Source organism: Bos taurus, chromosome 24 (assembly GCF_002263795.3).
Source record: "Bos taurus isolate L1 Dominette 01449 registration number 42190680 breed Hereford chromosome 24, ARS-UCD2.0, whole genome shotgun sequence".
NCBI classification, from domain to species: Eukaryota; Metazoa; Chordata; class Mammalia; order Artiodactyla; family Bovidae; genus Bos; species Bos taurus.
In genome coordinates, this window is record NC_037351.1 from 25775074 (window position 1) to 25847162 (window position 72089).

The 72089-nt window shown below is 37.6% G+C and overlaps 1 protein-coding gene across 1 annotated transcript; it reads right to left on the minus strand.

Annotated features, from left to right (window-relative positions):
• Positions 1–2622: 2622 nt before the first annotated feature.
• Positions 2623–46546, minus strand: DSG1 (desmoglein 1). The gene is given in 15 exon segments (NM_174045.1): positions 2623–7709; positions 10559–10767; positions 12519–12591; positions 12896–13029; positions 15709–15999; positions 18672–18811; positions 21586–21845; positions 24556–24741; positions 25343–25477; positions 30580–30746; positions 33561–33705; positions 35787–35942; positions 37144–37275; positions 37534–37569; positions 46399–46546. Coding segments are annotated over 15 exon segments (3132 nt in total). The 5' UTR covers positions 46447–46546; the 3' UTR covers positions 2623–6689.
• Positions 46547–72089: the final 25543 nt, after the last annotated feature.

Consider the following 72089-nt stretch of genomic DNA (forward strand, 5'->3'; position numbering starts at 1 on the left):
ATCATAAAGGTACAAGTTAATGACAAGGGGGACCTGAAGACTTTCCTATTTTACTCCATTGGATTTTATGATCCACTCTGTTGCTATATTAACTCATGATCATTCTTATTTACAGTGGAATGTTCAAGAAGGCCTGTCAAATCAGAAAATTCTGAGGTTTTGTGTCACATATTTGATCAGAGAGTGCTCTATAGAGGGTACCAGTGTTTGTGACAGATCCTTTCAGTACCCTCTGCATATATTGCCCTCATTCCCAGGATAGTTTATCTTTATGGTGCACGTACCACGCCAGCTCCCAGAGTTTTCCCCAGGAGGGATTTTCCCTCCCAGAAGTGCTGGGCTTCAGTTGTCCATGATGATCCCTGGCTTTTATTGCCTGCTTTCCCTCCCCTCTTTCATCTCACCATTTACTACCTGTGGTTCCTTCCTCTCCATCCTTTCCCTCCACATTACCCTCACATCCTATCTTAGGGTCTACTTCTGGGTGAAACCAATTGAAAATGTGATTAAAATAAACAAGAAGCCTGGGGGAGTCATTTATCAAGCAGAAAACAGGCATACATTTGGAAAGAGATATCTATTAATTTGAATGCAGCAAAGTATTTTCCTTTGAAAAATGTGACCAATTACATTCTGGGTCCAACTGGATAGAAACTTCTATTTATTTATATATTTATGGCTTCGTTGCTAAGGGCTTTCTCTAGTTTGGGCTTTCTTTAGTTGCAGTGCTCGGCTTCTCATGGCAGTGGCTTCTCTTGCTGTGGAGTGTGGGCTCCAGGTGCATGGGCTTTAGTAGTTGTGGCTCTCTGGCTTAGTTGCACCATGGCATGTGGGATCTTCTTGGACCAGGGATTGAACCCATGTCCCCTGCATTAGTAGGCAGATTCTTAACCACTGGGCCACAGGAAAGTCCCAGATAAGAACTTTGATAAAAATTAGAGCCTGAGATTTTGAGCAGTTGCAGGAAAGCTCTAGAGGCCGGGGATTTCGTCCCTAGGCTTTACATAAGGATGGCTAGGACACAGGCACAGAGCAGACCGGAATATCCCAAGTCTGGCATAATTAAGCTTTGTTTGTAAAACTAGAAAAAGTAAGCCTCCCAGAGTCAGCTGGAGTTTGAATTATTTGAGCTCAGTCACCAAGTCCATGCTGAGAAACTGGCATCTGTTCAAAATTTTTGGCCAATATTCTCCATTTATATTTATTATGCTTGAGTTCTTTCAAGACACTTTATAGTGGGATTTTAATTTATTGCTCAGTGCCCCTTTTCCAGTTTCTTTTTGCATGTTGCTGTTAAACTGTTTAGGGCTTTTGGTTTATTTTTGTCACTTGTTTTGCTACCAAACTGTATGGTCAAACCAGGTAATAGGACTCCATGGGGTCACAAAGAGTGGGCAAAACTGAAGCAACTTAGCACACGTGTGCTCACGGAAGAGGTAGCAACAGGTGATCTTTTGAAAATACAAGCCTGATCAGAGTATTCCTCTGTCCAGGCTTTCCAGTGGCTCTCCATGTCACTGAGTAAGTGAGAATTCTTACAATGACCTGAGAGGTCAAACTCCATCCCACCCCTGGTACCTCTCAGACTTCATTTCTCATTTCCTTCTTTCACTCCACTTGTAGGTCTCTTCTTCTTTCTTGAATCCCCCAAGCCACATGCCTACCTCAGAATGCTTGCAATTTTGTTGTCCCCTCGGCCTGAAATGCCCTGTGCCTAGATAGACAAGGAGGGAAGTGAAGCTGACAGATGCTGAGAAAGTGGTGGGAGTCCAAAGAGTAATGAAGTAGAGGAAGTGCAACAATCGGAATTTGTCAGCAAGTGAGCTGGAAGGATAAGGAGAAATTGAAAGAGACGCATTTGAGGTCCTGCCATGCTGGGTTATGATGACGAAGCAAGTGGTTGAGGAAACTGGGGGAATGGAGGTGTAGGAGCTGAGCATGTGGGGTACTGAGTGCCTCATCCATGGAGTTGGAGAAGCCACAGAAGACAGTGGGCCAGAGTACAAGAGTCTGTAGTAAAAGTGGGAATGTCATAAAGAGGTTGGTAAAATAGCACAAGAAGAAGAGAGGGAGGGGGAGATAAGCAGATCCCATATGTCTGAAAAGGGGAATATGATAATGATGAAGATGATAATGTTCTGAAAGTGGCATTGGAGAGCAAAAAGATGATGATATGATAATAAAGGCATGATTTTAAAGGTAAATAAGAAAATCCACTTAAAAGATATAAAATGCTGGTGTAACAAAAAAAATCAGAGTATGAAAGAGAAAAAGGTGAAAACATAAAGATGCTAAAAGTATCAAATAAAAGCTTAAAATGCATTATTGATCATTGACTTATTTACATGAGGCTGCTTAAGGCTGTGTTCTGACATAACTGAGTAGCATTCTAGAGAGAGGGTTCCTCAGTAAACATGAGATGAAATGAATTAGGAAATCAAAAATAAAAAATTTTAACAGTGTGAAAATAAAATGATTTCTTCCCTTATATGGACTGAAAATTATAACTAGATTTGATAACTCCTAATTATTCTTTATATGTTGAAACCCATCCCCACCTTGCAATTCAGAAAAGATAATGAAGGCATATGAATCATTTTATTGCTGTAAACATAACTCTTTAGAAATTACAAACCAACTTAAAATAGCCAACAGATGACCATGCAAGGAATTAGGACCCAAATAATCCCAAAACATTTATACTGAAAATGGAAGAAAAGCACCTTGTTGTAAACATCACCCAAGATGAATATTAGAGTTTAAAACTAGTTGTAAAATAGCAAAAGAAAAATAAGTTAGACTACGTACAGTTTGATGATAAAGTGTTTAGTAATTCAAATATAACAAAATGGAGGAATGTAGACAACTAAACAATAGCTTATTCATTGTTTTAAAATTATTTGATGGAGAATAGATTGATCCACTTATGCTTTCATCCTAACAGGATTTGAATAACTTAGAACTGGAAGACAGATTCTCTTTCATGGACCCGTGTATTCTAATACAATGTGAAGTAAGTCTTACAAACACCAGGAGTCCCTCAAAAGTTAGAATTGATTAAATAGGCATGAGGAAATGTGGCAATACCTTCAGAAGTTTGTTCTGGGTTTCATATGTTTTTCTGAAAAAGTGAGGGCCGTTTTAGCCAAGATTACGACACCTTTAAACTCCTGCTAAAGTCAAAGGCTGTCATATATGTTATACTCTGACTAACATTCAAATATTGGTATAAACTTAGAAATGAATTGTGTATGTAGTAACTGGAAACATACAGAGTGAATATGTAATTTTTGAAGCTATATAATTAAAATTGTGTCAGAATAGTACATTGAATAAAGATTATGAGGCTAAAAACTTTATACAAAAATGTAGAGCAGATGTGCAGATGAAGGCCTATAAATGACCCCAAATAGATACTTTTTCTATAAATTTTTCAGTGCAAGTATCATTATATCAGGCAAGCTAATACTACCTAGCAGATATATTTGAAATTCAGTGTCAAAATTAGCTCAAAATGGTATTTTGATTGATATTAAATAATAAAGTATTTGTAGTACACTAATTTTTGTCCCTGAGGACTACATCTTTGGAGAGTAGGATGTTTTGTAAATATTAAACACTTTATTTTCAAACTATATATACATAACATATAAATAACTCTTTCTTCCTTCTCTTTTGTTAGGAGCAAGCTGATCTGAGACTCAGCTTGCAATATGGATTTGAAATATAACTATTCATTTATAAAGATATTTTCATATCTTTACATCTATGGAATGATATAAGGTATATGGATTAGAGTAAAGCATTTAAAGAGAAGGATTAAATTCTTCCTAAAGACTGATCATTTAAAAAAAATTACATGACTTTAAATGACTTAGAATGGTTGCTGTCTTAAAAAGATAATTTTAAAATTTAGGGATAAAAAATTAGAACATCAATGTGTAATCCTGAAAAAAAATTTTTATTTTGAAATTATCTTCCTAGGAAGATTGATGACTAATACTGCCATTTTTCTCTTGTATCTCCCATGATTTTATGTAACTAATGGATCTTAATAACAATAGTTATTAAAGATAGTCACTCTGGCATTTGTTAGACTATCTAAAAAATGCCTCTGGAAGATATCAGAAGTCTTAAGAAAATACTTCTGTATGATATGTCATATCAAAGTGACAAATACTAGCAATTAATTAATAATTATTTTTATTTCTTCAAACTCCTGGATATAGGCATACTCAAGTATGCTTTATTTCTGGAAAGATTACCCATTATTAATGGAACCTCTAAATGAGAGAAATAAAAGAAAGACTCTCTGTGAATGATTTTATTTACATCTCTGCATTTTGGCATGCTGCTGCGGCTGCTGCTGGTGCTAAGTCGCTTCAGTCGTGTCCGACTCTGTGTGACCCCATAAACGGAAGCCCACTAGGCTTCCCTGTCCCTGGGATTCTCCAGGCAAGAACACTGGAGTGGGTTGCCATTTCCTTCTCCAATGCATGGAAGTGAAAAGTGAAAGTGAAGTCACTCAGTCGTGTCCGACTCTTAGCGACCCCATGGACTGCAGCCTAAGACTATCAAAATTTTACATAGTCTACAGAGTCAATATAAGATGTATATTGTAGATTTGAAAATATTGATATCATTTGCTGTAACATAGAGCAAAATAGCTCTGGGTAAAATAATTCACTCACAATCCCCCTTTGACAAGTGTTGAAAGTCCAATAACTATTCTTTGATCTTATGACACTCTAGAAAATTGAGTAATTGGGGCAGGCTAATCCTTAAAAGATTTTTGTCATATCTAGTTTCACATTAGTGAGCACATATTAACATTGAATTTAGAAAAAAGAAAAAAATGCCTCTACCATACAATAGTAAATTTACCTCTAAGAATGCTTTGATTCTATTCAGAGATTTTTTTAACCAGGTAACACTATATAGCAAATTCACAGAAATGACTTACCATAAATAGCACATTACTAAAATTTTGAAGTTATAAAAATATAATATATAATTTGGAAACTATAAATTGGAGCATAGATAATCCAAGAGCTTATGACAAATCAGGAATGGAAAATTTAGGCTAGCGAGAAAATTCAGTTTGAGGGTGGAATAGAATAAGAAAATGGTTTGTCTAGTACAACTTCACTCATGTTAACACAATATCATCAACTCTGTTAAAAGTTCCTAGTTGACCTCTTCAAAATAGCAGCAGAGGGTTGTTTTAAAAAGTACGAAACTCAGTTAAAAACAACAGTATGGTATTAATTTACTGAAACATTCTAGCTCCCCCCATTAAACATTTTACATTTTCTAAAAACAATTTTTTTAGATCCCTTTCAAATAATCTCCCCAAAGCATAACTATACTGCAGGCTTTTTCTCACAGCTCATCCCAAATCCTTTTTTTTAACTTAGAAAATGTGTAATAAAGAGCTGCAAATATAAAGGAATAACACTAAAAACACAATCTGAAAATGCAATGCGGTTCCCATCTGCTTCTTTGGAAGATAATTTACCACTAGTGATGACAACCGTGTCAGGTGTTACTTGCTTCAGTCAGAGAAGTACACCTGGTAGGTTCTCCTTTATTAGGTCAGAGCCACAGTGGTAAAGGGAGAAACAAGTGTGATACCCTGCAACCTCACCAGTATACAATATTCATCACTATTGCATCTACCACTAAACACAAACTAGAATCAGAGAAGTCCTTGACTCCATAGGAACTGTAGATGAAGCTCCAGCGCAGGATCGAGGCTCACACAGCGCCAGCTCACCCCTAGTCAGTCTCACTCTGTTGCCACTCTCTTAGGGAATTTCCCTCCCAGGAAACATTTCCTAATTTGAGGTTTGTTTCATCTAGCGCCGTTTTTAAGGTGGGAGTGGTTGGTCACTTGTGGACTTGGATGTGTAGCCAGGTTTTTACTCTTTAATGGTTAAAGTGAAAGTGTTAGTAGCTCAGTTGTGTCAGACTCTTTGCGACCCCATGGGCTATAGCTCACCAGTCTCCTCTGTCCATGGGATTTTTCCAGGCAAGAATACTGGAGTGGGTTGCCATTCCCTTCTCTGGGGCTCTTCCTGACCCAGGATCGAACCTGGGCCTCCTGCATTGTAGGCAGATGCTTCACCCACTGAGCTATGAGGGAAGCCCTCTTTAATGGTTAACCCTGGTCTAAATATGTGGTTGAGTTTTTATTTATATCATCTGTGACACTGACCAGACCAGGCATTTGGGGCACATTTCAAATTCTTCCCACATACTTGAGTGTATATTGCATGTTTAGTTTTTTTAAAATATTGCCTGAGCTATATGAAATTTCAAAACCAAGCAAGAAGAATGATGACCATTGCCATCTTAGGATCAGTGTTTTGTTCCATGTGCTGGAGAAACACTAGAGGCCACACAAAAGCACAGAAGACCCTAAAGGCACAAAGAAGCCCCTGTCTCAAGTTTTAGTTCATGGTCATGATTGCCTTAGTATTAATATACAAAAAAAGTTATAAAGGCTCAGGAGAGCTCTTGCCCAACGGCACTGTTTCCATCGATTTTTTCTCACTGTGGTGTCTCACTTTGTGCCACAATTTTCTTAGCACGTGGCTGTGCATCCTAAATCACATTGTTAGTTTTGTGGTGATGGGAATTAAACCTAAATCACAATGACGGTGAAAAAAGCATGCTGGGGTCCCTGGCTACTTGGTATATTGAACTGTACTGTACTTTGTGATTCGACTCCGGGTTGTGGTAGGGGAGGCGGAACCGAGGGTGTTGCTAAAGTGATGCTCAGCGGAACCCCTCAAGTGGCCGATGGTGGCTGCGCCCCCTAGGCTGCTACTCAGGCCCCCGCCACCTCCTAGGCTGCCCAGCCCGATGCCACCACCACTTCCTCCACCTGCACTGCCCAGCAGGCTGCTGCTGCCCGTGATGCCGGAGCCGGAAACTACCCTCTCCGTCACAATCACGTTGTGGGTGTTTGATAACTCAGGGTGCATGCTCAGATTGCCCACTATGCCGGAAGTTGGCTGGATCACTCTTTCCGTCACTACTACATTGGAAGACTGCCTAGGATCAGGGATGGTCAGAGTGGTGGGCAGACTTGAACTTGGTGCTATTACCCTTTCTGTCACTATCACGTTTGACCCGTCTCTCAAGTCAGGCATCTCTAGCATCCCCTGCAAGTCGGCACCGGAGATTGGACCGACTACCCGCTCTGTCACCACCACGTTTGATGCGTGTCGGTTATCGTGAATGTGGACAGAGGGCTTCAGAGTGCCCGAGGAGGTGTAAGACTCGGTCACGGTGACATTACCATAGCCCAGAGGATCAGGAATCGGCGTAGGGTGCTGTACCCCAGGTCCCGAGGGGTAGGTGTTCTCAGAGATGACGGTGGTGGTGCCGAAACGTGGGGAGATGGGTGGGTGTCCACCACCAGTGGGCTCTGTTCCCTGCGGAGGGCAGACCGGCTCAGTGCTCTCAGGTGGCCAAGAGGGATCAGAGTCTGGAAATGGTTCAACGTCTTTTCCCAGGCTGATGTCTGCCAACTTCTTAAACTTCGGCCCCAGTGTATCCAAGAAGCTGTCATCCAAGTCTTCTCCAATGAAGCTACAACAGCCCACAGAGCCCGCAGGGGAGCCTGCACCCTCAATATCGTAGATTAGCAGACAGTCATTGGATGGGCGTCCTTCGTCTTCATCCGCATAAGCATATGCTTTCTGAATTTGTAGGCGAAAGAGAAAATGGAATGATGAATACATTTTTTAACAGTAATAGAGGTCTTTATCATTATTTCTTCTTCCAGGGCTTTACCAGAAAACTACACATAAAGCAAAATTCTAACGTCTTCCAGACACTCTTGTTGTTTAGTTGCTGAGTCGTTTCTGACTCTTTGCAACCCCATGGACTGTAGCCCACCAGGTTCCTCTCTCCATGGGATTTTCCAGGCAAGGATACTGGAGTGGGCTGCCATTTCCTTCTCCACAGACTCTTTAGAAGTTATTATGTAATTACTTGAAAGAGTTTGGTTAGAAATTAACTGTAATTTTGATAATATATTTTGATATTTATTTAGATGGACTTTTTCATGTTGGTGCACTTTGGACACAAAATCATGAAAAGAATCACATAAATTGTTTTGCAACCAAGTTAGAAGGACATACTTACAAACACAGAACCTAAAGTATGCCAGAATTGTGTGTTTTTTTGATTTGTTTAAAAGACACAGTTTATAGTTGATTTGGGTTCATTCGGGATTGTACTTGTCTTCCTTCAGATGAAGTGAATATGGTGATTTATTTCAATGTGGTTTTTAAAGCAAGATAAGAGGAGAATTTGACACTGGGTCTATGCTACTTTGAGGTTCAAAATTGAAGGTGACCAAAGACAATTCTTAAAAATGAAACCTCTGTCAAGTCAAAGTGACAGCCCACAGATGTGTGTGCTTTTATCTCATCTCCCTTGTCTGCAATATTGGATTGCAAACTTTCAGGTTAATCAGAAACACCTAGCAAACCAACTCATTGTGCCATGTCAATTCAAAATTATGTTTTAAGTCCTTACTGTTTGCCAGACACTCAATTAGGAAGTTGGCAATAAAGTAATGAGCAAAACCAGGTAAAGTCCCTTTCTCATAGGGCTTACATTTCAGTAGGATGAACCAGAAAATAACACATAAAAGTATCTGTCAGAAGGTGCAGAGTAAAGGAATAGAGAGAGATAGGGTTTCTCTTTCAGACAGAGTGTCAGGGAAAGCATCTCATAAAGTGATGTTTGTTCAGAAACTGGAGTAAAGTCACTGGGAGAGTAAAGCAGAGAGAGAGGGTTCTGGACAGAAGGAGCTACAAGTGCAAAAGTTTTGAGGCAGAAATTGTACTTTTCATGAAAATAATATTCATGTGTAGGGACATGGATAAGAAGTCTGCCTATGGATTTCAGCAACAGTCCTCTTATTATTTGCTACTATTTGAAAGAGTTTTACTGGTATTTCAGTTCAAAATATCAGCCACTGGGTTTGATCCCTGGGTTGGGAAGATTCCCTGGAGAAGGAGCCTGGCAGACTACAACCCATGGGGTCGCATAGAGTCAGACACGACTGAGTGACTTTTTCACTGTTTTTCTGATTAGGAGAGTTAATGAAGGTGTTTTAGGGCAGGATGTATAAGGACATAAATGTATGAGAGACAATCTTAGAGGTAAGAAATTTTTGAAGGTTTAAGTGTCCTATGAAGTATAACTAAGGGAAATTCTGTCTCTACCTGGAGATAGCAAAATTAATTCTTTCTGGTTCTTAGAATGTCCTAGAAGTGTACTATGGCTCTTGGGCCTACGCTTTCTTAAAAAATATTTTATTGGAGTATTGTTGCTTTACAGTGCTTTGTTAGTTTCAGCTGTATAGCAAAGGGAATCAGTTATATGTGTTTATATATATATATATATAAATCCCCTTTTTAAAATTTCCTTTACTCTTTCCTTTACTCCTTTATTCTGTGCTTGAAACTGAGCCAGGTACCAGCAACATAATGTAGAGCATGTACGGACATGGGCATGTGACTAACAGATTCTAGCAATGGAACGTTACATAAAACGTACAAAGTGCTACAGAAATACACATACAGAAACATCAATCCTATTTTGGATGAGAGGATAAACAGTTAACAATTTCAGAAAGGTGGAAATGTTTAAAGTGGATTGAAAGATGAGTGGGGGTTGGTAAGAGAGATGATCAGACAGAAGCATTCCAGGACGAGCACAGCATGAAAAAAGACATGAAGGGGAGTGGATCAGTGTGAATAAGGCAGAGGTGCTTGGCAAGTGGGGTTGTTGGTAAGGAGTAACTGGGGGTGTGAGGAAAGAGGTCAGTTGGTTAATGGCTATGTGAAGGAATTTTGGATTTTATTCCACAAACAAAACAGAGCTGGGAGCCACTGGCTGTTTGAAAGCAGGGGAGAAAAGTGCTCCCTGGTGGCTCAGAGGTTAAAGCGTCTGCCTGGAATGTGGGAAGCCGGGGTTTGATCCCTGGGTTGGGAAGATCCCCTGGAGAAGGAAATGGCAACCCACTCCAGTATTCTTGCCTGGAGAATCCCATGGAGAGAGGAGCCTGGTAGGCTACAGTCCATGGGGTCGCAAAGAGTCGGACATGGCTGAGCGACTTCACTTTCACCTTCACTTTCAAAGTGCTCAAGTCAGAGTTTTAGAAATGTTATTCAATTGGAATATAGATTGCCAGCATCTGTATCTAAAGACCAGAGGCTGGAAACCTTGTTAGGAGATGCCCACCATAACCTTGTTGAAAACAGTGTGGGTCTAGGGTAGAGATAGGGCTTCCTTGATGGCTCAGCGATGGAGCATCCACCTGCAATGCAGGAGACACAGGAGATGGGTTGGAAATCCCTGTAGGAGGAAATAGCAACCCACTCCAGTATTCTTGCCTGAAAAATCCCTTGGACAGAGGAACCTGGTGGGTTATAGTCCAAAGGGTCGTAGAGTTGGGCATGACTGAGTTGCTGAGCGTGGGGTAAAGATATGGGTGCAGGATGGAGAGAAGGCATGGGGACAGAGAGCTTACCTGGCAGAAGTAACTTTCCATGAAGTTCATATTCAGCCCTCCTTCTCTACATTCCCTCATAGAATTTCTTCTTAGTGTTCCAGGATATTCTTGACATATCTCAGGTCCTCCTGACATTTTAACTCCATCTGTTAGTTCAAATCCTGTCGTTCTTTCTCCTCCTCCCAGATCTTGCATTTCTCTGGCACCATACTCATTTGTGTAAACTCCTAAAAGTGTTAATCAAATTAAATTTTACTTTCCAGTAAGCTATATTTTAAATCCAGTAAACTATATTTTCTCTAGCATATTGTAAACTAAAAATTAACAACTTACTCTAATGTATAATTTCTTCATTCAGGTATGCAGTGGTGAGCGAGCAAAGAAATAAAATGAAGGTAACACATAAAGAACGGAGATTATAAATATATTGAGTTCAAAATAATATTATTAACCAATTTGTTAATTCACTAATTATTTGTTGTCTGTTATGTGTGTTAGTTAGTCAGTCATGTCTGACTCTTTGCGACCCCATGAACTGTAGCCCACCAGTCTCCTCTGTCCATGGAATTCTCCAGGCAAGACTACTGGAGTGGGTAAGCTATACCTTCTCCAGTGGATTTTCCCAACTTAGGGAACGAACCTGGGTTTCCTGCACTGCAGGCGGAATTTTTTACTGTCTGAGCTACCAGGGAAGCCCATCATTTGTTGAGAAGTTACTATATGTTGTGCTGGGATAAGGGGGCTCCCTAGAGGTTACAAAACCCTATCTATACCTTAGAGAGTTTGATTTCAAATTGGAGGAAAATACCCAAATTCTAAAAGTTAAAGAAAAAGTATGAGAATACTCGGTGTATATATATATTAGACTCTAGCACAGGCACTCCAAAGCTTTCAGAGAAGAAAACATGGCTATGGCGAGGGAACAGGTTTACATGGAGACTCTGGGATTTGAATGTGAGGGGTGAGTAGAAGTCTGTTATAGTATTCCATATAGATGAGATAAAAGGGTGGCCAGACTATGCAAGTGCCATGGACAGAGAATGTTGACAATGGAACAGTCCTATGGCTTTCATATTTTAAAGCTCTTCAGTTTAGGTACAGCATTTCATACTTCTTATTCTGCTGCTGTTCACTGTGCTTTGTTCAAGGTTTGTAGACTTAATAAGGGAATACATGCATAAATAAATCCTTGTGGATTTGAAGATTTGTTAAGTCTTGAGAACTGATTGGGTGTCAATGAATAGGAAGCTATGAGAGTCAACAATGAATTTCTGCTTTTGAGGTGGAAGGTGTTGGTGTCATTAACAAAAATAGATGCCTCAGGGGGAGAAAGAAGTTTAGACTAGCATCTCCCGCCTTTTGAATGTGGTCCAGTTCTGTAAGTTATAAACATTCTATGTCTTTTCCATTTTGAAGAGTTCAAAGTGGAAAGGTCATGATCACAAGTTTGAAAAAGACTGAAAAAAATAGAATCGGTAATATTTATTTACCTTGAAAAGAAGCAAGATGGTACAATTATTTTCAAAATATGAGTTTTTAAAATTAATTGCTCTTTTCATTAGACTGATTTTGTGAATTGTAGAGGCAGAGGCTAGCCTCAATAAATGAGCATACATCTATTTAATAGGGTTATTTTTAAGTTCAAATGAGTAGTTTTTAATGAATAACAATTGCTCTATTAAACAAAAAAATCTCAACCGAAATTGACTTTTGTACTTCTCTATTTAACAGAAATCCCAATCATCACCTGTGTACTTTCTGATGATTATGGAAGATTTAAAAAAATACCAGCTTAAAGGAATAGTAATTACTGTAGGTTTTTCTTTATCATTTAATTTGCAAATTAGTCATCTAAAAAAGAATGATAGGAACAATTGTAAAGATAAGACGGTTGGGAAATAGTAAGGTATACAAAGACAGAGAACAGAGTTCCTTCTTAGTAATTGAATTGTTAAAACTTTAAAAAAATTTTTCTTACCTGAGTTGTCAACATACTCAATTACATTTGCATTAGTGGCTGGTATGCATGGTACAGCACTACTGGCCAGAACCTAAAGGACAGGAAACATTTTCCCATTTGTAATGATTCTTTTCTTTCAGTGATTATACAGTGGGCTTGTTCTCAAATTATCTGAGACATTAAAAAAAAAACAAAACTAAAAGCAATGTGAACCTTATTGAGAAAGGCTTTCTTGGTTACTGTCATCCAATTTTGATGCACCTTGGATTTCTCTTGGTTCTCCCTTTTGGCTCTCTCAGAACAAAGAATAGTCTAGACTGTGAGTGATTCCCTGTGTCTTGGTTCAAGAGTTTTGAAGCCTGTGAAGGGGCCACCTGTTATTGATGAGCACTTACCCCAGGATCGGCCTGTGCACCTTCCACTGCCCACGAGTGAATTGCTCCGTCGGAACATTCAGGAACAGGCTCAAAGGCAGCCCCGCCGCCAGGGGCGCCTCCACAGTCACAGCACATCAGCAAGAAGGGGACCACTGGTGGGGAAAAGACAGGAATATTGGAATTAACAGTCGGACCACACTAAAACAAAACGACCTACCCTTATGATTAAATTTGAATCCCTAATTTAACTCCACTTGATTCTAACATAATTATGAAAGTTTCAGAAAACAAGCTGAATATTGGTGAGATACCAAAATCAGTGTCAGCTTCAGACTGCAGTCAATTTTTACTTGTTACAGAATATTCTGATTACAGATGCTATTATACTATTAAAACAGATGAGTTTTTTTTCCCCCTGTCATTACTTAGGGAAGTATTAAAGGAGAAATATTTCTCAGAGGTTGTAACATTTGGCTCATCTCCACTCTGTGATCATCTAAAGCAATGTTAAAAGACCTCTTGGAGAATCCATTGAACATTATACCCTCATATCTAGATCCTTGACTAGGTCCTCTCTGCTGCTGCTGTTAAGTCACTTCAGTTGTGTCTGACTCTGTGCAACCCCATAGACAGAAGCCCACCAGGCCCCCCCGTCCCTGGGATTCTCCAGGCAAGAACACTGGAGTGGGTTGCCATTTCCTTCTCCAATGCGTGAAAGTGGAAAGTGAAAGGGAAGTTGCTCAGTCATGTCCGACTCTTAGCGACCCCATGGACTGCAGCCTACCAGGCTCCTCCGTCCATGGAATTTTCCAGGCAAGAGTACTGGAGTGGGGTGCCATTGCCTTCTCCAGGTCCTCTCTAGTGACCGCAGGATGTAGTCTGTTTCTCTCTTTAAAAATTTTTTTAAATTTATTTGCTTAATTATTTTATTATTTTTGGCTGTGCTGGGTTTTTTGTTGCTGCACATGTGGGCTTTTCTCCGGTTGTGACAGTTGGGGGCTACTCTTTAGTTGTGGCATGTGGGCTTTTCACTGCTGTGGCTTCTCTTGTGGCTGAACACACGCCTAGGCCCACAGGCTGCAGTAGTTGTGGCTTGTGGACTCAGTAGCTGAAGCTCCTAGGCACTGGAGAACAGAATCAATAGCTGTGGTGCGTAGGCTTAGTGTCTCGGGAGCATGTGAGATCTTCCCGGATCAGGGCTTGAACCCATGTCTCCTGCATTGGCAGGCAGATTCTTTACCACTAAGCCACCAGAGAAGCCTGTGGTCTACTTCTAAAAGCTCCCATGTGTGATACTTCTTTTTCATTATCAAAGTGTGTTGTGAAGTAAGTCTTATGATTTCATAGAAGGCAAAAGCAAGGCCCAGGGAGTTTGATATTGAAACTCCAAATAAAAATCTTAACTTATCTACTTAAAAATATTGTAATATATAGTGGAACTATGTGTAACTCTGTTCTGTGTTTTCCAAGTCTCCTATAAATGTGTTATCATACCTTCATAATTTAAAAAATAAAAATTAAAAAATATATACTAAAAAAAAAAGCAAGGCTCAGAAAAGTTGGGTAACCTTGGAAAGACTCAGACAATTGAATTTAGAAGCTGGAGTTTACCCCTTCTTTTCTTTGGTTCTTCTTTTCTTAGACTGTGCAGCTTTAGCATAGCTTTTGAACTGTGGTGTTGGAGAAGACTCTTGAGAGTCCCGTGGACTGCAAGGAGATCCAACCAGTCAATCCTAAAGGAACTCAGTCCTAAATATTCATTTGAAGGACTGATGCTGAAGCTGAAGCTCCAATACTCTGGCCACCTGATGCGAAGAACTGACTCACTGGAAAAGACCCTGATGCTGGGAAGGATTGAAGGCAGGAGGAAATGGGGACAATAGAGGATGAGATGGCGGAATGGCATCACCAACTCGATGGACATGAGTTTAGAGCAAGCTGCGGGAGTTGGTGATGGACAGGGAAGCGTGGCATGCTGAACTTCATGGGGCTGCAAAGAGTCTGACACAACTGAGCAACTGAACTGAAGTGAGATAAAGTGCCCTCAAGGTCAACCCCTGCCTGTGTTTGTAGTCTCAACTCTCATCACACTGTCAGACACATCCTTTATTTCTTCTCTGATGGAGTCCTTTATTGCAGTTACTTGCACTCTCATTCTTTTGGGACTGTGCACATGGATTTTTTTTTCTTCTTCTTGTATTGTGTTCTCCTTTTCTTGTCCAGTAGGATAGTTCCTATTCATCTGTTAAAACCCAACTCAGAGTTTACTTGTTCTATGTAGCCTTTTCTGATTGTTTCAATCAATTGTTTCTTACTGTCTTCTTCACTCAAACAGCAATTTGAATCTGTCTGTTATGGTGGTGGTTGGTGGTGGTTTAGTTGCTGTGTTCAACTGTTGTAACCCCATAGACTATAGCCCACCATGCTCCTCTGTCCATGGAATTTCCCAGGCCAGAATACTGGAGTGGGTTGCCGTTTCCTTCCCCAGAGAATCTTCCCCCCACAGGGATCAAACTCAAGTCTCTTGCATTTCAGGCAGTCTCCTGCATTGCAGGTGAATTCTTAACCAACTGAGCCACCAGGGAAGCCTGTTACGGTACTTCCCTATTACATTGAGACTTGATGCAAAATAGTTTTTATCCTCACTGAACTCTAAGAAATCAAACTGATTTTTTTTTCATGTCATAAACCCAACACCAAACATAGAAATTTCTTGATAATTGCACAAAATAAGAATGTATAGAATATATTTCATCAAAGGGACAGAAAACTAATTTCCTCCCTAGTTTTTTTGGAGGGACACATAAAAACAGAACTGTTCAAATACTTACATCCTAGGACCAAGAATCCCATGATGAGTAGTCCAATGCCAGCAGGACCAAAATGTACATTATCTCCTATTGTCTGATAAGTATCAGGTTCACGTACATAAACACTTGTGCCAACAGCAAGAGTATTTGCACCACCACCAACACCAGTTATGTAGCCATTAGTGGTAACACCTCCGGAAGTAAGGCTATATGCAGAGGTAGTACTTCCATTTACATTTGGACGTTCGGTTTTCCAGCCACCATTTTCAAGGTTAATAACAATTGTACCAGTACAAGTTCTTTGAAGAGCATCTGTAACAAAGTTTAGAATGAAAGAAATATTTTATACATTTGGTTTAATAATTGTTGGACGATACGAACCTATTTTCTCTTTGCATAAATACTTATTTCAGTGCCTTAATTCCTACCAGTTCAATAACCCCCCATATTGTCTTTTGTCTGCGACTCAGTTTTTAAATCAAAGCATTACGAGTAAATATTAGTGCTTGAGAAAAAACATACACAATAAAGAAACATGTGTTAAGAAACATGTGTTGAGAAACATACACAGAACACGTCACGTTATGTGTTGGTCAGCAGTGTGTTATAAGCCAGTGTGGAGACATTTCTAGACTGCGTGTTGCACACTTCTCCATATTTTGTTTGCTGTTTTACTGTCTTTCATCTTCAGTTCTTGTTTTTTTTCCTTTTATAGGCTGACAAAACCAACAGACTTTGAGCAGGTTGGTCTGTCATTTGTATAGACATCACTTATAGATAAAACTTCATATCCTCAAACTCACAACTGTCAGTTCAAACAACTCATAGGAGGGAGAATTTGGCACCATTGGAGGTGGGGGGCGGATTTTCATTATTAAATAAGTGAAGAACTTTTGTTTTACTATCAGATATTCCAAATTTGCTTTCTTCTTGTCCTTCGAAGTTCCGGTAAATTATTGTCTTTGTGGCTAAACATGAGAGGAGAGATATTTGTGATTTGTTTCAGCTTAATGGCTCCACACTTGCTGTTGGTTTCAGCAAGTTACTATTATTATTGTTCAGTTGCTAAGTTGTGTCAGACTCTTGCAACCCCATGAGCTGTATTATCTCTATTTTATAGGTGTAAGTTTTGTTGTCAGGCTTTGTTCATCATTGTCATTCTAGAATCTGGCACAATGGCTAACGTTTGGTTAGAATTCAATACATGGTTTCTGAGTAAATGAATAAAGGTATTCCTGAAAGCCGGTACTAGAGATAGGCTTACACCCTAGTCTGTGTGTATGTGTGCATGTGTTATGCCTAGTTGTGTCTGATTCTTCGCAACCCCATGGACTGTAGCCCACCAGGCTCTGTCCATGGAATTTTCTAGGCAAGAATTCTGGAGCAGGTTGCCACTGTCTACTCCAGAGGGTCTTCGTGACCCAGCGATTGAACCCACATCTCTTGAGTCTCCTGCGTTGGCAAGCAGATTCTTGACCACTGCACTGCCTGAGAAGCCCGCATCCTAATCTATCTGAAGTCAAAGTCCATGTCATTTCAGTCAAGCTAAGCTGATTCTATTATTATTGTGTCAGAGTACAACAATTCTATTGCTACTGTTTTTGTTATTTTTATTATTATCAGATCCAATGTTTATCCCAGAAAACTGTATTTTTTAATGACAAAGGTAATGTTCCCTACTTGCCATAAACCTACAGTTTTAGTAAGCTTAAGTTTCAATTTCTCCTTCATGTGTCCAGTTAAGCTTGATGTTGGGTGTAAGAAAAGGAGTAAACTAGCAATTGCTTAAGACAATTTCAGCGCTGAAATAAGCTTTATCTGTGGATGGAATAAACATTTCTATTTGTAATACACGTTATAAAACCTACATTTATTTTGACTGATTGTGGAAAAGACCAGCATAATTTGGTACAAATTCTGAATTAATGAATGCTTTTAAAGAAATGCTCCTTTATTTCTTTTTAATCTGTGAAGCAAGTGGAAATTGTCAATCCCATTTTAAGACAATTGAAAGAAAAAGAGAAGAAAGAGACAGAAGAAGAAAGAGAAGCTGAAGCAGCAAATATTGCTTAGAATTAGCTTCGAGGAACTTTCCTCCTAGTGATCTAACCTACTTTAAAGCTGTTGGTCTTGAAAAGTAATAAACTTGCTAATTCCAAATTGTTTACATGAAGTTGTACATCAACTAAGGATCATATAAAAAGCTAGCTTAGCTTTGTGTCTATTTGAAAATAATTTTACAGTATCATTAAAAATTTTCAATTACCAACATTAATAGGAACTAACATTTACTGAAAGTCAGCACTTGTCTAGTGCTTTACTGTAATAACTCCTTGAAAGTGAAAGTGTTAGTTGCTCAGTCATGTCTGACTCTTTGCAACCCCATGGACTGTATAGCTCACTGGGCTCCTCTGTCCATGGAATTCTCCTGGCAAGAGTACTGGAGTGGGTTGCCATGCCCTTCTCCAGGGGATCTTCCCCACCCTGGGATTGAACCCAGGTCTCCCACATTGCAGGCAGATTCTTTACTGTCTGAGCCACCAGGGAAGCACTTAATAACTCCATAAGTACTTCTAAATCCATAATGTTACTGTCCCACTTTATGGAAGAAAAATCTGAGGGATAAATGGGTTAAATAACTTCTCTAAAATCTGTAGCTAGTAAGTGATAGTACAGTATACCAATCCAGTTTCATTCCAAAGCTCACGGTCCTAACCATAAATTATAATGTATCTTGTATCATTCAGGATTTGATTCTATAATGCCCAGTATGATAATTTTTGTTGGAAAAAGGGTACTTCAAAATACAATAATTAGAATTTTAGTTTCTGAATGTATATACAAATTTTTGTTGGAAAAAGGGTACTTCAAAATACAATAATTAAAATTTTAGTTTCTGAATGTATATACAAATTCCATGTATATATGATATAACTGTATACATAAATTCCATGAGAAGGGAAAAAAAGAAGTTGATTTCTTACCATCTATAGATAGAATTGTTCCTTGGTATTTTCCCCCAAGTATTTTGTATTGTTCCATAGTAACTTTATTTCTCAAAGTAATTATGGCTGTTTTTGAGTCAATAGCGAGCAAGTCAGTTGGATTTCTTCCCATTACGTATCTGTTTTTGAAAGACAGTGGTACAAATTAATGTTAGTTATGTAGAGAGAGAGAGATTGATTTTGATTTTTTTTTTTTAAGGATAATTGCTTTACAATGTTGTGTTGGTTTCTGTTGCCATCCAACGTGAATCAGCCCTAAGTATACATGTGTTCCTTCCCTCTTAGACTTCCCTTCCACCCCCCATCCCATCCCACCCCTCTAGGCTTTCCCAGAGCTCCCTGTGTTATACAGCAACCTCCCACTAGCTGTCTGTTTTACATATGGTAATGCATATGTTTCAATGCTTCTCTCTCAATTCGTCCCACCCTCTCCTTCCCCTGCTGTGACCACAAGTCTGTTTTCTATGTCTGTATCTCTACTCCTGCCTGCAGATAGGCTCATCAGTACCATTTTTCTAGATTCCATAGATTTGCATTACTATACAATATTTGTTTTTCCCTTTCTGACTTCACTCTGTATAATAAGCTCTAGGTTCATCCACCTTACTAGAACTGACTCAGTCATTCCTTTTTATAGCTGAGTAATATTCCATTGTATATGTGTACCACATTTTATCCATTCGTCTGTGAGTGGACATCTTCCATGCCCTAGTTATTGTAAATGGTGCTGCAGTGAATGTTAGGGTACATGTGTCTTTTTGAATTATGGTTTTTTCAGGGTATGTGCCCAGTAGTGGGATTGCTGGGTCAAATGGTAGCTTTATTCCTAGATTTTTAAAAAAGAAATCTCCATACTGTTCTCCATCATGGCTGTATCAGTTTACATTCCCACCAACAGGAGGGAATGTAGGAGGGTTCCCTTCTCTCTATACCCTCTCTAGCGTTTATTGTTTGTAGATTTTTTGATGATGGCCATTCTAACTGGTGTGAGGTGATGGTTTTGATTTTAAAACATGTTTCCTGCCAGTAGATGTAACCCCTGGATATAATTTTCAATCATTAGAAACTTTGTCTGAGGACATTCAGAAATGGAGGGAGATTTAAATTTAAGAAAAAGAATTAAGCAACCACTTGTGATGGAATGTCTATTACACCCACTTGGATGTCTGAATAATCCCTTGATACTTGCAGCCTCATTTTCATTTGATTTTGGTAGCATCAGAACTGTCCTGGACAACCCAGATACTGGGACTTCCTGGACTGCTGCTAACTCTAAACTTTTCTCTTACCAAAGAAGTTATTTCTTCAGACCTTGGCTTTCATCCCTTTCCTATTTCCAACCCCTCCCCATATACACAGTGCATTTACAGGATTTCTTGTGGATTCCAAACTCCATCCTTGTCTTGCACCTCTATCCTATTCTCTATTCTCTTCCTCTCCTCATCCTTGACTTTGAAGTTTTCCTTCCATTTATATGTTTGTTAGACATACATTGGTTAGAGAACTCTCTGTGTCGGGCATTGTGCTAATCGTGGGGAACAGAACTTGGAAAGGAGTCAGAGGTAAGGGTGTGGTCTTCCCTCAGTGAACTCACATCTGTGGAGTACAAGAGAACTTATCAGCAATGGTGGTGCAAAGACCGTAGATAGTAATGCCTGTATGTGGAATCTGAAAACAATTCGTGTAGATGATCTTATTTATAAAGCAGAAATAGAGACAGATATGGAGAACAGATGTATGGATACCAAGGTGGAAGGAGGGGTGTGATGAATTAGGAGATTGGAACTGACATATATACTCTATTGATACCATGTATAAAATAGGTAACTAATGAGAAGCTACTGTATAGCTCAGGGAACTCTAGGCAGTAGTCTGTGGTCACCTGTGAGGAGGAAGCCAGAAATGAAGGGATATATGTATATGTTTAGCTGAATCACTTTGCTGTATAGTAGAAGCTAACATGAAAGCAACATGCTCCAGCTCCTGCTCAATCGCTCAGTCGTGTCCAGCTCTTTATGACCCCATGGACTGAAGCCTACCAGGCTCCTCTGTCCATGGAATTCTCCACTGGGGCAAGAATATGGGTTGCCATGCCCTCCTCCAGGGGATCTTCCCGACCCAAGGATCGAACCCACATCTCTTGCTTCTCCTGCATTGGCAACTGGATTCTTTACCACTGAGCCACCTGGGAAGCCTTAAGCAACTATATTCCAATAACATTAAAAAAAAAAAAAAAGTAATGGCACAGTGTGTTAAGAGCTATAATACTCGTATGGAGTGAGTTGACTACAGAGCAAAAACTTTTAAAACTCATTTGTGAGGTCTTTCCACCCCCTCATTGTTCTTGACTACAGGAACTTTTCAAAATACATGTGTACATATAATACAGTGATTTTTCATGATCAAGTAGAAACATTTGGATATGTAGAGTTTAAAAAAAACTACAAAGCATGACCTTTTCCTTAATGTAACCAACCTATTCATATTAAGGTTATTGTTGACCAATATTAAGTGCTAATTAAAGTAAGAAAGTAACTGATATGAGTTAGCTAAATCTAATTGATTTCAATGGGTGGATTTGCAATGGGAAAATCAATCCATCAAATCTTCCAAGGGGAATACCATGATATGTGGAAATCAGCTAACTGATCAATAAAATATATAAACACAGGAGTGTCAAACTTTCAAGATACAATTATTTTCACATTTTAAACCTTCACACTTTCCATCTTACATTTTTCACAGATTTTTATACTTTCTTAAACACTCTAAATTAAGTAACAGTTCACCAGTTTGTATGTTATATGATTGAATTTCAGAAATAGTGAAAACTATTTTAATTCAGATACAGTTCAATATGTGGTGAAAATTAGGTGGAAAAAATCAATCTTACCTAACAGTTGTTGAAGGCCGATTTGCGTCGAGATCCCAAGCTACATACTCTCCTATTTTATAGTTTTGTCCCATATTACTATTTACTACAAATGTCTTTGAACCTGGACGGAACACTGAGCCTTCAACTACGTTTAACACGGTCACAGAGATTGCAGTTGCTGTGAGTTTATATTGAGACATAATTGATTGATGAAATTCAGCTTTATTTCTAACACCAAGACTAAGTTGCAGATTATTCATAGCTTCAAAATCTAGGGGCTAGAAAATACAGAGTGAAATGGTTTTAATAGAAGGAGAAAAAGCATTCTAGAGGAAAGAGAAATTCTTTGATTAGAGGCAAAAGAAATTCTTATATCTTTTTCTTTAATAAAATATAAATACATATAAATACACAATCTATTTTTACTTTATGTTCAATTCAATACAAACACATGAAAATACAGTAAGAAAAAAAATCCAGTAGTCTTAGATCCTTTGTTGAAAAAGTTAAAAATGTGTGAGTTCTAACTGTCCACCAAATTAAAAAATTTTAAATAATACAGATGGTCAAATCCATTGATTTTGTAGTGCAAAGACAGCTTATGTTAGTTGCTATCATTTCACGTTTCTCAGAAAATAGCCCTATTTATTACAAAGAATGGGCCAAATATATCTAGTCTCAATCATTTGATTTTATCCATAAAGAACTATTTACAAGAAATTTTATTTTGTATATGTGATTTCTTTCAATAAATCAAATAATAGAATATAATATGTAAATAATGAAATCCATAGTTTATTCAATATATCCAGGAAAAAATTCATTTTACATTATAAAATTATAGTCATTTTCATTATGAAAGATGATGTCAAAATCCACTACTCATATAATCCACAACTATGCAGTATGCACGTAAATACCAACTACATTTTTCTAAATTTTCACAAGAGTAGATTAGATGACCATCAATTCACACATTGAGCGCTCCAGTTAGCTAAAATTTTCAGTCTTTGCTCTAATATTATCTCTATTTGCAACTCCAAGAATGGTTATAAAATTATGTGTATATACACATCATATGCACTTATTGTGGCGGACGGGGGAGCTTGGTAGGCTGCCGTCTATGGGGTCGCACAGAGTTGGACACAACTGAAGCGACTTAGCAGTAGCAGCAGCAGCAGCAGTCACTAAGTCATGTTCAACTCTTGCAACCCCATGGAAGGTAGCCCACCAGGCTCCTCTGTCCATAGGATTTTCCAGGCAAAAATACTGGAGTAGATTGCCATTTCCTTCTCCAGGGGGATCTACCTGACCTAGGGATCGAACGTGAGTCTCCTGCACTGCAGACAAATTCTTTACTGACTGAGCTACCAGGGAAGCTCTATGCACTTATTACATGCATATAATCCTAACAAAAAATTGATACATGATGTCACACACATCTGGGAGAAAAATCAACATTAATCCCATTTTACAGATAGAGATATTGAGGCCAGATAGATAAATCAATTTTCTAAAGTAACATCATAGTTTGGGGTGTAATAGATTAGGACTCAGTTTTCCCAGCATGGAATTCTAGATAGGATAGTGGAAAAAAGAATGTAAACTTAATAGCTAGAGAAGCCAAGGTTTGAATATCAGTTGTCCCACTTACTAGAGATGAGAACTGAGCAGGTTACAAACTCTCTCTGAACCTCAGTATATTTATTTGTAATGTGGGCATAGAATCTAATTTGCAGGGATACTATAGAGAATAAACTAAGGCATGTGTGCAATGACTAAGTGAATGGAAGCTCTAGGTATGGTGACCTTTATGAAGACATGAGACAAATGATCACACATTCCTATAGGGACACAATTCCTCAGGAGTTCATTTCCCAGGGCAATTTTGAAGGAAGGAAATAGTTGAAAGAGGATTGCATTTTACCATGAGGAATACGTGTTGCATTCATCAGATACAATTCATGCACAGCTATTGCAGATTTTAAAAAATTGACTGACAAGTCTAACAGCAGAGGGTGAAACTTTCACTGTCGACTGTCTAGGAGTCAGACATTTTTCCTCATTGAATCTCAGAGAAAATTCTACTGCAGTTAAATTGGTGGATAAATAATGTAGTGGAGACACAGAAGAACTCTGTTGACTGGGATGATCTGGACCAAATCTTTAGTGTATGTATGTCTGTAATAAGCCTGGGTCAGCAGCCAATGTGAGATGAGAATTTGATAATCCTACAATTACAGTGGGCTTCCCTTGTAGCTCAGCTGGTAAAGAATCTGCCTGCAATGCAGGAGACCCTGGTTTGATTCCTGGGTTGGAAAGATCTGTTGGAGAAGGGATAGGCTACCCACTCCAGTAATCTTGGGCTTCGCTGGTGTCTAGGCTGGTAAAGAATCCACCCACAATGTGGGAGATATGGGTTCCATCCATGGGTTGGGAAGATCCCCTGAAGGAAGGAGGGCATGGCTACCCACTCCAGTATTCTGGCCCGGAGAATTCCATGGACTGTAGTCTAATTTTAATTTTGTAAAAAAACTCTGATAAACTAACAACTTTTAATTCATATGATGAATATTGTTAGTGAATAATAATTGATGTATAGTATTGACAGGGATACCTTTTTTTAGGCAATGTTGAATCTGCTTAAAAATAAAATTCTTCAAACTGAAAGGATTAATCAATTATCGTTGCAAGCATAAAACAAGATTCATGTTTAAAAATGCTTTCCCTTTATATGATCCATGAGGGAATACTGTATTGATAGGAAAGAGTTCCAAGTAAAAACTTCAGTGCCTATTTTTATGAAATGATATAAGCAGAAAAACTCTCTATAAAAGGCTCTATATCATATATAACCCTAAAACACAGTAATTTTTATTTTACCCATTCAAGTTTGTGAAGTGTCAACATCATTTTAAGATTACCACTTTGAAAAAAAGCTAAGAAAACAAACTATTGGATAGGATATAATATAATAGGGTACCATACCTTAACAACCTTTAAAGTTCCCACATTTGTTCTTTCATTCATTTCTATTTCAAACCAATTCCCCTCATTTCCGGAGATGAAGAAAATGACTGCCATCCAGTTAGCTGAGAACTCCTCATCCAAATCTATTACTCTAATCTGGAGCAAATTTGAATTCAGAGAATTTTCTTCAATGCTTATGGATTGCTGAAACAAGAAGTAAAAATATTTTAGCACAAACTATGTGAGAAAGAGAATTATACTAGTTTTATATAGAATGTTTATAGTTATTCATGATATAGAAAGGGGATCCATGTTTGTGGTCTGACTTTTCATTGTTCAAATAAGGGTTTTTTTCATATGTATTATATAAACAAACACGAGATGAAATATGTGTGTACCTTTGTCTTATGACTTAAAAATAACTACATCTGTAAAAAGAATTGTTAGAACAAATTTTAGAAGGTAAGGAAACTAAAGTTATTAAATTCAAGGACTGGACTTTGCTGGTGGTCCAGTGGCTGAGACTCCGTCTTCCAGTGCAGAGGGTAGGGGTTTGATCCTTGGCTGGGGAGCTAAGATCCCACATGCTGTATGGTGCCACACACACACACACACACACACACACACACACACACCCCAAACTCTCGGACTTCCCTGTTGGTCCAGTGGCTAAGACTGAAAGCTTCTAATGCAGGGGGCCCAGGTTCAATCCATGGTCAGGGAATTAGATCCCACATGCTGCAACTAAGACCAGGTGCAGCCAAATAAATAAATACTTAAAAAAAATTCAAGGACTATTACTTACTGTTGGCAGTTCCATGTATGGAATGTTATCATTGACATCGAGGATTTTAATGTTGCATTCACACTCTGCTGACATACCATCTGCCCCACCATCTCGGTCTGAGCCTCTTACAGCTAGAGAGTACTGGCCATATTGCTAAAAAGACACAACAAACAATATCACAGTTGATGTAGACAGTTCTTATTTTGTCCTGTACAAAGATCTTTTAAAATGTTGGCTCAACATTTGCATAAATCTATGATGAAGATAGAGGTAACACAGAATGTTGAAAATTCACAAATCTCACATCAATTTATATGAAGTTGCCACTTCTATTCCCAACAATGTCTATACAGCATTATTTAAAAGAAGATAAAATATTTAAAAGCCCTCATTCCTTATTATATGCTGAAAAATAATATAAAGGACGAAGCAGACCAAAATTGTCAGGAGGGGAGAGATTGTTTACCAGGAATTTATAGAATGAAAATTCTGTACCTAAATTATTAGCCCCTGAATGTGCAAGTAGAATAAAGAGATAGCAAATGTTTGCATTTCTGGGGAGTGCCAGGATGTGGCAGTACAGTTACTGATGATCTGTTTTCTTGATTCTATTTGATGGTGCTTAAATTTTTAGAAGCTGATAAAAGCCATGAAGCCTTTTCTAGATATATGTATGTGTGCATCCTCACTCAAAGTTCATATACTTTTAGAGGATTCATAGTTAGAGATGTCTTGAGGGCTCTCCACAAATCCCAGGTTAAGAATATCTGCCCTGAAAAAAAGGGAGAGGCCTCAAATTAATAAGATTAGATATGAAAAAAAGTGAAGTAACAATGGATACCACAGAAATCATGAGAAAGTACTACAAGCAACTGTACACCAAAAAATGGACAACCTGGAATAAATGGACAAGTTCTTAGAAAGGTACAATCTCCCAAGACTGAACCAGAAAGGAACAGAAAATATAAACAGACTAGTCACAAGTACTAAAATTGAAACTGTGATTTTAAAACTCCCAACAAATAAAAGTCTAGGATCAGATGGCTTTGCCAGTGAATTCTATCAAACATTTAGAGAAGAGTTAACACCTATTCTTTTGAAACTATTCCAAAAAATTGCAGGGGAAGGAATATTCCCAAACTTATTCTATGAGGCCACCATCACCCTCTTACAAAAACCAGACAAAGATACCACAAAAAAGAAAATTATAGGCCCATATCACTGATGAAAATGGACATGAAAATCCTCAACAAAATACTAGCAATCCAAATCCAACAATACATTAAGAGGATTATACCCCATGATCAAGAGGGATTTATCCCAGGGATGCAAAGATTTTTCAGTACCTGCAAATCAATTAGTGTGATACTTCACATCAACAAATTGAAGAATAAAAACATATGATCATCTTCATTGTCATCATCATCAAAAGAAAAGCTTTTGACAAAATTCAACACCCATTTATGATAAAACTCTTCATAAAGTGAGCATAGAAGGAACATACCTCAACATAATAAAGGCCAAATATGATAAAACTACAACTAAAATCCTACTCAGTGGTGAAAAGCTAGAAAATATTTCCTCTAAGATCAGGAACAAAGGAACAAGACAAGGATATCTACTCTTGCCACCTTTACTCAGCATAGTTTTGGAAGTCCTAGCCACAACAATCAGAGAAAATGAAATAAACTGAATCCAAATTGGGGAAGAAAAAGTAAAACTGTCACTATTTGCAGATGACATGATACTATATATAGAAAATCCCAAAGATGCCACCAGAAAGCTAGAGCTCATCAATGTATTTGGTAAAGTTGCAGCATACAAAATTAATACACAGAAATCTGTTGCTCTCACAATGAAATCTATACTCTCACAATGAAGGCTCAGAGAGAGAAATTAAATAATTTTATTTCTCATCACATCAAAAAGAATAAAATACCTGGGGATAAACCTACCTAAGGAGACAAAAGACCTGTACTCTGAAAACTATAAGGTGCTGATGAAAGAAATCAAAGATGACACAAACAGATGGAAGAATATACCATGTTCCTGAATTGGAAGAATCAGTATTGTCAAAATGACTGCACTACCCAAGGGAATCTACAAATTCAATGCAATTCCTACGAAATCACCAATGGTGTTTTTCACAAAACAAGAACAAAAAATCTTAAAAGTTGTATGGAGACACAAAAGATCCTGAAAAGCCAATGCTCTCTTGACAAAACTGGGGCTAGGAAAATTAGACTCCCTGACTTCAGACCATACTACAAAGGTACAGTCATCAAAACAGTATGTAACTGATACAAAAATAGAAACATAGATCAATGGAACCAGATAGAAACCCAGAAGTAAATCCATGTGCCTATGATCAGTTAATCTACAACAAAAGAAGCAAGACTTTACAATGGAGGAAAGACAGTCTCTTCAATATTAAGAGGTGTTCAGTGCTGAGAAAACTGAACAGCTACATGTAAAAAATGAAACTAGAACATTCTTTAACATCATACACAAAAATAACATCATACACAAAATAGATTATTTAAATGTAAGACTGGATATTATAAAACTTTTAGAAGAAAACATAGGCAGAACAGTCTTTCATATAAATTTCAGCAATATTTTTTTCTGAGCCATCTCATATAGTAATGGAAATAAAAACAAAAATAACAGGACAGCAATGGAGAAACAGACATAGAGAACAGACTTACGGACGCGGGGAGAGGGGAGGAGAAGGTGAGATGTATGAAAAGAGTAATGTGGAAACTTACATTACCATATGTAAAATAGATAGCCAACAGGAATTTACTGTATGGCTCAGGAAACTCAAACAGAGGCTCTGTCATCAACCTAGAGGGGTGAGATGGGGAAGGAGATGGGAGGGAGGTTCAAAAGGGAGGGGATATATGTATACCTATGGCTGATTCATATTGAAGTTTGACAGAAAACGACAAAATTCTGTAAAGCAATTATCCTTCCATAAAAAAAAAAAAATACACAAGTGAAACCTAAATAAATTCAAAAGCTTTTGCACAGCTAAGGAAACCATAAACAAAATGAAAAGACAACTCAGAGACTGGGAGAAAATGATTTGATCAACAAGGGATTAGTTTCCAAAATTTACAAACAGCCCATGTAGCTCTATATATGAAAAAACAAACAACCCAATCAAAAAATGGGCAGAAGATCTAAGTAGACATATATTCAAGGAAGACATCAGATGGCCAAAAGTACATGAAAAGATGCTTAGCATCACTAAAAATTAGAAAGATGCAAATCAAAATTACATTGAGATATTACCTCACACCAGCCAGAATGGCTATCATCAAAAAATCTACACACAGTAAATGCTGGAGAGGGTATAGAGAAAAGGGAACCCTCCTACATTGTTGCTGGGAATGTAAATTGCTGCAGTCACTATGAAAAAAATATGGAAGTTCCTTAAGAACTAAAAATAGAGCTGCTGTATAATCAGCATTCCCACTCCTGGGCATGTATCTGGAGAAAAACATGGTTTGAAAGGATGCATGCACCCCAGTGTTCATTGCAGTGCTGTTTACAATGACCAAGACATGGAAGCAACCTAAATGTCCATTGACAAATGAATGGGTAAAAAAGATGTGGTACATACGTACAATGGAATATTACTCAGCCATTAAAAAGAAAGAAATAATGCCTTTTCAGCAACATGGATGAAATTGGAGATGATCATACTAAGTGAAGTAAGTCAGACAGAGAAAGACAAATATCATATGATATTGCTTATATGTGGAATCTAAAAAAAAAAAAAATGATGCAAATGAACATATTTACAAAGGCGAAACAGGCTCACAGACTTAGAGAACAAACTTGTGGTTACCAGGAAGGAAGGGTAGGTTGGGGAAGGATAGATTGTGAGTCTTGGATTGACTTGTACAAACTCCTATATTTAAAATAGATAACCAACAAGGACCCATTTTGTAGCACAGGGAACTCTGCTCAATATCATGTAGCAATTTAAATGGGAAAGAATTTGAAAAAGAATAGATACATGTATGTGTATAGCTGAATCACTTTGCTGTACAAATGTTGCTAAAACAAATGCAACATTGTTAATTAACTATACTCCAATATAGACTAAAATTATAGTAAAATAATTTATTATATGTGCTCTAGTGGCTTGCCAGTGACTGCACAGTTCCTTTATTGTTTAGAGTTCTTCACCATTACAACTCTTTTCATGTTAAAGGTATCCCACTGGGCTCCTTAAGAAAGTTTGAGAGGGAAAAAACAGCTAAATAGTCAATTTCTTCTGATGGTAATTTTCAAACAAGTAATAAAGGACACAGTGATAACCTGGAAACTGATGGCATTTGGGTTATTATAGAGCACTAAAATAATCTGATTTATCCTAAATCCTGAATTATTAGCAGGGAGATGGTCATTTTAAAATAGCTATAGTACTTAATATTTAATTAAATATCAAGTACAAAATAAAATTTCCTTATTTATAACCCTGAAATTATGCACATCAGTTATATTCTATCAATATTAAAAAAATAATGAAAAGTTGCTATTTTAAAATTAAATCAAGGGACCACATGGTATTATAGAAACCATGTGATGCTGATTCTAATTTGGTAACAATCAGTAATTATTTTTTAATTTGTAAGTGAATAGACTGGTCTGGATGTTACTAAATTCCTCTCCATTATTCTGATTCTATGAGTCATTTCCCAAAGTAATCAGTGGGCTGTCAGTATGTGAGATATAGGAAGAGAAAAGGGAAAAAAGAGTTCTCTTGTCAAATGAGCCTATGATAGGCTGGATTAAAGAAAGATAAGCAAACAAAACAAAAAAGAAAGATAAGCAAGTTTCTTAATCTGTAAAAATTCTTGGGGCTTCTATTGTGTTCACCTGCATTGTGACTCACCAAGATGGGGGACATTACAGCAATTGTTTCTTAAATTTATTTCACTGTAGAACATACTTAGAAAAAATAGAGCTTTTACATCTGCCTTGTGTAGGTGTACTTTTAGAATGTAGTTTTCAAGTTGAGACGAATTCAGTAAATTAAATGAGAAATAAGTATAAAATCTATTTGAGGAATTATTTTCTTCATCTCACAGATATTTCTTATGTTGTTCCCATTATGTGAAAAGGTTATATAATCAAAATTTTAAACTATTGTTTTCTTTTTCATTTCTTTTTCTTAGAACTCTTGCTTTTAGAATCAGTTCCATTGAGACTACAACCCACTGAAAAGAAAAAAAAAATACCTCTCTGTCTAGAAAATTATTCATTGTTCGAATTTCTCCAGTGTATCTGTTGATAATAAACATCGGTGAATCTGAAGGTTCTTGTCTTATGATCTTGAAGGCTATTTTTGAGTTCAAATTATTTGGTTCATCTGCATCAGTAGCATTGAGTACCATCACCAGTGTATCTAGAAATCAAGAAAAATTGATTGCAAATGGACAATTTGCATTTTTGTTGTAATATAGTATACTGCTTTCCCGAAAAAGTGTTATGGTTAGTTAGTCCATGTAATGGGAACTCCACCATTTCCCCTTTCTATTTTTTCAACATATCAATATCGTAGCTCCTTTTCTATACCTTTGTCTTGATGAAAAGATCACATTTTGCCAGGAACTTTAGACATTACTGGTATTTAAAAAACAAGGAAATATTTTCTTCTGCTTTTACATTTCTTATTCTAGTATAATTATTTTTTAAAGGCTTGTATGGTGAAACAATGTGATATAAGGACAGACCAACTCTCCCGACTACAGCACTTTCTGGCTATGTGATCTTGGCCTCAGTTTCCACATCTATAAATGGGGATGCAATTGGATTGTCCTCACTGAGTTCATGAAAGAAATAGTTATATGAAATAAAATTATGTGAAGTTCCTACTGAATAATACACATTCAATAAATATATTTTATTATTCTATTTTGCGTGGTCTCTAGGAAAGTGCAAGGTATCTAGCAGGTTTAAAGAGATGCATATGTAATTACATTCTGCACCTGTTCTTCACCTTGTCCAGTAATCTTATTGGTAGTTTTGATGAAGGATGCTGGAGAATGTGAAAAGCTGCAAGCGTTCATAAACTAGACTTTTCTATACTCAACTCTGTTTCAAGCACAATTGGCCTTGTCTTTAGACATAAACTATCAGCTCCTGCCTGTCTCTCTCTCTTTCTCAATCTCTGTGTGTATTTATTTCAGCATTTTGAAGTGTTTTCAGAGGCAATTATTTCATTAATTATGGTGCATTCATACAATAAAATCTCATGAAACTCTTAAATGATGAAACTTGTATTTCCTAATATGAAAATGTGTTCAAAATATATTTAAAAATTCACACTGTAGATTAGTATGTAAAATATGGTCACATTTGTTTCTTCTTTGGAAATATGTTTATATATATTTACATGATTATAGAAAGTATGTACCTAAGTAACTAGTGATTCTATTTGCCTCTGAAGAAGAGTACAAAGGAGAGCAAAGAATGCATTTTATTTCATTTTTACTCACATTTCGTGAAATTTTTATAGCAAACCTTCTTATAGTAGTATTTTTAAAAGTTTAAAATATAGGTAGAATATTTTAACAAATAAAAATTAAAATGTAAGAATTATTTGAGTTTACAAGAAATTATACTGCTTAAAGGAGAAGGCAGTGGCACCCCTCTCCAGTACTCCTGCCTGGAAAATCCTATGGACAGAGGAGCCTGGTGGGCTGCAGTCCATGGGGTCGCTGAGGGTCGGACTCGAATGAATGACTTCACTTTCGCTTTTTGCTTTCATGCATTGGAGAAGGAAATGGCAACCCACTCCAGTGTTCTTGCCTGGAGAATCCCAGGGACGGGGGAGCCTGGTGGGCTGCCGTGTCTGGGGTCGCACAGTGTTGGACACAACTAAAGCGACTTAGCAGCAGCAGCAGCATACTGCTTAAAAATTAAAAGTACTATGGTAAGTTTAAGTTTTGAATTTAAATGAGACAGTATCTCTGCTGTTTTTAGATATATTTAGGAAATCTTCAGTGGTAAGCTAAGCAGTTAATACACTATCTGCACAAGTGATTGAATATTTGGCAGTTAAAATATTGCTTTAACAGTAATCCACAAGGAAGTAATTCCACGTTTAGATTGTGAAAGCTCTTGAGAGTAAATACTGGATCTAGTTTCTAGATTTTCTGGTGCCCTTCCACTGGCATCCCTTGAGATGGTCACCTTTAAATCCACATGGAGGACCAAACAGGATTAGATTTAAAATACATTTCAAATACATAAAACCAGTGATTTGAATAAAAAGCAAATGAAACGTATATTTATTAAATCATATATATGAAGGGGGAAATGCTTGTTTTGTATTTAGTGAAAGTTAGTCATGTCTGACTCTTTGCGACCCCATGGACTATAGGCTCCTCTGTCCATGAAATTCTCCAGGCAAGAATACTGGAGTGGGGAGCCCTTCCCTTCCCCAGGGGATCTTCCCAACCCAGGGATCAAACCCCGGTCTCCCGCATTGTAGGCGTTTTGTATTTCTTTGCTGTCAAAAAAAGCTCTTGAAGATTATGAACACCAAATAGATTGTCTAGAGGTGATTTCTGTGAGTTAAAGTAGTTAAACTTTTTTTAAAAACCAACATGAATAGAAGTGGATGAGATTCCCCTTTAAGTAGTCAGTGTGTGTGTGTGTGTTAGTCACTCAGTCATATCTGACTCTTTGCAACCCCATGAACTGTAGCCTGCTAGGCTCCTCTGTCTATGGAATTTTCCAGCCAAGAATACTGGAATGGGTAGCCATTCCCTTCTCCAGGGGATCTTCCCTACCCTGGGGTTGAACCCAGGTCTCCTGCATTGCAGGCAGATTCTTTTCCGTTTGAGCCACCACAGAAGCCCTCAAAGTAGTCAGGCTGGGAGGCTAAATTCTTTTCCCAGTGCCTCTGTCATCACTGTGCAAAATACTTTTGGGATTTTTCCTTAGGAATCTACTACAGAGGTGGTGTGTGAGCAAGTTCCTCCCATTTCTTTAGCGTTGCTTCTTGTGTATGACAGTTGGAGCTGCTTCCATGGTTGAAGGGAAAGCCATTATGGAACCTTCCTCATGCCTTCCTGTTCTACATGCTTCTCCAAACTTATCTTTCACATTTGTGATGTAGTATCTTGACAGAGTTTAACCTCTAGATGCCTGACTGTTAAGAATGATCTAGAAACCCAATAGTCTTGTTTACTTAATAAAGTAGACTACTTACTTGCGTTAGAATTTTCTTCTATTTCTCCTACAAAAGTAGACATAGAAAATACTGGAGGGTTGTCATTTATATCCAAAACCCTGACTCTAAGCTCAAGAGGTTTCTCTAAATCTTGGCCCAGTGAATTCAGAGCCCGGCAATAGATCTAGGAGAGAAAAGAGGAATAATTACATGATGCAACCCATAATTATTGAGTTCTCGCTTTCTCTGAGCATTATGCTTAGGTATTGTGGGAAACTAAAAGAACAGTGAGACATATGATTTCCAACTCAAAGGTAGGCACAAGCAGTACTTACAAGGGGAGGCAAACACAAAGTCAAAATCCCATTCGAGAAAAGGTCACATGATAAGTTATATAAAGGAAGAACAAAATAGCTATGACTTCATGGGGGGATGTAATGATTGAGAGATCTTCAAAGAAAATTTCAACAGGTGAAGCAGACAATTGACAGGGTGTTCCAAGAAAAAGGATTCATGTGAGGAAGGAAGTGAAGTGGCAAAATCTCATTGCTTGGAATTAGGAATAGGGGTTATGGGATTTGAGAATATGACAAAGGAGAGTCACACAGGGGCTTCAAAGAAATATAGCATTCATGGGCTAAGTGGTAGCTATGTGGGTGTTTATATTATTATTTGTTTTTGTTGTTCATTCGTTCAGTCATGTCCGACTCTTTGCGACCCCATGGACTGCAGCACACCAGCTTCACTTATTGGGTGTTACATGAGTGTTATGTGTACTATTTTGCCTATGTGATATACAGTAAGTCCCCTACATATGAACCTTCAAGTTGCAATCTTTCAAAGATGCAAATGTATTATAAATCTATTCCAGTACAGTACTGTATAGCCAATTGTATTAGTTGGGTACCTAGGCTAACTTTGCAGGACTTAATGCACTCCCAGAACGAAACTCGTTGGTATGTAGGGAACTTACTGTGCATGTGTGCATGCTCAGTCACTTCAGTTGTGTCCAACTCTTTGTGACCCTATGGACTATAGCCCACTGGGCTCCTCTGTCCATGGGATTATCCAGGCAAGAATACTGAAGTTGGGTTGCCATGCCCTCCTCCAGGGGATCTTCCTGACCCAGGGATCGAATCTGCCTCTCTTACATCTCCTGCAGTGGCAGGTGGTTCTTTACCACTAGCGCTATGTGGGAAACCCAGGGAACTTACTGTATTTCATATAAAAATGCATGTGTTTCAAGAGAAGCTAATAGGCTGGCATGTTGATTTAGAATTTTCAGGGAAACATTGTGGGAACAAGGCAGGAATACCGATATGGAATAGAAAACTAAGGAATTAAAGTAGTTTGAGGCATACAGACAAGCAGTACGAGTGAAAACCTGCAAGCATAGATTACTATTTGAAGACATTTTGGGAAATTATAGGGTTTGAATTGGAGAAGTTACAAGATCAAAGAAAGATATTAAAATTTCGCTATTTTTGTTTTTCAAATATTAACAAGTGTTGACTCTAGTGATAGATGGAAATTGATTAGCAGCCAATGGAGCAGTCAGAAGAGTGATGAAAAAACAAAGTAGATTGATTAAGGTTCTTGGACAGGTAATTATGGGAAAATAGCTAGCTCTTGTGATAAGTCATTGGGAAAAAGCAGAAAATCGATCCTTTTTTTGGATTTAATTCAGAACATTTCTGAACTGGAGGAGAGAGAATTAATTATGGGACTTTTTAATGAAGCGGGTCATCAGGTCAGCTGCATAAAGTGGAAATGAGGTTGCGAGTTTGAAGTTTTGTCACAGCGACTGTAAAGAATAGAGTGAAATTCATTAAAAGTGAGTTAAAGTTTCTCCAAGGCACATTCTGAGCTCAGGGGAGTCGAGCAATATGAATTTATCATCAAGTACGTTCACTCAGGAAAGGCTCCATCTGGAGTTCCAGAAATCATCATTTGGCATTGGAGTTAAGAGGAACTGATATTCTCAACTGAATTAAAGATAAAGAAGTAAGTTAGGCACTTGCCCTTCTTGACAAACATCTAGCTTGACACGGGAGCTGACGAGAGGTTAGCGCTTTTGCTAAGGCTGTTAAGCAAACACTCCTCTGTCTCTCAATCTTCTGTTTCTGTCAGGGCATTGGATGCTCATGAAATAAGAGACAACCAAAAATGCCCAATATTGAGACTCTTGAAATCAAATAAATATGATCTGAACTTAAGATATTTCAAAAGTAATATAGGCCTGAACATACATATTCATGCACTTACAATGAAAAAAGGGGTGACCTCTCGATCAACTATGGATGTTATATTAATTTCACCAGTTTTTTGATTAATAACAAAGATTCCATAAGGTGGCTGATCGATTCCTACTCCAGAGATGCGGTATGTAACTTGCTGGTTTGCAGCGCAATCTGAGTGAATCTGCAAAGAGAGCGCAGGTGAAAATATTACAGAGAGGAAATCAAAAGTACAATTTAATAACTGTCTTTCTTGAAAATTGTTGAATGTGAGTTATCCTGTTATCTTTTGAGAAATGTTGGAAATAGGAATTATTTTCCTAGATAAGTGGAATAATTACAGCTCTAGTATTTTCAGCAGTAAATGACAATGTAATAGAAGAAATTCAGTTTTAGTTTCTACCAAATAAGAAAAAAGTAAACTATCACTCTCATAAATCTAAATCTGTGTAGTTATCATTCATGCATTCACTCATTCAACAGTTAAAATGGATCATATTATTTTTAATGTCTGTGCTAATATTGAAGCCAGTAGGGAACTCCTTACCCTCTTAAGGAGTTTCTCAATGTTATTACATAACTTTGATCTTTTGATTAAATGTTTTTTTAAATGTAAAGTTTTTGAAGAAAGTTTTAAGAGGATTTTTGTAGGTAACAAGAGAGAGTTATCCAACTCTATTGTAGAAGTTTTTAATTCTGAAAATAGGAAGTTGTATTAGCATAAAAATCAAAGAGACCGCCCCAAGTAACTCTTATGGAAACCAGGGGTCTCTCTGAAATTAAAAATTATATGATTGTAAGCAATCTCATGGGGGAATGTCTGTGTAAATCTGTGTATATGTATGTATATATGTTTGTATGTGTGAATCTGTGTGTGGAGATGTTTCCGTGTGTGTGTGTATGTGCACATGTGCATGTGACTGGGTGTTTACTAAAGGAAAATAAGGGAAAATGAAGGGAAAAGAGAATGTGAAAGAGGGTACATTGTGAATGTTCATAGAAAGCTAAAAGTAGAAAGTCAATTCTAAGATTATGAGACAGAAAGAGCACACACTTAAATGGTTCCTGTGAATGTGCTGAGCATTAAATTCATTGTTTAAATCACTATATTTTTTCATCTAGAGTTTAGGGTGACACATGATTGTGTATATTAATTTCACTAATGTTATGAGTCAGTGTTCAACTGTCTACCCAAGTGGATAAATTTCTTAATTTACACTTTTGATGGCTTCAATTTTTCTAATCTGAACAGCTATATTCTGTTCTGTATCATAACTTCTCAGTGAGATATGCTCATAAAATGTTTATTTCAAAGGTAGGTTCTTTTGAAAATTTAACTCTGTCCGTTCTGATTTTTGGTTTTTTGCTTTGGGTTTGATACTTACTTTGGCGATCGGGTTCCTCTTTGAGTTGTCCTCCCCTTCCCGGCAGGCTGCAGCAAACTTGATCCACTCGCGCTTTTGCCTCCTGAGGGAGTGCCACTTGATGGTGCCATTTTTAGTGTTATAATCCCTGACCTGGGGTGGGCAGGACAAAGTAATAGTATCTATTAACTTTTATTCATAATTCACGTTCCACTGGAGATTTTAGAGGTCAGGGCAGTGTCGGAAAGAGAGGATGTTTAGTTGGAATTATTGGTAATTTTGATAATCCATTAATTTTAGCATAACATTAACTTTACTTATACATCATAAATTTTCATTGGAAAATATATTACTTCTCCCAAACTATTTTTTTACTTTTAATTTGGAAAAAATTAATTTTCTATATATTACCTGGATTCTAAAGTCACTGTTAACTTCCAGCACCACCTATAAAAAATAAGATAAACATAATAGTTAATTTTTAATTGAATGCTCTACAATGCATGTTATCCCACTGCTTAAAAAAAAAAAATTAAACAGTCTTATGGGTCATTAGCAGGTGGATTTGGTTTCTTTCTCAAGATCTGAGGACATTACTAAGGATTCTTTTGTGTTTGGTTTTTACCTTTCAGTTTTGCTCTTATTTTCATTACTTTTTATTGTTAACTTCTTTTTCATCCTTAGCCTGTACAGATACTTGTAATCATATGAGCTAGGATATTTGAAACTAGAACCCAGGGAGAATGAGGGCTGGGAACTCAAGATCTCTTAGTAAACCTTATGCCTGAAGAGTTGAAAGCACTTGTATGGTATTTAGTGATTTCAATAGTATGTAATGATACTAAAATATTTGACTATAGTTTTGGGATCTGACTAGCCACAGATGGGAATAGAAAAGAAAATCTGAAGTAAAGAAAGTATATAGCGCAGAAAATATCTGGAAAACTTTGGAATGTTTGCTTTTTCTCAGTCCAGTTCTAGATGGAAGATTTTCGAGTATTCTTAAAAATCTTAAGATGATAAATCTTTAATTTGCTTTGAAATATGAGAATAAAAGTGCTGAAATCAAAACAATTTTCTTTATGTAAAAATGAGTTCATATTTGATGTTTTATTACTGGCACTAAACAAAACAGATGATATAAATGCATCCTTCCACAGCAATGAAGATAAATTACAAGACTGTAGGGACAAATGCTGTGTAAGCAACTTTCATTAATCTTTTCTCCTGCATTAAACAATTTCCCTGTCAAGCAAATGAACTAGTCAAACAGAACTCTCCCTAGTTTTAGCTCTGGCCTTGATCTTTATATATGATTTATAGTGTAAAATTATACATACAATTTAAATTATTTTTTTCTAAAGACAAAGGCACTTCTAAAAACATACATTTATATATTAAGTCTACTATATCAATATACTAAGACATTGTAAAATATCTAAAAATTAGGTGTGGATTTGAAGGATTTGTTTACATTTAACTTAGAATTAGTTAAAGATGGTATAAATTCTTAGTTTTTATTCACCCCTAAATAAGAAAATGGCACCCCACTCTAGTACTCTTGCCAGGAAAATCCCATGGATGGAGGAGCCTGGTAGGCTGCAGTCCATGGGGTCACTAAGAGTCAGACATGACTGAGCGACTTCACTTTCACTTTTCACTTTCATGCATTGGAGAAGGAAATGGCAACCCACTCCAGTGTTCTTGCCTGGAGAATCCCAGGGATGGGGGAGCCTGGTGGGCTGCTGTATATGGGGTCGCACAGAGTCGGACATGACTGAAGTGACTTAGCAGCAGCAGTAGCAAATAAGAAAATTTTAACTTCTGTTTTTTTTTTTCAGAGTTGCTAATTATGAAAGCTTTTATCATAATTAGACTTTATCTGGACCACTGATAAAAGAAAATTATAGTTTGTATTTTAAAAAATACTAATAATAGTAATTTCAAAATATAATAATTACTTTTTATAGTCACTTTCAATTTTACCCTTAAAATTTTAGTCTCCAATGCATATTTTAAAAAAATTTCCATAATTCATAATGGTTAATATCAGTAGTATAAAGAGATTATGTTTTTATTATAGAAATTATATACTCATGGTATCAAATGTTATTCATTATCATTAATCACCATTACAATTTACTGGATGATAACTAAGTATTGGAAAATGTGTTTAGAGGAATCCATGCACTCAATCTTCAGTAGTATATGTGGTCAATACTATAATTCTTTCCATTTTACAGATGAAGAAATTGAGGTTTGGATATTAATTTAGGGCTAAATATAAAAGCATCTGCCTGCCAATGCAGGAGAGTCAGGAGACAGGGGTTTGATCCCTGGGTTGGGAAAATCCCCTGGAGGAGGAAATGGCAACCCAGTCCAGTATTCTTGCCTGGAAGATCCCATGGAGAGAGGAGCCTGGCTGGGTCACAAAGAGTTGGATATGACTGAGTGATCGAGCACACACTCACAATCCAAAACAATTCAGCCTAAATTTGTGTTTGTGGTATGTGTAATATAAGATGGCTTATTCCAAGTAAATTTCCAAGTAAAATATACTATGAAGAATTGACATTATTACAACTTTGAGAATTCAAAATAATTCTGATTTTAATCTAATCTCATAATATCCTTGTGAATTATTAATAGGAGTACTTATATACAATAATAACAGCACTAACAGTAATGCTATGCGTGGGGTGGGAGGAGAAAGAAAAATAAATGACCCAAATGGTCCAAGTTACTTTGGACAAGTAACTGAATTGTTATTGTAGAGTCCCTCTTGGGCACCAAATTGAAATAATGCAGGTATGTATTTCTTGCTACCTGTGAATGCATGAACACTTTTTCCTCTACTTTGTAGGTGTGGAACTGGGGTGTGGGGGTATCTTATTTGTCTGGGAGCCATTTCTTCGTAGTTACAGAATTGTGTATGCATCTGTTATCTGTCTTGCGCTTCCCTTACCACACCGAAGTGTCAGTGCTTGCTGTTTGCTTTGGAGAACTATGCCAGATGACTAAGAAACCTTCCAACTTTATGAAGCTGGGTCATTCTTTTTCCCATGAATAGCAACTCAGGCAGAAGACCAAGCAAGTTTCACCATAGAGTCAGGCTCTTAACTGGATTAGTAATTAAAAAACTGCCAAGTCTGCTTAAAATTATGTTTTGTTAACATAATCTTACTGTGATTTGCTCAGAGTCCAGAAAAAAAACCAAAAAACTCTGAAATAGCCATTCTTGGACTTTCAAAGGCAAAATAATGAAATAAAGTACTTCATAGGGTCAGAGAGCTTTCAGTGTACTTGCTGAATTCTCTTAGTTTTCTCATTTGTGAAATGACAGGGGTAGACTAAGTTATATACAGTTACCTTTTCAATTCTAGCAATAAATCTCTGCGTGCAGTAGGAAAATATTGAAATTTTTTGATCATGGGAAAGGCATGATAAAATTGTGGGTTTAAAAGATTACTCCAACCGCAGGGAAGAGGCAGTGATTACAGGCCACCAGCAGCGAATGTTTTACATCAAATTAGGCCGGAGATGCAGAATTGAAGGGCAGCAGTGGGAACAGACCAGAAAAGATTAAAGGAGAGATACTGCATGGGTGGAACTGACAGGGCTTGAGAACCAATGGGACGTGGGAGTCAAGAGAGGGAAGAATTTCAGGCGATGGCAGTTTTAAACAGGCAGATCAGGAGCAAGGGCATAGCAGAATTTAGCAGGTTAGAACATGGCAAGTTTAAGATGCCAGAAAAGGGCCTGGGTGAAGAGGCTTAGCTATTTGAAAAACACATCAGCGCCATGAACATTGGTGCTTCAGGCCTGATATGTGGAGGAATAACTGCTCAGTTTGCTTAGTTGAAATCATGGGAGAATTTGAAATCCCTCAGGAATACAGCCAAGAAACAGCCTGGGGATAAGAATGAAACATGGGAATTCCTACATTTATGTAACTGACAAAATGACAAAAAATAAGAAATGAAAAGGAGAAAAAGAAGTGGCTGAAAAAACAGGAAGAAAATGTCATGCAAAATCAAGGATGTCAAAGGAAGGGAAAACTGAAAGACAGACAGGGTGTGAACCATATCAGATGATATGAAATAGCTGAGCAGAGTGATTCCTGAAGAAATCTGAGGTTTTCTAGGACTTTGAATAGGATGCTTTCAGTTGGACGGAACAGGTTCTTTCTGACTGAAAGAAATTGGGGAATAAGATAGAGGGGGAAAGGACATGAAAATAGTCACTTTCCCAAGGAATTTGGTGATAAAAAAAAAAAAAAACAGAAAGATGTGATAGTAGGATTAGATTACTAATAGTGTGCAAGGAAATATTTTTGGAGAGGGAGACATGTGTTGGAGATGAAAGTCACTTGGTTGGAGAGGGAAGTTGAAGGGCACTATCCTGAATAATTTAGACTTTGTCTCTAAAACAAGGATAAGGTTATTTGGGGGAAACCAGGGGACTAGTTTGGATTATGAGATGTGTTGGGGATGTGTTCTGTGGAGACCATGATGGAGACGCACTTAGGTATGAAGACTGGTCAGGCTGAGTACATCTCAGCTCTTTTGTCCACTGGATATGGGTGTTGGAGTGAGTCACTTAGCCATTCAGTGCCTCAGTTTCCTCCTCTGTATATGAGACTAAAGCCCTTTCCAACTAAAATATTCTAAGAAAGCAGTGAATAATTCACTTAAAGCACATCCTCAGTGAACCCTCCCTGCATCTCTATTTTAGGAACCAATCCATATATATATATTTTTTAAAGCCACAAGACACAAAATTTCATGCTAATATCAATGATTCTAATTAAGCTCATTTTTTTCTTTTGATATTGAAGTTTACATTTCTTTACATATAGTAAAAATGGTCTTGAAAGTAATAAGTAGTAAGGATAACTTCTTGTATTTAATAATTGTGTTAATCTTCAACAGTCACATGACAGTTTTTAAAGCATTACATTTTGTGTCTAACTGTTATGTATATCATAAGAATGAACCTGAGATAAAGCCAAAATATGATAGATTGCTTCTTTTAAAAAAAACCTTCTGTTTTGTCTTTCCTTTGTATTACTTGGACCATAGCTGGAGTTGACAGCATGTTGGTAGGTCATTCTTCTTATTTGTTGATTGGTTTATTTATTTCTTTGACAAATACATATCAGATGTGTGAAACCAAGGCTTTATTATTAAGTCTTTTGAAGGATTTAAGCCCTAAAAATATTATGACAAGCCTTAGATAAAATGTACATGTATACTGCATCATGAAAGTAACAGGAAAATTCATCGTGGCTGTTTTCATGTGTAATACCCTCATGATTATTTGGAGTGTGTGTGCGGGTGGGGGGAGGAGAAAATAGAAACCACCCCCAAACTCCCTATTTACCTCTTGTATTCCCTATTTACCGCTTCTTTGTGAATTAGACGTCTACTGAGCAATCTCACACCGGTGCAAGGCACTATGAAGGATACAGAAGTGACTTAGACACAGAACCTGCCCTCGAATAACTTACAGCCAGGTAGTTTCATGAGCAGCAGGCTGTTGATTTGTGAAGCTGTGCTTGTTTATTAGCCAAGGCTGTGCTCTGTGCTTGTAGACCAACTGAGATCAGCAACCAGTGGCATTTAAACCACTTTGACTTGCCTAAGTCCATTAGAGGACATTGCATGCCAGGCAGAGCCAGCAAGAGTGACATGACCCAGTGCTCTGGAAGGGTGCTCCCTCACTGTGGGGAGCACAGTAAGTCTACCGAGTGTGCTTCCTGCTTCAAGTGTCAGGCCAGCGCCTGTTAGGACATGGAGGTAGCCAACAACAACGTTCTTGAAGAATGTGTAGCTGAAAAGTTATCAGAAATAAAGTGCTCTGGGAATATAGACAGTGTTATTTTTCTAGATTCATAAGCCTTGTTAAGTAGGTGAATTTTGTCCTTTAGCAGCCAAGTCATCAGATTTATCCAGTTAGCATTTCCTAGTTCTTTTTCTATCGCCTTAATCAGACACAGTAAATGATTTTATTCTGTAGCAACTCAAACCAATTAAATGATGACAGATTTGTACTCTTTATTTTCATAAGAGTGAAAGAACAGGCCGATCTTAAACCTGCTGTGAAATTCCAAAGCTTTTAAGAGCATTATGATTTTGCTTAAATACAATTTATACATTTGAATTAACAGGTGAACAGAAATGCCGCTTCCATCTTCTAGAAAATATTTTACTGAAATTCTGATATCTGTAATATGTATCACTGTAATATGAGCACAAGAAAACATAGAACCCTCCCTTTGCTTCTCTTCTGTGGTGTCTGTACTAGTTCGTTAGTTTTTCTCTTGCTTTAGGCATCAATAAACACAATTATGGAAATTTAAGATTCTGGTTCCCATAAGTTGATGAACTATGTAATAAAGTATATACTATAGTCCGTATATTTTAGCCCTGGGCTTGAGAAATACTCCAGATAAAACCTGCTTATATACTTAATAATTTCAGCTAAGTTCAAACTGTGGAATTAGTTTATCTGGTGGTCAGAAGCAGTTTTTTTTTTTGAGGGAAGTATTAACCATGGAAAGAGGAGAAGCGAGGCTGGTATGATCAACTGAAGAAATCAATCATTCTTGGTAGTAAAGATGAGTTTATTTGTTCTTTGAGTGTATGCTGCAGAAGTTGACTTTTAAAGAAAAAGATGCCTTGATATCTGTATTGATTTGAGTTGATTGATTGGACCTGGTGAAGTTGCAAAGTTAGTTTTAGAAACCAATTGAACTATAAAATTCTACTGGTTCTATTTTGCTTTTTCACAGTCACCATGCCATCCCTTATACCACAGTTACAGCCACTCACAAAGATTTCTTATATTTGATACAAAGTTAACTTTGTTTTCTGGTGTAGAACTCATTCTAACCACCCCAAGGCCCCTGCTAACCACCCATATACACACCAATCTCATGGAAACAAAAAGAAAGAAAGAAAGAAAAATAAATGTAGCATTAATAACATTTCTTTGGCCTGCAATGTTATAACAGCTGTAAGCTAGTGTCTGTTCAGGCATCTTGCCTAAATAATGGAATAGTCCTGTGGCAAGCTTGGCCTCCATAAGAAGTTTCTTCCGCTTTATTCTCCCTGATCTAACCCTCTAATTTGAACAAAGTCTTGAAACTTAAAGGAACATTGAGCAGATTACACAGCATACTTGTAATACATGGTTGCCCAGCTCTCAGTGGCTTTGCATTAAAGATAGTTATCAGTTTAAATGTCTTAAAAGTTTTCAAAATTGCCCAAATATGCTCCTTAATGTAGATTTTCACTTACCAATTTTGAGCAGAGAATATAAAGACTTTATATAGATTTTTTCTTTTTTTTTAATTGGCAAAATCAAACATTCAGAATAAGTGTAGCAGAAAAGTTTGCTATAGTGATGGTTCACATTCAGAAACAGTATTTTAAAGCAAAAATAGATTGGATAACTCCAAAGGATATTTATCCAGATCATCTGGTAAAATCAGTAGTAGAAATAACATGATTTTTCTAAACCTTAGAAAGTGAAATTTTTTAAAAAAGTTATGATATTTTAAATGAAAGATTTCAATTCTTTATAAAATAAGTTCTTTAAGAAATAATTTCCTAATGTGTATGAGAAACTTATGATTGATTCCAAAGTAAAATATGGCAAAAAAACAAACAAATGATTCACATGCAAACAGGCAAAAACAATCCAGACTCAGAAAATAAAGGACAAAGGCCCAGAAATCTCTCTACAAAGAGAGAAAGTTACATGAAAATATATGGTTTTGATAAAATGATATGCTGTACTGAAGAATGACGAGATACAAATGGCTACTTAAAGGAACTTTATAGGATGTAATTAATTAGAAATAATCATTAAAATTTAAAAAGGCATCTTATAGATTCAATGAAAATACATAAGCATCTGAATAAACTTTAATCAGCTGACACGATAATGGACCTGAATTAGATCAAATTTATATGAAATTAAAAACAAAAGTATTTTCTTATTTCATAATTAACAAACACTCCTATGTTCAAATGACATACTGTGTGGTACTCATTAATCCCTGCCATGTCGCAAATTATGAAATTCTCAGTATCAAGTCCCTGGAATAAGGCTAATGTTTGAAGGGCAGTTTGGAACTATATAGCGACCACTTACTGATGCTCATTTATTAATAAATCCACTGGTTATGGCCTCTCAATTAATAAAGTGAATTCAAGTTAACCAGCATATGTTGAATCAAAGATCTCACTTGTTACTATAGACACCCAAAAATGCAGTTCAAAAATGAAGCAAGTAGAGACACATATTCACCACAGCACTACATCCTGCCAAACTGGAAGACACGATTTACCTGGCATTTGCCTCTTTGTATTAGATTAACATTATTGTGAGAGAGACTACAATTTTCAATTTTCAACACAAGAGAAGTTGATACAACTCACTAGTGCTGCACTTAGAAGTCGTCTCTAAAGAGAGAAGACTAAAAAAGTGTAGGGTTGCAATAATAAAGTATTTTGTTATAGTTTCTCTGATCATCAAACATACAACTTTTGTCTCATGGTCATTACTGACTTTCCAGTAGTAAGAACCATTATCATAATAATTATACTTATTCCTTAATTATAGCCATTCCTTCACCTACTATGTCATTTATAAATCTCCCATACTGGCATTCTTTTTGAAATTAAATAAATGTTTTAAATAAAATTACAGTTTAGAAGTGTGGGACGTCTGATATTAGTGATATGAACCCCCAACCACATACAGAACTGATGAGACTGGGTGGTGAAGCCAGTTACAAACAGCTATGATTTTAATTTATATGGATCCTATTTTTACATTTTAAAAACTATAGTGAATCTACCAGCAAAGATACCAAAAGTATGGGAAAATGTCTAGATTAAAAACCAAGATACACCTGTGAGATTAGTTTTCAAAGCCCACCTGCAAAAGAGAATTTGAACAACAGAAGGCTATTAAGTAGTGATCTGACTTTCCCAAGTTCAGTATTTCCCCGGCATGACTTGGCAATGACTTCGATGTCAGAGATGTGATATGGTGAGCTGACACTGATGCACTAATATGATCTTGCAGTCTTCAATTAAGGAGAGAAACACTATTTAAAAATCTAGTCCATAAAAATCACCTTATCATTAGCATAAACTTTTAATGGGTTTAGGTTAGAAATAACACAAAATAACATTTTCCTAAAAGTTCTCCCTTGTTTACCATGAGAACGATGATGGAAACTTTTTAACAGGATTCACTTACCAGGAAAATGAACAGCACCACAGCTGCTCTGAAGAAGGGCCAGTTCATCGCTGCTGGGTTCTCTTACATCCAAGATCGAGGGAGTTTTGTTTTTTCTTCTCTGTTCTTTCTCTTCCCCCCACTCAGCTGATGTCTGCTTAAAAATAATTTCTCAGTAGATGTTCTTACATGCAGGCTTTGAGGTGTTTCTGCCTTCTCTGGGAGCAGGACTGAAGGTACGTATAACCTGTCTAGATCCCCACCCTAAAAACTTGGGCTGGTCTCCCTGAAATGCTTAACAGGATCATCATTGCTCGCAGGTAAAAACTTAGGGACACACCCTCTTCCAGCTGAAAGGCAGCTCTCTGTGGGGCATGGAAGATTCACCCCTTTATTGAAGGTTTCCAGTGGCAGGCATTTAGAATGATCAGAAGTGTGAAGAGCTGTACAACGGATAGGGGTTTTTCACCCTAGGCTCTATTTACAGGTTGTTCAGCTTCTTCCCATATTGAAAAGGGAAGTGGAGTCTGAATGTTTATACTATTCAAAGAGGATTCTGTGACCCACGTTCATTGCCAGACCTTCAGGTCACAGTAGAACATTATAAACTTTCCATTTCAGTGGATGTTAGGAAACAGTCATTTTCTGAACTATTTTTAAGAGACAGAAACTCTGCTAATGTTAGGAGTGAGGATTTTTTTATTTAAGCATTCGTTCAAACAAACAAAACGTACATACTTACGATTTTACTTACAATTTTAAGGTCCCTTGGGTAAATCACAGTTCCCTTTAAGTGACCAGCCAAAGTCCAGGGACGTCTCTATTGTCTCTCTAAATGAATATCTTCTTTCCCCAATTATTTCTCTCTTTTTAAGGTTCTGTCCTTTTCAAATGGAGTAAAATAAAATGTAAAATATCACTAGGGCAGATTAAACGTAAACAATCAAAACCACCAATTAAAATCTCAGTGATAATTTAAAAAGTGAAGATCAGAGCCTGAAATACTAATAGAAACACAGAAAGCTGTTCTTCAGGTGAGGTGGGTTAAAAGTCAGTGACGATTCCCAAGCACAGAGCCAAGAATCTGTATAGTGAGCCAATTAGAGCACAGGGAATACACTGGAGAAAAAGCTGCCCACACATGCAAATAGAAGACTGAATGTAGCCCTGAAGTCTGTGAAAATAGTGACTGTTGCAGGAAAGCCTTTGGAAGTGTTCTAAGGGTAATCTCCTCTTCACCTGGCAATGTCTAGTATAAATATTGTGAGTGGCAGGAAGTCTATGGAGCTAGAAATAGCAGTCTGGAACAAGAGATCTATCTGGTAAGATGTTGATTATGGTCAAAAGGATGTTAAAAATTGTCCCAGAAAGGAAAGGTATCTCTAAGGGTCAGAGGTTCTCCAGAATGCTGTCATTTCACTATAGGTGTGTGGCTAAAAATGTTACTCCCTCAATGGTTTGGAAATGTCATGCTCTTCCTCATGGAGCTTAGAAGGAGGAGATGGGCTGCCTATATTTACTTGCATAAATGGTTTAAAAAAAGTGAATAAGAATACTTATGATAGGAATTGGTTGATGTGAATAATTGGATCAACTTTCTCATTAGTCAAGTAGGATAGAATGTAAGTATCGACCCATGACTTAGTCTGAGCAATGTATTAGTAGTAGGAAAGTCTGACCACAAATGGCTGAAGACTCACTGGGCATGGGAGATGGAAGGATCTACATTTACAAGCCTCCCAGTGGCAAGCGAATGTTCTTTCCACCTTGAATTCTGGGCATGGTGCTAAGATGTACACTGGTCCTCTTCATCCATGGAATGACTCTTCCCCACACCCAACCCTGGCTCCACCCCTAACTCAATGACTTGCTCCACAATCCGAACCAAGTGGAGCATCTGTAAGGCAGCAGTGTCTCCAGGAGCCTTCTGGAGAGGAGGTGTGGGAGAACCTGGATATTGCAGAGCAATGGCTGTCTTAACTGTCACATGAGAACGAGTGACATTAGGTAACAAATGGAGAAGGGAGGTTATGAATCACCATTCCTCCTCCTTCATCTCCTTCTCTACCTTTTTTTCTCTACTCATCTTAATGTCCTTAAAGCAGTGTTGTTCAGTAGACAAGTTCCTGAAATGTGGAAATGTTCTCTATCTGGGAGAACACTTGAATCGATTGTGGATCTGTGGATCCATTATGCTAGCCACTAACCATATGTGGCTATTGAGGAATTGAAACAGAACTCAGAAACTAAAACTTTAAATTTAAATAACTGCACGAGGCCATTTTTCTTGTTTAGTCGCTATGTTATGTCCGACTCTTTTACCACCCCATGGCCTGTAGCCTGCCAGGCTTCTCTGTCCATGGGATTTCCCAGGCAAGAATACTGGATTGGGTTGCCATTTCCTTCTCCAAGGGATCTTCCCAACCCAAGGGTCGAACCCACGTCTCCTATACTGGAAGGTGAATTTTTTACAACTGAGCCATCAGAGAAGCCCAACCACATACGGCCAGTGGTTACCATACTGCCCCAGTGCAAAGAGGTTAGAGCATCATTGTTTTTATTATCTTCTATCTTATCCTAAGCCTAATTCCTGTTCTTTATCAATTCAGCTCTTTCTAATGAAATCTACCCTATTCTTTTTCTCAGTTGAGGGAACTCTAGCTTTCTGCTTTTCCATTCAGCACATTTGATTCTTTTCCTATTATCTCAGTTGCCAAGTCCTTTATATTTGACTCCTTGCTGATCATATTTCCTAATGCCAACGAGCTGAGAAACTAAAACAGAGGCAACAGCACACAGCTCTCATTTCTGTGGTCATGTTTCCTTAAACATTTCTTCCAGTCCCCTTACCTGTAACTCTCACCCCACTAAAACATAACTGTGCTGTACAAGGTTGCTTAATCTTCCTGTCTCATTACATCCTGATTCTACTGTGAACAATGTTCAGGATGTGCACTTCTACTTACACCCCAACAGTTCTTCCTTCATGGGAATTTGATGAAATCTGGGGTGATTTTTCTGTTTTGTTCTTTTCCTGGTGTTTTCTGGGTAAAATGGACAGATTTTCTCACAAGGACCAAAATTCTTGGGGGAAGGGATTTTGCTCTTTTCTAAGGCATTGCACACCCTAGAATGTCATGTCTACATTTTTATATTTTTTTTTACAGCTTGGGATATCGTAGTACCCTCTTGAAAGACAAAGTAATCAGCATCTTTCATGGAAGCTGATGGATTCTACTGATCTAGAATTTCTTAAGCCTTGTTTAAGCAACTGTTCTATCCCCGTTCGTTTACATGGCACCCACTGGGTGGACACATACATTCCAGAAAAACTCTTTGGAATATGTTTGTATGTTATATGTGAGCCTCTGATGTCATATATATATACCTGCTGCTGCTGCTGCTAAGTCGCGTCAGTCATGTCCAACTCTGTGCGACCCCATAGACGGCAGCCCAACAGGCTCCTCTGTCCCTGGGATTCTCCAGGCAAGAATACTGGAGTGGGTTGCCATTTCCTTCTCCAATATATATATATATATATATCTAAATTATATTAATAAGCTCTAGAAATTGTTTTAAAAAATAGATGAAAGATATTTTTAAAAATCTTAAAAACGGAGAAGAAATTGAGAGAAATGTTAAGGATAATAGAACCAAAACCTTTTGTATTTGCCTCTATGTTATATGGATGGAGGAGCCTGGTTGGCTGCAGTCCACAGGGTCACGAAGAGTCGGACACGACTGAGAGACTTCACTTTCACTTTTCACTTTCATGCATTGGAGAAGGAAATGGCAACCCACTCCAGTGTTCTTGCCTGGAGAATCCCAGGGACGGGGGAGCCTGGTGGGCTGCCGTCTCTGGGGTCACACAGAGTAGGACACGACTGAAGTGACTTAGCAGTAGCAGTAGCGTTCCTATGAGAGGTATTGAGCCTAGATCTTGCTCAAGTTGTTTAAAATCAGACTATTCTTCAATGAGTCAAATAAAAAGTCTGGGGGATGGAGGCAGCGTTTGATTAAATGAGACTTTTCTTTTTGTGTATAACAGTCAAATGCTATGCCTGATCCTTACTTGGATTCCTGATATGAACAAAACAACTCTAGAAATAACTTTGGGGATACTTGGAAAAATTTTTAAATAGGCTGTTAAGGAATTATAAATTTTATTGGTAATGTATATATTAATAATTTTTATATTGATTAATTTATATTTAGGATTATATTTTATAATTATATAAAATTATACAATTGATTATATAACTGATACCAATTAGCTAAGTATAATTTTATTTCTATGTATGAATATATTTATTGATGTATCTTTATTTTTTATTAAATTTATTTAGTTTTAATTGGAGGATAATTGCTTTACAATATTGTGCTGGTTTCTGCCATACGTCAACATGAATCAGTCATGGAAGCAGCCTAGATGCCCATCGACAGATGAATGGGTAAAGAGGTTGTGGTACCTATGTACAGTGGAGTATTACTCGGTCATAAAAAGAACATATCAGATTCAGTTATAATGAAGTGGATGAACCTAGAACCTATTATACACAGTGAAGTAAGTCAGAAAGAGGAAAACAAATATCATATATTAATGCATATGTATGGAATTTAGGAAGATGGACTGATGAACCTATTTGCAGGGCAGCAGTGGAAACGGAGACATTGTGGCCACAGCTGGAGAAGGAGAGGATGGGATGAATTGGGAGAGTAGCACTGAAAAGTATGTCTGTCTTTTTAAAGATGCATGCTGAATTATGTAGGAACAAAATCTCCTGATGACAGAAGTCCTCTTCATGGTAATTCAGCAATAAAATGGATGAAGTGAATATGGCAAAATGTGAACTGTTAAATCTAAGTGATGGCTTATGGTTTTCTATTTGTTTTCTGTATAGTTGAGAATTTTTATAATAAAATTAAACATAATGATAGGTAGGTGTTGGCAAATTATAGCCATGGGCCAAATCTGGCTCACTGCCTTGTTATTTTATTGGGACACAACCATTTTCTTTGGCTTATGTATTGTCTGGCTATGTTCCCTCTAGAACAGCAGAGCTGAGTAGTTATGACAGAGACCATGTAGCCTGCAAAGCCTAAAATAATTACTTTTCTGGCTCTTTACAGAAAAAGTTTGCTGACTCCTGCACCAGATGGATAGATTTTTTTGTAACACAAAATATGATTCATTAATACATTAGTTGATTTTAGGAGAATTCAGAAGATTGGAGATTACGAAAAAAAATCAGGAAGACTGAAAATAACCACCAAAATTAAAGCAATTAATCACTGAGGAAAAGATACATCTTTATAATCAAATTGTATTTTTAGCTTTTTATTTTCAGAAAGACTTTTTAAATTCACTAAAATAGTCTTCAGTCTAACTCTTCTTCCTTTCCTTTAAGTCAGATACAAGGAGACTTTTCATTTTTCTCTAGTCAGTTCTAGAATGAGAGTCCAACATCATCACATCTTTATGTGGTTTTCTCTAAATGGAAAGATTATTAATTGGCAGGGGAATCCTATGTGACTCTGAAAACACTGGATCCTACTGAAATATCTTACCATAAGAGTAGTGAAGAGATAGCTATTGTCAATTCTTTTTTTTTAATTAAAATAATAAAAAAATTTTTTTGGTTCTACTGGGTCTTTATTGTTGCTTTCTCTAGTTTCTTTTGTTGTGGAGCAAAGGCTCTAGGTGCGGACTTCAGCAGTTGTAGCACGTGGGCTTCCTGGCTCTAGAGTGTGCAGGCTTCGGTAATTGTGGCATATGGGTTCAGTCACTCTGCAACATGTGGAATCTTCCCAGACAAGGGATGGAACCCATGTCTCCTTCATTGGCAGGCAGATTCTTCATCCACGGCACCACCAGGGAAGTCCCAAAACTTAAAAAAAAAAAAAAAAAAATTCTCATTGAGCATCCACCGCATGACTGCATATTCAGTATTGTGCTAGGTGGAACTTTGAAAATAAGTTTGAACTCTGTTTTTAAAGATGTCACCCATAGCTGGGACACAACCATGCTCATTGGCTTTTGTACTGTCTATGGCTATGTTCCCTGTAGAGCAGCAGAGCTGAGTAGTTATGTAGCCATCACTTAGATTTAACAGTTCACAGTTTGCCATATTTACTTCCTCCATTTTACTGCTAAATTACCATGAAGAAAGTTTCTGTCATCATGAGATTTTGTTCCGACATAATTCAGCATGCATCTTTAAAAATAAAGACAAACCTTTCAACGCTACTCTCCCCGTTCATCCCATTCTCTCCATCCCCCACTGTGTCTCCAGTGTCTACTTTTCCACCTGCTGCCCTGCACATAGGTTCATCACTACTATCTCTCTAGATTTCATATTACTGAAACAGAAGTATTACTACTCCCTTCTGGATGACTGTCCAACTCACACATGTGTGTATTAGGTACCACTGCAGGGTACTCTTTGAACTTCATATGCAAGTTCAGTCCTCCCTTTTACCTGTAATAAATTGTCATCAGTTTAGTTCTATGAATTTTTTTTCTTTGGCTTCTCTCAGGGAGTCATCTCAGGGAGTCGTACATGGCTAAAGCAACTTGGCACACATGCATACACACACGCATGTCCCTAGGGATTAGGGACTGGAGTTACAAAGATGGGTGCAACATGGTTCCTGCCCTTAAGTGGCTCCAAATGAGCTGGGATGAGAAAGAAAACAGATTTTTTTTTTCTACCAACATGTTAAATAGAAATGCACACAAGGTGCTTTGGGAACCTACATGTTTATGATACAAAATTCTTGATTTCTTCTTTTTTCTGTAGCTTACCTAAATCAACTCTTGCTATATTAATACTTTAAATTTGTATCTGTGCCTCTCTGTCTTTATTATTGCTGTCATAACTCCCTTCCTGGCCCTCTTCACCTGGCATTGCCAGGCCATACCTCTAATTGCACTTCTGCTTTCTTCTCTTTAGTCAGTTTTGTATTCATTTTCCACAATATTCTTTCTGCAGCATTGCTTTCCTTATGCCATGTCTCTTCTCAGGAAACTGCAGTAACCATATTTCCTCCCAGGTCAAAAGGTCTTAATATTGCAACCTCTTGGAGACAAATTTGTGTCTCCAACTTACTATATCTGGTGCAAACAAAATGCAGTCAGCCTCAATGGTTTTAATATTTTCCAACATTGCCTTTCATTTTGGAAGACTCTGCTTTTGATGATGGTGATACTGATATGTTTCAGCAACATATGTTCATCGGTATCTATCTAGAATATTTTCCATTTAAGGGTAAGTGTATAGCCTATGAGATGGTGGAAAGTTTTATTCACCGTTTTCAGAAACAATTATTTGCCTGCAGTTTTAAAAAATCAATCCATCAACATTCTTGAGCCCTACTAGGGACTGTACTAGTTTTTAGGAGAGGTAAAAATGGATAATAGAAGTTTCTGTCTTTAAGAAGGCTAAAATCTTGACTGGCTCCCATGGGGGTGATGAGGCTTCTCTCTATTTCAAGACACTCTAAGGTATGTGTGGTAGGGAAAGTGTATAGTGAGTATTCTAAGTCCTGCAAAAGGGAAATAATTTCCACACTAAGGGAATTGGAGAATATTTCATGGAAGTGGTAGATTTTAGGATGACTACCTTCTCAACAAATGGAGATGTAGATGGCAAAGAAGGTAAAAAGGGATATGTATTTTTCAGGCCAAACAAGAGTCAGATTAGATCTAAGTATATTATTTAGGTTGTTCAAGGTAGCAGGGTTGATGAACTGGCGAAATATGGAGGACTTTGAATGCCCTGTTGAGGAATTTGCATGGTATTATACTGCAGACCAAGAACCAGTATTTACCTAGTCAAAGCTATGCTTAAGGAATTTGTCCTGGAAGCTTCATGGTAAATGATAGAGAAGAGATACTGGAGAGAGAAAGATAAATTTGGAGGCCATCATAGTGGTTTGGGTAATGAATCTGAAATAGTGTGGTTTCAGGGAAAGGAAAAAAGAAATGGGTATATGATGGAGTAAAATAGACAGTATTGAATGATAGATTTAATGAAGATGAAGGAATAGATGATGGGGACTAGAGAGCAATACCTCCCTCCTTTTGAAATTGGGTGCAATGGGAGAAAAAGGAATCTATCTGAGGTTTGGTGTAACAACTGATCAGTTTTTAACATTTTCTTTGTGTTTCTTTTCCCTCTTCTACTTAAAAAAATGCAAACCTTTATCCAGACTTAAAATCTATCCATATTTTGGCACATTAGCTCTCTCATTGTGAGCAAATATCTTCTTGGTATATTTTTTATAATTTGTGTATTTGTATATTTTGAATAATTTGAAAGTTGCATATATTATGACACTTCATTTCTAAATACTATCGTATATATCTCCTAATAGCAAACACTCTGCTATATAATCAGTTTCAGTGTCCTTGAACCAAAAAGCATCAAAAAAAATGTTGTTAATGAACAATGACACACTGAACAGAAAAGAATACTCGAGTCCACAGTGTTGCTCAGAAGGGATAATGGTGCTAATGGTAAGATCTTTCAAGGAGACTGTCAGCTAAAATATAGGAAAAAAAGTAGAATTAGAAAATTGTAATGTTGCACTTAGTGAGATACTAAGTGATCAGGTAAAGATCATTAGTGAATGTTACTATTACTGAATGAAGCTGTGTTGGGAAACCAGGTATTTACATGGTCTCAATATATCACATCATCTCACCAACCGATAAAACTAAGCATGGTTTACAGTGGCAGAAGCTGAAAATAGGCAGCTCCTTGCATGATGCAGTCAAAACTCTGTAATGTCACCCATGTAATATTCCTGTCCAAAATGCTTAACCTGAATCTCCAAACGAGAAAACAATCGGGAAAGTCTCAGTTTTGGAATATTCTATAGTAAAAAAAACCCCTGAATTTTAAAAAAATGTCATCTTTGAAGACAAACAGATGAAAAGATGCTCAACATCACTTATTATCAGAGAAATGCAAATCAAAACCACAATGAGGTACCATTTCACACCAGTCAGAATGGCTGCGATCCAAAAGTCCACAAGCAATAAATGCTGGAGAGGGTGTGGAGAAAAGGGAACCCTCTTACACTGTTGGTGGGAATGCAAACTAGTACAGCCACTATGGAGAACAGCATGGAGATTCCTTAAAAAACTGGAAATAGAACTGCCTTATGACCCAGCAATCCCACTGCTGGGCATACACACCGAGGAAACCAGAATTGAAAGAGACATGGGTACCCCAATGTTCATTGCAGCACTGTTTATAATAGCCAGGACATGGAAGCAACCTAGATGTCCATCAGCAGATGAATGGATAAGAAAGCTGTGGTACATATACATAATGGAGTATTACTCAGCCATTAAAAAGAATACATTTGAATCAGTTCTAATGAGGTGGATGAAACTGGAGCCTATTATACAGAGTGAAGTAAGCCAGAAAGAAAAACACCAATACAGTATACTAACACATATATATGGAATTTAGAAAGATGGTAATGACAACCCTGTATGCGAGACAGCAAAAGAGACACAGATGTATAGAACAGTCTTTTGGACTCTGTGGGAGAGGGTGAGGGTGGGATAATTTGGGAGAATGGCATTGAAACATGTATAACATCATATGTGAAATGAATCGCCAGTCCAGGTTCAATGCATGATACTGGATGCTTGGGGCTAGTGCACTGAGACGACTCAGAGGGATGATACAGGGAGGGAAGAGGGAGGGGGGTTCAGGATGGGGAACATGTGTACACCCGTGGCGGATTCATGTTGATGTATGGCAGAACCAATACAATATTGTAAAGTAATTAACCTCCAATTAAAATAAATAAATTTATATTAAAAAATAAAATAAAAATCACCTTTGCTATTAAAAAAAATAAATAAAAAATGTCAATGTTATAATACATAAAATATAGTGGGGGCTTATGCTAGATTTGTTGTTCAGTCACTCAGTCGTGTCTGACTCTTTTGACCCCGTGAATTGCAGCATGCTAGGCTTCCCTGTCCTTCACCATCTCCTGGAGTTTGCTCAAACTCATGTCCATTGAGTCAGTGATGCCATCCAACCATCTCATCCTCTATCATCCTCTTCTTTTCCTGCCTTCAGTCTTTCCCAGCACGAGGGTCTTTTCCATTATAGGAAAATGTGAAGTAGGCTCTTCACATCAGGTGACCAAAGTATTGGAGTTTCAGCTTCGGCATCAATCAGTCCTTCCAATGAATATTTGGGACTAATTGCCTTTAGGATTGACTAGTTTGATCTCCTTGCTGTCCCAAGGTCTCTAGAGAGTCTTCTCCAGCACCACAGTTCAAAAGCATCAATTTTTTGGTGCTTAGCCTTTTTTATTGTCTAACTCTCACATCTGTACATGACTACTGGAAAAACCATAGCTTTGACAATATGGATCTTTGAAGATAAAATAATATCTCTGCTTTTTAATATGCTGTCAAGATTTGTCATTGCTTTTCTTCCAAGGATCAAGCGTTTATTAATTTCATGGCTGCAGTCACCATCCACAGTGATTTTGGAGCCCAAGAAAACAAAGTTTGTCATTGTTTCCATTGTTTCCCCATCTATTTGCCATGAAGTGATGACACTACATGCTGTGATCTTAGTTTTCTGATTGTTGAGTTTTAAGCCAACTTTTTCACTCTCCTCTTTCACTTTCATTAAGAGGCTTTTTATTTCCTCTTCACTTTCTGCCATAAGGGTGGTGTCATCTGCATATCTGAGGTTATTGATATTTCTCCTGGCAATCTTGATTCCAGGTTGTGTTTCATCCAGAACAGCATTTCTCATGATGTACTCTGCATAGAAGTTAAATAAGCAGGGTGACAATATACAGCCTTGACCTTTTAAAACGGACCTTTTGCAGTCCTGTGGCCACTGCTAAGTTTTCCAGATTTGCTGGCATATTGAAGGACATCAAAACTCCACACAATATTTGATTCTTAATTGGATTCAATGCCATCAAGTAAAATAGCATGCTCAAAGGAAAAAATGCATAGGAAAGCAATAAAACTAAGAGATTTTAATTTATATCTTTAGTCATTGACAGATTATAAATATATGATTCTGAAAATAAGTTAGACAAAGACAACAAAAACAAAAAGTAACACAGCAACAAAACCAATGGAAAAATATTATTCACTGCTAAAATTGCTGAAGTTTGAAATAATATATTAACATTCAAATTTGAGGAGCACATTAAAAGAGTGTCATAACCAGTTGAAAATATCTTTAGGAATGTAAGATGGTACAAAGTTAGAAAAATGTATTGCAATATTTAACTATTGTAACAACTCAAAAAAATAACTTCCACAAGTGCTTTAAAAAGCTTGATGTAATTTATCACCTGTTCTAAAGTCAAAGAATGAAAAATAAAGAAATGGGATGATCATTAGCTTTATAAAAATGGTGTATCATACAAAAGTCTGCCATTTGTGCTTGATGTCAAATGCTAAACACATTTTAAAAAATATATTTTTATTTATTGTGAGTGCAAAGAATCTTAGTTGCAGGATTTCCAATCTTTGTTGGGGTGTGTGGGATCTTTAGCTGCAGCATGTGGGATCTAATTCCCTGACCAGGTCTGAACCCAGGTCCTCTGCATTGGAAGCATGGAATCCCAGCCACTGGAACACCAGGGAAGTCCCAAAATACATTTTTTTAATCATGAAAATGATCCCACTATTATATAATATTTTCTGGAAGTAATAGCCAAATATAAGTATTAGAAGGGAGTTAAAATTATGACTATTCATAAAGCATACATTTTTCTACATGGGAATTCCAAGAGAATCAATTTAAAAATTAATGCAAACAGCAAGAGAATTTATTAAGGTGGCTGAGTACCTAGTTAATAACAAAATTCAATAATCTAAACAATTATCAGTTAGGAATATAATATACTAGTTTATAGTAACAACTATAAATGTAAACTACCTCATAATGAAGCAGAGAATGAATGTGTAAAATCTACATGATGAAAACTTTAATGCTTTCCTGAGGGACATAAAGACAACATGAAGTGACTGAAAGATACACCTTGGTTTTGTGCAGAAAATCAATGTGATAAAAAGACTCTGAAAATTCTTTTTTTGTGGAATTTGACAAATTCTAGTATATGTAAAGTATAGTAATGAATGAAGTCAAACCTTGAAAGTGAAGTGAAGGTGAAAGTTGCTCAGTTGTGTCTGACTCTTTGTGACCCCGTGGACTATACAGTCCATGGAATTCTTCAGGCCAGAATACTGGAGTGGGTATAGCATTTCCCTTCTCCAGGGGATCTTCCCAACCCCAGGGATCCAACCTAAGTCTCCTGCATTGCAGGCGGATTCTTTACCAACTGAGCTATCAGGGAAGCCCTACAAGGTATTAAATATAACACTACAGTAGTTAACACTTTTGGGGATTGAATATGAATAAAAAGATCAATGAAATAGATTAAGAATTTCAAAATAGACTTAACATATACTTAAAGATCTCTGGTGCACAATACAAATGGCTTCTCAGATCATTAAGAAATATGTGCATAATTCAAAAGATGGTGTCGAGGCAAGTGGCCAGCCACTTAGAACAGAATTAACCTGTCACTTATACCAGAAAAAATTCCAGATGGAGAAAGCGTTTAAATGTAAAAGAAGCCAGACATAGAAGAAAAGAACTGAGTAAAAATTAATACCTTAAATTGGGGGATGTTGATCTAAACTTTAAGAGTACAGGATTAATGAATTTTAGCAATATAAAAATTAAAACATGAACATAGCAAATAAGCATCTGCAAAGAAAAAATGAGAGATAAGCTAGAAAAAAATATGTTGTATGTGTAACAAAGTTCAGTTCCCATAGTATGCAAAACTCTTGCAAATCTGTAAGAAAAAGTTGACAACCCCTCCTAAAACAGGCAAACTACATAAATAGATCTTTCACTTAAAAAGGACATAAAATGATTCATAGGTAAAAGTTATTCAATCTTAGTCAGAATTAGATATATAAATAATAATGTCAACAAAAACAAGTAAAAATACGTCACCAGTCAGATTAGCATTTGGTAACAAAATCATTAGATAACACCCATTGTTGGAGAGGAAGTAGAAAAATGGGAAATCAACTCCTTGAGTGAAAGTGGAAGCTCCAGTTGGTACAATGTTTTGGGAAGGTGATTTGACAAGGTAACAAAAGCATTCAGTATACTTGCACTTTGATGCAACAATTTCTATTCTCTGAATTCAACCCACTCATTGCAGTATTTCATTAAGCTTGGTCCTATGTCTATTTTCCATATTGATAATCTCTAGAGTGATTTCAGGCAATAAAAATCTCCAGCCCTGTTTTACTCTGGACTCCAGACCTATGTAACCAAATACATCTCCTCTTGGAAGTTACAAATATAGCTCAATTTCAGTATGTTGAAAATTCACGCTCTTTTTCTCACTTTGACCAGCATCCATTTCCCAAGCTTAATAAGACCACCATCTATTTCTATTCAGTTATTCAAGACTGAAGCCCAAGAGATGTTACTGACACCTTTTTCTTCTGTAACCTTCCACTTCTGATCTGTCACCAAATTCTTCTGATTTCATGACCAAAATATCTTTCAAGTTCATTCCCTTCTCTCCATCTTGACCATCACTATCTTAGGTATGTGATAATGTTCCCTCACCTGGATTATTATCATTGTGTCTTCCTAATAGATCTGCATCCATTCTGATCAGCTTCCAATCTGTTTACTATGTGAGTGCAAGGAAAAGTATTTTCAAGAGCAAAACCCAAGCCTACAAATATGTTCAATGGCTTTTAGCATAAAAGGGAACAGAAGTTCTTAGTTTAGGCTAAGAGGTCCTGAATTGTCTGGCACTTGGTCACTCTTGAGTCTCACCTTGTACCACCTGCTATTTGTAAGGAGTCTGAAGGGCCCTCATACACCTCCTCCCCTACAGGTCTCACAATTGCAAGTTTACATGTATTTGTCTGATTTTACTCTCAGTCCTCACCCCTAGATTGTTCTATCCATGAGAATAGGGACCATTCTGATTAATTTTGGAGAAATGCAGGGTATAAGGATCTGGAGGTCTCAATGAGATCAAAGACATGTCTATTAGGAGCAAACGAATGAGATTTATGGAAGAATAGAAGGTTGTGGTCCTAAAACTTTCCCATTAGAATTTAAATGTTAGAAGTGGAACAATTTTGCAAGTCTTAGAGGTGGTCACAGGAACTGGTGTTTATAATGGTATGAATTGTACTCAAGATATTATGTACATGCTTCCTGAGAAATTAAAATCTCCTTAAAGTTGGGGAACAAAATAGTGGAGGTGATAGAATTCCAGTCGAGCAATTTCAAATCCTAAAAGATGATGCTGTGAAAGTGCTGCACTCAATATGTCAGCAAATTTTAAAAACTCAGCAGTGGCCACAAGACTGGAAAAGGTAAATTTTCATTTCAATCCCAAAGAAAGGCAATGCCAAAGAATGCTCAAACTACTGCACAATTGCACTCATCTCACACACTAGCAAAGTAATGCGCAAAATTCTCCAAGCCAGGCTTCAACAGTATGTGAATCGTGAACTTCCAGATGTTCAAGCTGGATTTAGAAAAGGCAGAGGAACCAGAGATCAAATTGCCAACATCCATTAGATCATAAAAAAAAGCAAGAGAGTTCCAGAAAAACATCTGCTTGCTTTATTGACTATGCCAAAGGCTTTGACTGTGTGGACTGCAACAAAGTGTGGGAAATTCTGAAAGAGAAGGGAATACCAGATCACCTGACCTGCCTCCTGAGAAATCTGTATGCAGGTCAGGAAGCAACAGTTAGAACTGGACATGGAATAACAGACTGGTTCCAAATAGGAAAAGGAGTACATCAAGGCTGTGTATTGTCACCCTGCTTATTTAACTTATATGCAGAGTACATCATGCAAAATGCTGGACTGGATGAAGCACAAGCTGGAGTCAAGTTTGCTGGAAGAAATATCAATAACCTTGGATATGCAGATGACACCACCCTTATGGCAGAAAGTGAAGAAGAACTAAAAAGCCTATTGATGAAAGTGAAAGAGGAGAGTGAAAGTTGGCTTAAAACTCAATATTCAGAAAACTAAGATCATGGCATTTGGTCCCATCACTTCATGGGAAATAGATGGGGAAACAGTGTCAGACTTTATTTTTTTGGGCTCCAAAATCACTGCAGATGGTGACTGCATCCATGGAATTAAAAGACACTTGCTCCTTGGAAGAAGACTTATGACCAACCTAGACAGCATATTAAAAAGCTGAGACATTACTTTGTCAACAAAGGTCCATCTAGTCAAAGCTATGGTTTTTCCTGTGGTAATGTATGGATGTGAGAGTTGGACTGTGAAGAAAGCTGAGCACCGAAGAATTGATGCTTTTGAACTTTGGTGTTGGAGAAGACTCTTGAGAGTCCCTTTGACTGCAAGGAGATCCAGCCAGTCCATCCTAAAGGAAATCAGTCCTGAATATTCATTGGAAGAACTGATGCTGAAGCTAAAACTCCAATACTTTGGCCATCTGATGCAAAGAACTGACTCAATGGAAGAGACCCTGATGCTGGGAAAGATTAAAGGTGGGAGAAGAGGATGACGCAGGATGAGGTGATTGGATGGCATCACCAACTCAGTGGACGTGAGTTTGAGTAAAGTCCGGGTGTTGGTGAAGGACAGGGAGGCCTGGCATGCTGCAGTCCATGGGATCAGAAGGAGTCGGACACAACCAAGCAACTGAACTGAACTGAAATTTGGGGAGTTTATCTTTTTACTTCTGCTTCCCTAGTGTTTCCTGGGGCCCCCTAAATACCCAATAAACAGTTTAAGTTAAGTTGAATTCAAAGGCCCTATTTTAAAGAAATTCTGGGGACTTCCCTGGTGGTCCAGCGGCTAAGACTTTGCTCCCAATAATGATGGCCTGGGTTCAATCCCTGGTCAGGGAAGTAGATCCCACATGCTGCAACTAAGAGTCTGCGTGTGCATGCTGAAACCGAGACTTGGCACAGCCAAATAAATTAATTAATTAAAAAAAAAAAGAAATGCTGCCACTCTTGTTATAGCATTTTTCTAGACTCATCCCACAATTACTTCCATCACATCTTGAAAAGAAATTGGTATCTTCTGTATTCATTTTTTCATCACTTGATCTCAAGCAGTGATTTCTTTTTTAAAATTTTTATACCACGGGAGATTTCCAAAGTGAATTGCTGTTGCAGTCAGTGAGCAGTGCATATTTTTTGGCAATTATGACAAACATAACAAGAAACTTGGGAACAGGTTTTTAAAACATGCTTCTGGTTCATGGGAGGATTTTTCAACTCAAGCAGCTGCAGACCTCATCAAAATTTCATGATATAATTAACTAGTTAATATGAAATGCTGATGACTAACCCCTGGAACTGCACATCCAAGCAGTCAAACTAGTATATTATGAGTCACAGAACTGTGAACTTAAGAGTCAGTGAGAACACCCAAGAAAATCTGCATCCATTCAGAGCTATTGATTGTGAAGTGAGAATAAGAGAAATGCCCAGTCCTATCAGAAATTGTGTCAATGTCACATCATCAACTCTTTATCTTGGACTAATCATATCAGGGAATAGCTACAAGATATTATGAAAGTTTTTACCATTAAACATATTTACTTCCATTCAGAGATGTTAAGTTTGATTCTCTGCAAATTAAGTGAAGAGTGTATAGAAAACTTGTCTCAAAATGTCCTTAAAATGTTGATTCTCAGGTCTTTGTATTTACTAAATTTGTATTTCTAGAGAGGGGGACCCAGATAATGATATTTTTGATTTGTGTTCAAAGTGGCTTGTATGTGCTTTAAAATTTGAGAGCCTATGATATAGAAGCTTACTTAATAAGGATTTTATTCCTAGATTCGGAGAAGGCAATGGCAACCCACTCCATACTCTTGCCTGGCAAATCCCACGGACGGAGGAGCCTGGTAAGCTGCAGTCCATGGGGTCGCTAGGAGTCGGACACGACTGAGCGACTTCACTTTTCACTTTCATGCATTGGAGAAGGCAGTGGCAACCCACTCCAGTATTCTTGCCTGGAGAATCCCAGGGATGGGGGGAGCCTGGTGGGCTGCCGTCTCTGGGGTCACACAGAGTCAGACACAACTGAAGCGACTTAGCAGCAGCAGCATTCCTAGATTGTCTTGGTGTAGACATCACAGCTGTTACACAAATGAATAGAGACTCAATGATCCCAGGAGTATTCCCTAATTTAAGTTGTTATTGCCAGTATCTGACATTTTCAGCAGTGGAGAAGGTTCTGGTGTTTCTGTTCAGTTCAGTTCAGTTCAGTCGCTCAGTCGTGTCCGACTCTTTGTGACCCCATGAGCCGCAGCACACCAGGCCTCCCTGTCTGTCACCAACTCCCAAAGTTTACCAAACTCATGTCCATTGAGTCGGTGATGCCATCCAAACATCTCATCCTCTGTCGTCCCCTTCTCCTCCTGCCCTCAGTCTCTCCCAGCATCAGGGTCTTTTAAAATGACTCAGCTCTTCGCATCAGGTGGCCAAAATATTGGAGTTTCAGTTTCAGCATCAGTCCTTCCAATGAACACCCAGGACTGATCTCCTTTAGGATGGACTGGCTGGATCTCCTTGCAGTCCAAGGGACTCTCAAAAGTCTTCTCCAACACCACAGTTCAAAAGCATCAATTCTTCAGCACTCAGCTTTCTTCATAGTCCAACTCTCACATCTATACACGACTACTGGAAAAACCATAACCTTGACTAGACAGACCTTTGTTGACAAAGTAATGTCTCTGCTTTTGAATATGCTGTCTAGGTTGGTCATAGCTTTTCTTCCAAGGAGCAAGTGTCTTTTAATTTCATGGCTGCAATCACCATCTGCAGTGATTTTGGAGCCCCCCAAAATAAAGTCAGCCACTGTTTCCACTGTTTCCCCATCTATTTGCCATGAAGTGTTGGGACTGGGTGCCAACCAGTGTTTCTGTTAATAGGGAGAATTTGCCTGAAATTGCCAAGAAGACAAACTTTGGAGTCAATTCCCTGGTGGCTACATGGTAAAGAACAATGCAGGAGACACAGATTTGATACCTGGCTTGGGAAGATATCTGGGATGAGGGCTTGCAACCCACTCCAATGTTCTTGCCTGGAATATGTACAGGGAAGCCTGTACAGGCCACGGTCCATAGGGTCACAAAGAGTTGAACATAACTGAAGTGACTTAGCATGCACTCATGCACTCATGGGTTATTAAGTAACACAGTCTTGGGTGAATATATAGAGGTAAAAAGGAATTAACATGTTGCGTGAAAACTTCTGCAATAGAAGTTTGTACAAAATTCTCTAGGAGAAGAGTAAAATGCAAACACTCATCTGCTTTAAAGAATAAGAGGGATCTTCACAGAGGAGTTAGCATTTGAGATGAATACTGATGGGATGTGAAGGATGTCTGTAAGATGAAGAGGGAATGTAGGGGTAGGAGAGATGCATCGTCTTAGAGGGAACTGATTATGCCAAAGTCACAATGAACCAAAGCCTAGACAGTTTAAAGAGACAGGATTTGGCAAGTGATTGTTCTTTGGGTTAGCTCTGCTGTAACTGGCTATGTTTTGTTTATTCCAGGAGGGCACATGGTGAACTTTCTTTTTCTCCTGCAGCTGTTGTTGTTTAGCTGCTATCATGCCCAACTCTTTTGTGACCCCAGACTCCTCTTTCCATGAAATTTCCCAGGCAAGAATACTGGAGTGGGATGCCATTTCCTTCTCCAGGGGATCTTCCTGACCCAGGGATTGAACCCAAGTGTCCCTCATTGGCAGGCAGATTCTTTAACACTGAGCCACCAAGGAAGCTCTTTCTGCCATAGAGTGGGTTGCAAAAGGCCCCACAGGGATAGCATGCCACGTAGGTTATCATTCTCCCCTTCCTCCATCATGGCCTCATTGGGACACACCCTAGCAGGTGTCTATGCAATCATCACCCACTTGCTCACATCAGCCCACATCAGAATTATTTTTCTGAAGGCCAAGCAATACTCTCTGGTGTTTGTTCAACAGTTGGTTTATATTACTCATCTGTGAAGCATCTTAAGATGCCCCATGATAAGTTGCTTCTCCTCCATGCAAGCTGGGGATGAGACTCTGGCTGGGAAAGTTTCATGCCCGTTTTATTTATACAATCAGGATCTAAAACAACTCTCTTAAATGCTGGGTCTTCCTCTACAAACATTTGTTTAACCATTAATACTGTTGCTTATCTGTTTTGTATCTTCTTTCTGGAGGATGGATGACCTCAGCCTGTGTGTATGTTGGTGTGGATGTCTTTGCTATAAACTCCTCACACTGTACTGAAGATTCTTCTTCTCTCATTGTCTTTTGTTTACTGTCAGGACTTCTGGATTTAGAAAAAGTCTCATGGGGCTAGATATTCCATTGTGAAATTTCCACAGGTCTTTCTTCCTAATTCTAGAAATAGGGGCTTTTTGGCATTGAATGAGACCTTACTTATAAAGCCTGCTAGGGTTGGGGTTCCTCCACGATGGGATGTTTCATAAATGAGGTTTGACCTCCTGTGGTCACTTTCTCTTTAAAGAGAGTATTTCCCAGAGGCCTTCTGTTTGATGAGGCAGGTGGTACAAAGAGGGCCACACCCACAGCATGCTACGGTCCATGAGCCAGCCACCTGCGCCTCAAAATGTCCCTCTTCCCCCCACACTCAGATCCCAACAAATACTTGGCATAAGAATATCCATCAATTATTGAAACAAAAAAAATGTTCTGTCAGTGGAATATTTTGAGAAAGTGATGGATAATGAATTTATAGATGCCTGCCAGTGAATGAAATTCAATAATTTAATCATGCAATAAACTTGGGTTGTGTTCTGATTATGTGTCATATGCTATGCTCGATGTTAGAGAGTCAGCATATCCATATGAATATGTCACAGTTCAAAGAGCATGGTGCCCTTATGGAAAATAATGACAGTTATTTTATATATGTATTATCTGTTTTCCTTTAAGTCAGTGGAGTCACTTTCCTTTAAGTCATATTCTGCAAGCCAGGAATGTGACAAGCTAAAGTTATTGCAAGGAACCTCTGATAGCTTATATTTTCCCATCATTATAGACTAAGTAGATAGACCCCCAATTTATATATTCTCCATTTATTAGCTAAACACTGGTAATTCCAAAAATTAGTTCAAATTTTCACGTATGTATAAAATATTTCAAATATTTATAAAAATTATCTTCTTCATAAAATTAATAAAATACAAATAAATTAATTAATTGTAATTCAATAATTGAGTATTTTCTTGGCAGATATTCATTAGTGATATTACAATCCAATAAAAAGCTTTTATATAAATGCAAACTATGTAAATATTTAAAAGGAGAACTGCGTACTTTAAAAACAGAAACCACTCAGAACCACTGACCATTAAACTGTTAACATGAATGAGCCTAAGTCATTTTAAAACAAATAATGAGTAATCACTTGCCTGCGTACTAAGTCACTTCAGTCATGTCTGACTCTTTGTGACCATATGGACTGTAACCCACCAGGCTCCTCTGTCCATGGGATCCTCCAGGCAGGAATTCTGGAGTGGGTTGCCATGCCCTCTTCCAGGGGAACTTCCTGATACAGGGATCAAACCCCTGTCTCTTATGTCTCCTGCACTGGCAAGCAGGTTCTACCTGGGAAACCCTGAGTAGTCCCCTAATATTCCTTTTCTTTTTTTTTACCCACAAGGAATCTTCCAAGTGTTTTTGAGAATTTGGTATTAATCTTTCATTTATTCCACTAGTATTTATTGAGTGCCTACAACTAGGCACTCACTGCTGTATCTAGCACAAAATATTGTACAACAACCTGACAAATAATGGAGAGAGTAACTATTTAAGAAGATATAAATTCCTTTTTGTGTGATGAATTTGCTTTTCTCATAAATTTATAGAAAGTTGTTAATGTTTCAAATAAAACGTTATTGACCCTGATAAACAATATGGTCTTCAATATGAATGCAGAAAAACATGGATGAAGCAAAAAAAATTTTTTTTAATTACAGAAATTGTAAATATGGTTAGATTTCCTCTCAGTTGCTCTTGGGCCTAACGCTTGAATTACCTTTTTAAACCACATGTTTGATACAAAAATGTTAAATAGTTTTAAGCTTTCCAAAGTTCAAAACTTAATAGATTTGTTGAAATAGTCTCTAGTAGTATTTTTAAAATGTAATTTAATTATTTTACTTTTGGCTCGCTGGCTCTTGTTTCTACGTGGGCTTTCTCTGATTGTGGTGAGCTGGGGGCACCTCTCTGCCACGTGCAAGCTTCTCATTGCGGTGGCTTCTCTTGTCACAGAGCACAGGCTCCAGAGCACAGGCTGAGAAGCTGTGGTGCATGGGTTCAGTTGCCCCGTGGCATGTCAGATCTCCTGGATCAGGGATCCAACCCGTGTTCCCTGCATTGGCATGCAAACCACTGGACCACCAGCGAAGTCCAATATTGTTTTATATTCACAATTAGTAGTAGAATATAAGCACTGAAAATAAAAACTGAGCATAAAATTCCTTGTGATTATCTGCCACATGTATTTTACTGCAGTTGAGCTAGCAGACCAAAAGACTTTCAGAGTTAATGAAAGTATTTGAAAACCTCCTTAACTCCTAAAGTTAAAGTGTATTTTTTTAAAATTTTATTTTATTTTTAAACTTTACATAATTGTATTAGTTTTGCCAAATATCAAAATGAATCCATCACAGGTATACATGTGCTCCCCATCCTGAACCCTCCTCCCTCCTCCCTCCCCATACCATCCCTCTGGGTCGTCCCAGTGCACTAGCCCCAAGCATCCAGTATCGTGCATTGAACCTGGACTGGCATCTCGTTTCACACATGATATTTTACATGTTTCAATGCCATTCTCCCAAATCTTCCCACCCTCTCCCTCTCCCACAGAGTCCATAAGACTGTTCCATACATCAGCGTCACTTATGAACATTCACTACTTCTGTGTGCATGATGAAATGAATCACTCACCATTTTTAAAAGCATCTTTCTTTTTAAGGATCTTATATAGAGTTTATTTAACTGTCTTTGAATTTCAGGATGTATTGCACTTAAAATGAAAGGCTATCAAAACTTGCTGAAAGATAAGTGAGTGCTCCAGTGGTTGAGTTATGTCTAGAGTTAGCTGATTCTTTTCAGCAGTGAGCGAGTGAGTACACTGTGACAGTTTAACCATCGTTTCAACTTAACTGCATAGATAATTAAGAGCTTCTTGCTTACTAGGGGTTATTAATATATCAAGATGGTATTTGTGGAATCTTAGCTAGGTTGTGACTTTTCAGACTTTGACAGTTGATAAATTGTGAGTTTGATACACGCTAGAGTCTCCCAGACCCCATCCTGAAAGCAGTCTCAGGACCAAGTGGTGATGTATGGTCATTGGATTCTCCAAGTTAGGGTGAATATTTGATCTAAATAGTACTCTAATTTTAAAATGAAATAGAAACACTACTAGAAACTGAATGGACTCAACAGAGAGGATGAACTCAAGAGAGATACTATTAAAAACTGAATGGGCCTGGGAGAGACAATGGACTCAACAGAGACTCTACTAGAAGCAGAATGGACTCAACAGAAACGATGAACTCAAAAGAGAAACTGCTGAAAACTGATTGGACTCAGTAGAGACAATGGACTCAACAGGGACACTACTAGAAATGGAATGGACTTTCTTTTATTGTCTAACTCCATATTTGTCCCTCTGGAGGTACCTCCCAGCTCTGACCATAACTGTAAATGTTATCTCACTCAGTCTGAGGAGAGGTACATGGTGAATTGGTATCAAATTTGTGGGTTTGACTATTATTTCATGTCCATTCTACCTTATTATCTTACCACTTGTCACAGGGGCTTTATATTAATATTGTTTTGGTAGATTAGTGAGTCTTATAAATGTATGTTCTCAGCAAGAACTCAAACTTTCTTTTCTGGTGGGTGTGACCAATTAGTATAACTTCACAGACATACTCATTATTCTCTGTAACAACTGAAATTACTCAGATAGAACTTAGGTTTTTTATTTTTTTCCCTTTAGAATTTTTTTAAATCATAAGTGTACACCTGCTTCTTTACATACACATTTAACATTTTTTAAGGAATAATGTTATGTCCCATTACACCAGATTCCTGGTTAATAGCTTTGCAAAACTTTGAGAAAAACCTTGAAAAAGGTTTCATTTGTCATTTGAAACACTGTCAAAGAAGGAGAAGAAAAGATAGAGAAGAAAAAGGCAACCTACTCCGATATTCTTGCCTGGAAAATCCCATGGACAGAGGAGCCTGGTGGGCTATGGTCCATGAGGTCGCAAAAGAATCAGACACGATTTAGTGACTGCACAATTCTCTTACAAAGATTACTAGGAACATGGCTGTCATGGTTATGGAGGAGGACCTGGAGGTCATAATTTTGGAGATCTCTCTGTTTATGGAGGAGGAAGAGGAAAATATCATGATGGAGGTCCTGAATTTGGCAGCCAGGGTGGGCTCTCGATGTGGTTATGGCAACTGTGAAAGTGGAGATAATGGAAGTGGAATTTACAATGATTTTGGAAATGATAACCACCAACTTTCTAATTCAACTTTCCAATGTAGAACTTAGTTTTGAAGACAAAGCATTTCACATACTTCAAAGACATGGAAACATTTAGAAGATAAACTGTGTTTTAAAAGTCCTATTTAAATTTGTGTGATATTAAAAGTGAGTTTTCCTTGGAAATATTTAAGGAAAATTATGGTTATTTATTAAGCCCTCTACCACTCATTTTTAAGTCATACCTTGAATCAGGCTGACATATTTCTGGGTGGCAAAGTTCTTTCCCACAAAGAAATGTTATGTTGTATCAGATGCAAGGAGGTTTCTTCTAATTCTAATAGTTTATGATTCTACAAAAGAAATATGTTTATAATAAGTACATTTTGTTATAAATTTAAGAGAGAGGGAAATTTGGAATTGTATTAAGTGAAGCTGCAAGGTTACGGTTATATGTAATTCCCTAATGATTTTTTGTGTAGTAAACTTTTCTATCCGGTATAGTTGTAAACTATTATTATTTTATACCACAGTACTTATCATACAGTGTGAACTCAATATATTTTTGGATTATAATCACATCTTCGGAACAACAGTGATTATTGCCTGCTCTACCACTTCAGTTCACAAAAGACACATGAGGGCCTGAGATGGTAAAAAAGACTTGTCCAAGGTCACCTCAGGTCTTAGACTCTTTTAATACTTTTTTCTACACCAGCCTAGCCTGTCTATGTAAGATTTCATAAATTGAGCCATTTTTATTGACAGAAAAAATACCACTGAGATAAAACATTAAAATTAGTGTAAGTGAGAAATAGATTTAAGGGACTAGATCTGATAGAGAGCCTGATGAACTATGGATGGAGGTTCACGACATTGTACAGGAGACAGGGATCAAGACCATCCCCAAGAAAAAGAAATGAAAAAAAAAACCAAACTGGCTGTCTGAGGAGGCCTTACAAATAGCTGAGAAAAGAAGAAAAGAGAAAAGCAAAGGAGAAAAGGAAAGATATAAGCATCTGAATGCAGAGTTCCAAAGAATAGCAAGAAGAGATAAGAAAGCCTTCCTCAGTGATCAATGCAAACAAATAGAGGAAAACAACAGAATGGGAAAGACTAAAGGTCTCTTCAAGAAAATTAGAGATACCAAGGGAACATTTCATGCAAAGATGGGCTCAATAAAGGACAGAAATGGTATAGACCTAACAGAAGCAGAAGATATTAAGAAGAGGTGGCAAGAATACACAGAAGAACTGTACAAAAAAGATCTTCATGACCCAGATAATCACGATGGTGTGATCACTGACCTAGAGCCAGACATCCTGGAATGTGAAGTCAAGTGGGCCTTAGGAAGTATCACTATGAACAAAGCTAGTGGAGGTGATGGAATTCCAGTTGAGCTATTTCAGATCCTAAAAGATGATGCTGTCAATATGCCAGCAAATTTGGAAAACTCAGCAGTGGCCACAGGACTGGAAAAGGTCAGTTTTCATTCCAATCCCTAAGAAAGGCAATGCCAAAGGATGCTCAAACTACTGCACAATTGCACTTATCTCACGCACTAATAAAGTAATGCTCAAAATTCTCCAAGCCAGGTTTCAACAATACATGAACCGTGAACTTCCAGATGTTCAAGCTGGTTTTAGAAAAGGCAGAGGAACCAGAGATCAAATTGCCAACATCTGCTGGATCATGGAAAAAGCAAGAGAGTTCCAGAAAAACATCTATTTCTGCTTTATTGACTATGCCAAAGCCTTTGACTGTGTAGATCACAATAAACTGTGGAAAATTCTGAAAGAGATGGGAATACCAGACCACTTCCCCTGCCTCTTGAGAAATCTGTATGCAGGTCAGGAAGCAACAGTTAGAACTGGACATGGAACAACAGACTGGTTCCAAATAGGAAAAGAAGTATTTCAAGGCTGTATATTGTCACCCTGCTTATTTAACTTATATGCAGAGTACATCAAGAGAAATGCTGGGCTGGATAAAGCACAAGCTGGAATCAAGATTGCTGGGAGAAATATCAATAACCTCAAATATGCAGATGACACCACCCTTATGGCAGAAAGTGAAGAAGAACTAAAGAGCCTATTGATGAAAATGAAAGAGGAGAGTGAAAA